This window comes from Colossoma macropomum, unplaced genomic scaffold, assembly GCF_904425465.1.
Source record: "Colossoma macropomum unplaced genomic scaffold, Colossoma_macropomum, whole genome shotgun sequence".
Classification (NCBI taxonomy): Eukaryota; Metazoa; Chordata; class Actinopteri; order Characiformes; family Serrasalmidae; genus Colossoma; species Colossoma macropomum.
The window spans coordinates 37,349,984-37,422,072 of NW_023494789.1; the positions used below are offsets into that span (position 1 = coordinate 37,349,984).

The 72,089-nt window shown below is 39.6% G+C and overlaps 3 protein-coding genes across 5 annotated transcripts in view; 2 read left to right on the forward strand and 1 right to left on the reverse strand.

Moving 5' to 3' along the window:
* The window catches only part of LOC118808490 (toll-like receptor 13), a 4,169-nt gene extending 3,003 nt beyond the window's left edge, over positions 1-1,166 (forward strand). Inside the window, exon 2 of the mRNA XM_036571212.1 lies at positions 1-1,166. This exon is cut by the window's left edge and continues 2,362 nt beyond it. Coding sequence (XP_036427105.1) covers positions 1-604 — 604 coding nt within the window. The 3' untranslated portion in view covers positions 605-1,166.
* Positions 1-11,724, reverse strand: part of snta1 (syntrophin, alpha 1) — a 50,660-nt gene extending 38,936 nt beyond the window's left edge. The window contains exon 1 of the mRNA XM_036571213.1: positions 11,329-11,724. Within this exon, the coding sequence (XP_036427106.1) occupies positions 11,329-11,611 (283 nt within the window). The 5' untranslated portion in view covers positions 11,612-11,724. The remainder of the gene's footprint in view (positions 1-11,328) is intronic.
* An 11,126-nt stretch (positions 11,725-22,850) lies between these two features.
* On the forward strand, positions 22,851-60,665 carry cbfa2t2 (CBFA2/RUNX1 partner transcriptional co-repressor 2). 3 transcript variants are annotated; one of them, XM_036571214.1, is made up of 11 exons: positions 22,851-23,019; positions 46,895-47,038; positions 47,963-48,204; positions 48,305-48,394; positions 50,850-51,031; positions 52,475-52,722; positions 53,803-53,888; positions 54,444-54,651; positions 55,875-55,943; positions 56,425-56,615; positions 57,862-60,665. In XM_036571214.1, exons 1-11 carry the CDS (start codon positions 22,992-22,994, stop codon positions 58,147-58,149), a joined length of 1,776 nt encoding a protein of 591 aa, XP_036427107.1. In that variant the 5' UTR covers positions 22,851-22,991; the 3' UTR covers positions 58,150-60,665. The 3 variants fall into 3 exon arrangements, with proteins under 3 accessions (XP_036427107.1, XP_036427108.1, XP_036427109.1); XM_036571215.1 differs by lacking the exon at positions 22,851-23,019 and adding an exon at positions 36,317-36,899; XM_036571216.1 differs by lacking the exon at positions 22,851-23,019 and adding an exon at positions 36,317-36,894.
* The last annotated feature ends 11,424 nt before the right edge of the window (positions 60,666-72,089 follow it).

Consider the following 72,089-nt stretch of genomic DNA (forward strand, 5'->3'; position numbering starts at 1 on the left):
CTGCATTGTGGATTATAGCTTCATTTGCTTCCTCTGCAGTTCTTTGATAGTTGCTTTTACTCTCGTGGTCTCGTTTGCCTACAGCTTCCTGAGGTTGCATCTGGTCTACACGTACTACTTATTTTTAGCTCTCCTCCATGACAGGAAAAGGAAGCAGCAGCATGGTTTTCAGTACGATGCTTTCATTTCCTACAACACTCAGGATGAGCCCTGGGTAATGGAGGAACTACTGCCAAACCTAGAGGCCAACCAGGGCTGGCGACTATGTCTGCACCACAGAGACTTCCAGCCAGGCAGGTCCATCACCGACAACATCATTGATGGGATATACAACAGCCGCAAGACCATCTGCTTGATCACCCGCAACTATTTAAGGAGCAACTGGTGTTCCCAAGAGATTCAGGTGGCCATATTCAGGCATTTTGATGAAAGGAAAGATGTCTTGATTCTCATTTTTCTAGAGGATATTCCCACTCATCACCTCTCTCCATATTATAAAATGAAAAAGCTGGTGAAACAACAGACGTATCTCCGTTGGCCCAAAGCAGGAGACGACACCAGAGTGTTCTGGCAGAAAGTGAAAATGGCTATGGAGACCAAATAGACTGAAGATGAAGAGAGACACGATCTCTCATGGCATGATAATGGACGTTAAATAGAGACAGCATTAGTGTGCTCTGTGCACATTAAGTTTAATGTGTATGCTTTCATATTCTTGGATTTGTGTAAGATGTGTAAAATCATCATGCATATACCAAATAGTACAAAACTCTTAGACACCTAAGCAAATTGGTTGAAACCATTTATCTCAGCAGTAAATGTGTTTTTTTGCCAGTAAAAACAATAAAATGAATACAAATAAGCATAAATACATTAAAAAGGAGGAGCTTTGGAAATGATTAAGCAAACACATTGACATACAATCAAATCTACTTTAGATTTACTTTACTAATATTAGTGTTTTCCTGAACAAATAAACATTTACCACCCAGCATTTTCATCTATAATTTTACTGGGTGCCTAAGACTGTAGTATACTGTCTACAGTACTGTATATTTCATATCGCTGCTGTCAGAAGAAAACCTTGTATCTCCATTTTTGTTGTTTTTCAGTTTTCGACATAATTTGAATATACCCATTGCCCTTCACATTGTGTGTAAATTTCATGAAGAACGGACCAAAAGAAATGGCCCAAAATGACTTGGACAAAAATTCTGGTTCCACTGACTTACATTAAAAGCAAAGTAGGTTTTTTCCTTTTCCTGTCAAGTTACCACTTTGGAGATACAAGGTTTTCTTCTGACACCAGTGATATACAATGCTAAATAATGATTTACGTATTTAGGACTATTGATAGATGTAAATAAATGTGTAAAATTATAATTATAAACTTCATTATTTTCAAAATAGACCATTTTTCATACTGTATAAAGTATAATGGAGAACCAGACATGATCTCAAAACAAGAATATCTGGGGACGACCATGGAAAATTAGGGCCTAACGTGGGTGGGAACACAGACTTATTAAAACATTTGAAATTTCTAAATCAATACAGCAGTTTACAAAGGCAAAGCTCAAAGTACAGGGTGTTGGCATGCTTGTCAACATTATCCACCCACCAACAAGGATTTCGTTAATGCCATGGATGCAAGCTAGCATGGCTTAAAAGTCCTCCCCAAAAAATCCAATTAAGCACATGGAGGATGCATGTTGTGTGTGCAGAGAACATGTTTACATTAGATGAAAATAAAGGCATCACAGGAATAGTGATGAAAGTAGATGGTTCACTGTTGCGACAATACAGCTGGGCTAAATGTAATGTTGAAAAACTTGGTAGCTACAGCACTGTGCAAAATCTGAGGCCATCTGAGAAAATGATCTGATCTGTAAAGCCATTTTTCTGGGCAGTAAGCATACAAACCTACAACACTGCTAACAGATACAATACAATGCAACGACTGGAGTCAGAAACCAACTTTTTAAAAAAACACAAAAATCTTTTGCTATATTTATGTTTGCTTATATTTGTTCTGTTGTTGTACAGTGTTTTTAGAGGCCAAAGACAAATAGCTTTAAACAATTTTCGAGACTGCCTAAAGCTGTATGTCTGACAAAAGACAAACTACTGGATTTGAATTTGAGCCAAATGATGCAAACAAACCAACAAACATGTGATTCAAACTAAGTTTTCAAAGAAGTTTCATGGAATCGATTTTATGCATTGGACTGAAAACAAATTGAACAGTATTTCTGATATATTCATTTTGAATTCATCTGAATTTGTTCCGCTAGCCTAGCAGTGTGTTGTTTTGCTTGCGTTATTGATCCCACTCTGGATGGTAAAAGGTGCACAAAGTGGACGAATATGGTGGAGAGTTTTAGAGGGCAAGTCTGTGGGTGGAGCCTTGCTTGCGACACATTTCGCAGCTCGCCAGCACCAAAATTTTAAGTTGTTCCCAGAAGTACTCTCACTACAAGCTTAGACTAAATATCATGTGACCAGAACACAAGCTGATTCCAAAGGATTCAACTAATTGCTGCCACAGCAAGAAGCTGTTCATGGGGAAATATTGACAATAATGTTAGATGCGAGCCAAGTCTCTGCCTCTCAGGTGATGAGTAATGTTGAGGACAGCAGATTAATGCATATGAGCTCGCACCGCTTGTCTCAACCACCAGCTCCTAGTAGGGACTCGTGAGGGCCGGAAGGAGTCTAGATGCAAATTTCTGCATGTGCTTAAACAGCAGGATCAGATAATTCCAACAAATATTCAGTGCAATACCTTTCAGGAATCTAACACACTGCTTGTTTTCAGTTTTTTCCCCCAGCTCAGCTTTTTTCCTGCAAATGGCTCCCTAAAGTGTTTTTGAACTGCTTCCCCTTCAAAAGTGTGCCTTGTTGACTACTCTCATTGAAAGTGTGCTAAAAACAGACTGCCACAACAGAAAGAATGCACTTATTATACATGAGGTACAAGAACACAGCACAGAGATCAGTATACAAACATAAATGCATTTAATCCCATTTACGCATATAAATAACATTTAAACACTGATTGAAAAACATTAAATGTGAGTGCTGTAAGTTGTTATATGTGTAAGTTGTAAAAAGTTCAGTAGTTTATTATTGACCAGTTTCCTGCGTTAGATGTCCTCTCCCTTGCAGTGATTTATGTGGAACGTTTCGATACAAGAATTATGGTTGGTTTCGACCTTGAGCTGGAGTGTGGTCCAAAACGCATAGATTAACAGGCATAGATCTTCTTTAGTACACGAAGGTTATGCCGGCAGTATATCTTTGGAAGAACGGCATCTCTAAATCAGGATTAACGATCATTTTCAGCGAACATTAGGTGGCCACTGCTATTGGTCTCAAGGGCTCCTGAGTTTTAAACGCTCATTTCTTGATGCAAGGGGGCAGAAATGACCCCCTTTAGTTTTCCTCATAAAGCACGTTAATGGGAAACAGGATTCAAAACATTTTACACCACAGTAGTGACTTAAAGGACAAACACTTTGCTTGTGTTTTTCTGTTGTTCTGTGAAGACTGTAAAGCAAATAAAACCATAATTCTTTGTATGATGTGTTTCAGTCCTTTGTGAAGAAAATGTCATTTTCTTGGGGTTGATTTTGTATGCTAATGACCTCTGCTCTCATTGGCTGTCTCAGTGGGTAGGCAAGATAAGCGATGAGGTCATTGTGCCTGGGTGGAGCTTAACATGTTTGAACTTTTAAGCTTGTGATAGCATGTCATTACACAGCAATGTTAAATACAGGAACCCTGTAGGTCTTTGTGAGTAGCTTTTGTTTATCTGTTTGCTACATCTAAGTTAATACTAATTTCTGCTAACTTGTTAATGGGCTTTTCAATGTTAGCACCAACATATATAAATATTATTGGAGCCAGTTAGCTCAGCTGAATGCCCAGGTCAGTGTAGTGAGGACATAATATGTTTCAAACTAGCCCACAAAACGGAACAAAAAAGAATCAATGTTTGCAATATGTGTAATTACATCACTGTTTTAGACATGTCTTTATGTGAAATGGCTGCGGCTCTGGTAAAAGTATGAAGGCTGGGTGAGTGGGCGTGGTTATAAGAGCAGAAATGTTTGCTCTGTGATGCAGCTTCCTGTAGAATCACATGCTTTTTATAAAAGGTAAATATGCTAATACGGCAGAGACTAGATACAATGGCCTTCATTCGTCAAGTTGCATAAAAGAGTGCAGATTTGACCACGTTTAATGACGTACAAGCTACTCAAGAGTGTGATTCGTGAAACTTTCATGTGACGTGAAGCCAAGTGTAGCTTTGAAAATGGTGAATCAGCTTCAGTGCATAAGACGCAAGAGCCAGCCTACCAGAACCTCATTTACTGCTTAATTCATGCAGATATTTGTGAGCCAATGGTTGCTCGTAGACGGAGTGAGTGCACTGCCCCGCCTACTGACCAAACTTTGTAGTGTTAAAATTATGATGACTGGAAAAAATAAAACATGAAATAAACAAAACCCTTTTTTTTAAGACGGTAGAATGATGTGATTGTGTAGATGGCTTCTGCGCTAGCTGTGTTCTGTATTTTTTATTTTTCGGGAGGTGTCATTAGTTCTTTCATAGGAGTAGTTGCAGATTTTTTTTTAAACCAATGTTAAAAAAATGCTGTACTGTAAGTACATCTACCTTTGTACAAAATTGCCTTGTGCACAAATGATTAGTATTATTGTTATTTTCTATTTGTACTCTTCTTATTACCAGTATTATGGATGATATTGATAATAATAATTTTTCATTAGTTGCAATCAAGAAAACTAACCAAACTAATTATTATAGTATTTAATTTAATTCAACTTGTTAAACTATTACACTCGAATTTACACACATTCCAACCAAATGTGAGTTTGACTACAGATTAGCCAAACATGAAGCTGATGAATAATAAAACTGCCACTAAAATTTGTGTGTGCATACAATCAGAATTGACAGTATGCAACTTTAGTGAATGAGGGCCAGTGTAAAAAGTAATGTATAAAATGCAGCTTTGTTCATGTTTCATTTAGGGCCATGTTTTCAATTTTTTTTTTTAGAAATTTCTCCCCTCTATGTTGCTGAGAACGATTTAGCACTCGTTACATCACTACAGTGGCAGACTTCGGATTATATTCTTAAAATGGAAACAGAGATTTGTTTGAAGAACTTTCCATTATGTCTTCTTGAGATGTCACCTAATAATCCCACAGCTCTTCGCAGTGGCTTTACTGCTTCTGCTACTGACCTTTAACCTTTTAACAAGACAGCTACAACTTTCAGGGTGGTCTACCAAACCCCTAGATACTGTTGGGTAGGCACTAATACTGCTGGTAGGAGGTCTGAAACTGTGCCACTGTCCTAGATACTACTGGGAAGCTTTGACCCTTCTATTGGCCCCCACCTCTCTTTTGATTATTTCTCCACTCCTATGCTAACCAGGAAAAACTGAGTGCTCAAGAAACAAATTATCTTGTCTGCGCATCCTGTCCTGTCAACCTGTGTAACACCATAACCGTACAACAGCATAAGCAGGGGTGAAAAAGTAAAGACTGAGGTAAAACTTCACATAAATAAAGCAATTAATGTTTGGTGTCCAAGGTTTGCTTCTCTAATTTTACACTAAGCTACATCTATGATCACTGATGTAAAATGTGCAGAAAAAACTGTACTTAAGTAAAAATGTGTTAAAATTGCACTCAGTTAAAAGAAGAAGTATGAAGCCAAAAATATACTTGAGTGACAGTCAAAATTATCTAGCTGTGCAAATTGTAAATAAAAACAAAATTCCATGATGTGCAAATCATTTAAACCTTATATTTCATTGAAAATACTACAAAGGCAACAAATCAAATGTTAAAACTGAGAAATTTTAATTGTTTTTTGAAATCTATATGCCCATTTTAAATTTGATGCCAACATGTTCCAAAAAAGTCGGGACGGGGGCCTGTTTACCACTGTGTTTCATCACCTCTTCTTTTAACAACACTCTGTAAGTGTTTGGGAACTGAGGAGACCAATTGCTGTAGTTTTGAAAGTGAACTGTTTTCACATTTTTGCTTAACATAGAATTTTAGCTGCTCATTAGTTTGGGGTGTCCTTTGTCATATTTTTCATTTCATAACGTGCCAAATGTTTTCAGTGGGTGACAGATCTGGACTGCAGGCAGGTCAGTTTAGCTCCCGGACTCTTTTAATACAGAGCAATGCTGTTGTAATACATACAGAATGTGGTTTTTAATTGTCTTGCTGAAATAATCAAGGCCTTCCCTGAAAAAGACGTCGTCTGGATGGCAGCACATGTAGCCAAAACATGTATATAACATTCAGCATTAATGGTGCCTTCACAGATGTGCACGCTACCCATACCATGTGCACTAATGTCCCCCTATACCATCATAAATACTGGCTGTCGAACTGTGCACTGATAACAAGCTGAGTGGTCTTTAGCTCGGAGGTGTTCACAGTGTTCTTTTTGATTTCCAAAAAGAATTTCAAATGTTGATTCGTTGGACCACAAGACACTTTTCCACTTCCCCCCTAGTCCATTTCAAATGAGCTTGGGCCCAGAGAAGGCAGCAGCGTTTCTGGATCCTGTTTATATTTGGTTTCTTCTTTGCAGTTTAGAGTTTTAACTTGCATTTGTGGATGCAGCACCGAACTGTTTTCACAGACAGTGTTTTTCAGAAGTGTTCCTGAGCCCATGCAGTGATTTCCACTAGAGAATCATGTTCGTTTTTCATGCAGCCTGAGGGCCCAAAGATCACGGCCAGCAAATACTGGTTTTTGGCCTTGAGCCCTTGCATACAGAGATTTCTCCAGATTCTCTGAATCTTTTAATGTTATTATGTACTGTGGATGATGAAAAGCAAAAGTTCTATTTTATGTTGAGAAACGTTATTCTTGAATTGTTGCACTATTTGATCATGCAGTCTTTCACAGAGTGGTGAACCCCTCCTGATCTTTACTTCTGAAAGACTCTTTTTTATACCCAATCATGTTACTGACCTGTTGCCAATAACCACCATGTGTTTTTTGGGAAAAAAAAACCTTTTTGGAAAGTGTTGCTGGCATCAAATTCAAAAGGATAATTTAAATGATTTGCACATCATTACATTTTGTTTTTCTTTACATTTTTCACAGTGTCCCAACTTCTTTGGAAATAGGGTTGTATAAAAGGTACAAAGCATTCAATTGCAGCAATACTAATGTAAATTACAAATCTTCCAAAATAATACTTACATACAGTTACAAAGTACAACAATTTAAGTAATTATTCAATTATTCAAGAGAATAAGCAGTCTCATAACAGTTCCAATATTGCCATGATATCACAAATAATTTATTGGAACTCTTCCTGTCATGGACTTAACTTTTGACAGCTTTTCATATGACTATGTGTGTCTACATTTGAATTGGCAGGAATGGGATCCTTCTACACTCCAGCACAAAGCGTTCTCTGTAGCATTGTGACCTTTGAGGAGAAGAATGGGGTCACACAAGTCATTCATACACGTAATAAGAAGGAAATGGATGACATTTAATACACTGACTGAGAGAGGGAGAGGCAGAGGATGTAGTGATTTCTTGACCCTGTTATTGCATTTGCTCTTGAGATTGTTACCTGCATTAACCTTTGGAAATCTACAAGTATTACTGTCGTTTTGCTATAGATCATGAGTAATTATTTTGTGTAGTTAATCGTGTTGCCCAGCTTAGTTTGCCAAAGGAAGAAGCACTCTCAGACAGGTGTCACCTATGGCTCTCAGCTGGATATGATGTCACAGGATTATGTGCTCTTTATTCGGTACATTCTTTGTGGTGCTTTGCTACTGTAAAAAATTAATGAAGAACTGAAAAATAAATTAATGAACAGTGGTTGGCACTGACATGGACTTCTATTTCTTAACTGGCCTGCACACTGTTTGTGGTTCTAAGTATACACACAAATACACTTTGGAACTGAAAGTACCAAATCTGAACCAGGTCTGAGGTTGTGTTGCTGTGGCTCCGCGGATGGATTTTACTGGCTGAAGGCGCTGAAGGGATCACTTTAAAATACATTTGAAAAGCTGTATTTGAATACATTTGCAGATTCTATTATTGCAACACACAGTTCAAAGCAGCTGGGCTTCATCCTGCACTACATAGAGTCAAACTAGGAAACCGCATTAACAGCGTTAAAAATAAGAATTGACATTAAGAATTTATCAGCCCTAGTAGTAATTTAGGCTAATTAATCGATTGCATAGTTAGTTACGTAATTAGTTCCTTTACTTTCAATTAACATTCTGGGGAAACAAACTCAAATCCACATTTCTGACTTTTTTCAAAAAATGAGAACCTGACAAAAATGTAAAGGGTGGTTTTGCTTTCAACAAAACAAAATTGTATGTACAACAATAAATGGCCATTACTTTTAAATCATAACATCTCTTTTCTTCTATTGTACACCTGCCTTTTTTTATTGTCTTACAAACACAAATGTAGTATCAACTGAAAGTTTTAAATCTTAACCTTTCACAGAATTTCTCCACTTATTTTAGAGCTACTATTCATACTCGATTAGTTTTACACAGGGTTACACAGGGTAACGTAATTTTACCACAGAATGTCTGTGATGTTTAAGACCAGTACAGTAAGAAATCTAAATTAAAACTATAAATCTAATTACAGGAATGGGAGCAGCTACTCAATTTACACATTGTCATCACACCAAAAATATTCCATACGCAAAACATTCAGGTGCTCACAAGTAGAACGCATGTCTTAAGTGAACGCAATGTGTTATTAATATTGGCTTGGGAATATACAGACAACACTCAGCATCGCCAACAACATCATCATTTAACATTTTAATGTTTGAAGCAAGACGATACATATCAGCTTACTTTGGGCCAGAGATTACAAGCGAAACGCTTCTTTGAGTGCCTCCATATTTAAAGCCACACTATGTAAGATTTGGGGATTTGGAGACCTCTCTGGTGGAAATTGGTAATTGAATGCAACGTGTGGAAGAACATTTTGTAACGTCAGTTGTGCTTTGGACCCCTTCCCTGAGTGGGTGAATCAAACGATTGTGAGTGTGTTGAGAGATTATTCAAAGCAAACTCGGTGAAGGATGAGGATGTCAGCGAAATAGTTACTATTATCATCATATCTTAATCAGTATAATATTGTTTCTATATTTAAGACGATCAAGCCGGACCTTCTTTTTAAGCCTGCACGTGACATCAATACTTAAAAATGTATGATGTATCAAAAAAATACTGCAAAATCCTGCCTGACATTATTTCAGCTTTACAGATGACCCGCTGCAGTGCACGGTCACCATATTTTAGCATGTTTTTTTTCCGTTCTGACTCAGTAATGCCACTTTTTCCAATTTTAACATACAAAAACTCATTTTCCTCAGAAAGTGATGGAATATTTACTGACATGGCAATTTGCACAGGATTAATATAACCTGGAGTTATAATTAATACCTTCATTATTTATGTTATTATGTTGTCATCTGCTTATTTACTGCTTAGTACGCAGTGAGAATATTGAAATAGTTCACTCAACACCTACTCAACTGCTACAGACTACAGACTCCAGCCACTTTAGTTTTTGGCTGCTGGAATGTGACAGATGTCTGGAAAACCAATGGAAAGACTTTTCAGTGGAAAATACATCTGATAAAGGATGCAACATCATGCAAGTCTTTCTTGGTCAGATTTGGACTTTCAACAAGTGAAAGAGCAAAAACTTGCATGAAGAGCTACAGTAAATATAGACATGCAACTACACTTTGGACTCAATGCAAGGTCATCTCTTTCTCTCTGTCTCTCTCTCTCTCTCTCTCTCTCTCTCTTTCTCTCTTCCTCCCTAAAATAAACAGAGCATCAATCTCTCCACTCCTCCTTGCTCTCGTTCCACAGCTTTCATGTTAAGCCAATGGCCACGATGAGCATTATGGGTAATTCTCCAGTCAGCTGTTGGCAGTGGGGTGCAAACCCACCCCCCATACAAACACTGCCTCAACTCTCGCTACAGCCTGGAATTAGTTCTCTCTACCACAGACACAAACATGCTATCCAGCCACTCTCAGAGGCTCAGAGGCATTAAGGTTAATTACCAGAACTGTAATATACAGTAATCCCAGGGGAAAATGTTAATAATAATGTGTTCTGAGCCAGATCACAAAGTTTTGAAGGTTCTAATACAGCCTAAGCATTCTCCCTTGTCTTTAATGACCCAGAGTCAGCTTTTTCTTGTATATGTGTGTGTGTGTGTGTGTGTGTGTATGTGTGTCTGTGTATGCATTCAGGCACACAGCACACAAGTATGTGAGGAAAGATGTAGAGATTGGGCCCAGGGGGCAGGCCCGGAATCAAGAAACCCCTTTTTTGGACATATTACTTCTGCTACTGCGACATGCCAATTATTCAGTTACTGTTCCACTCATTTTAAGTTCTGAGCCCATTCCATGCGTCAGTGTAAAGCAGGGTGCTATATGGTCTACTCCCTGCTGATCCACAACCATCTAGGAGTGGAGTAAAACCAGTACAGCCCTGTGGATGACCTTTTCAAAGGGTGGGCGACTGCAAACATGGACAGCAGACAAGTTACTGAGTCACTTGCAAACCATTCTGCGGTCTGGTTGACTGCTTATTATCCACGAAATAACTGAAAGACCACATTTGACTAGATTAAGGTCATCCAAGCAGATTTGTTAACTTTGGAAACTGTTCTAGAAAAAGTCTGGCAGACCTTTCTGAACACTCACTGAGTTTAAACGCTCTGCTATTGAGAGATTTAATGTTGTGGAGACTTAAGACGTGAAAAGTGGACCAAACTTGTGGAGAATGCAAAAGAAAACAAAACACTTCCAAATAGTTTCAACTCTACTGGGGGAGATTTAGCATGTGTGCTAATATCTTGCTTTTCTTAATATGCATTGTTACTGCTTTAGGTTGTGAATGCTACTTACACAGCTCATAAGTCGTTATTAAGGCTGACTCGAAGGATTTCATTGGTTGCCTTTCCATGGGGAGCTACACAGTCTAAAGTTGCAAACTCTTCAGATATTTCTATTTTGAACCCTTTAAAAGCTGATTTAGTTGAGAAATGGTGTTCTTGCCTTTATTCCATCGTGTACATACTAATAGTGATTATAATACTTTGTAATTAAGATTTGAGGAATTTACCGCTTAGTGTTGTTAAGCTACATTGTTTTGTCCAACTTCTACCCACTAGTGTTAGCTATCTTGCTATACTGACCATTTAAAACTTTTTTTAGTCGAAAGGCGGTGTTCTTACCTTTAATGCTGATTCCGAGCCCCCCCACGTCCTGCTTGGTGACCCTCACGGTGCGCTTCACGCTGCTGATATGTTCTGGGACGTTGGGGCTGCTCAGGCTACTCGGTTCCCCGTTCAGAGGCGCCGCGGCCGGGGCTTTGCTCTTAGGCGGCTCCTCGGTCGCCTCAGCGGGGCTCACAGTGAGCGCGTCCCCGCTTAGCGCTGCCAGCACGCGGCTCCAGCGCTCCACCGCCACGCGCAGCTCCAGCAGCCCGCTTTTGGGAGCCTTCAGCGCGGCCGCCATGTTCACCACGCATTCCTGGAATACCGCAGCACGGGCTGGCAGTCCCGTAAAGAGATAGGGGTGGAGAGAGATGCCCAGAGATAGGCTGAAACCCCCTCCTCTCTCTCTCTCTCTCTCTCTCTCTCTCTCTCTCTCTCTCTCTCTCTCTCTCTCTCTCTCTCTCTCTCTCTCTCTCTCTCACTAGTAGCAACTTTATGGAATCTGTTAATCTGTTGCTTGAGCAGAGACCAACAGCCTACAAAACAATGACCAGCTGGTGTAGATCAGTTTTTCACACGTATAATATCCAGACTGATCTACTTCGATATGGGACCATTTTTCAAAAATCCTGCACACTAAAAAAAGATGGTTCTTCAAGAGTTTGTTTAGTAAAGGTGGATCTATTTAGAAGCATGAGTTCTGTCTAGAACCATTTCATGATTAAATGGTTCTTCACATGGTGAAATGTTTCTTCAGACTGAGAATGTCTTGTATATGGTTCTACAGAACCATTTTAAATGGAACCCATGGTTCTAAATAGAACCATTTTCTTTACTAAAGAACTCTTGAAGAACAATCCTTTTTTAAGAGTGTGTATAATTCAACAAGATGTAAACAAAGTCATTCAGTGTGGTTTAGATCTGAAATGATTCATTTGGAGAGAAACTTACCGACTCCTTTTACAGTGATTCCTTTACAGTGGTGGTGATCTGAACCACGATTCTGATTTTTACATGCAGTGTTGATAATGGTAAAATAGTGGTAAATCTGAAAAAAAATGTTTTCTTTAAGTACTATTTTGCCTCACAATGCCCTGCATGTACCTCTTCACAATGAAAGTGTCTTAAAGAAGATATTGTAGGCCATAGCCTTCTCCCAAAAGTATCATAAAACAATGCACTCAGGCATCAGGCAGCGTATTTATAACCACTTAATGGAGTAACTTTCTGTGATGTAGCTTTTAGAGGCATTAAATGCTTCAGAGGTCTGGTTCCTATCTCCACCACTGTAAAGAATTATGGCTCTATAGGTTTCAGTACAATAGAATGTTGTTTACATTTTGGTTACAACTTTTGTTTAGATTTTTTTACAACTTCGCAATTTAATTATGCAGAAATTTTCAAAAAAATGGCAGAATTCCCCTTTAATTAGGCTAAGTGTGACTTCTTTTGCTAGACTAACTGAATCTGGTCTGTTGTGGTTTGTTGTATAGTTCACTTCAATGTCTTTTGGGTAAGAACATGAAGATAATCAGAATTTGATGGATTTGTTTTTTTTATGAAATTCACTCATTAATTCATTCATTTGTTACATGTTATAGTAGCTGTAGAAAGAGTAGTAGTGGTAGGGTGGATTCAGGTACACTATACGGCCAAAAGTATGACCTTGTTGGACATCCCATTACAAAACCATGGGCATTAATATAATTGATTCACTCATTCATATGTTTGTTACATGTTACTGTAACTATAATAAGAGTAGTTGTGGTAGGGTGGATTCAAATGTGCTAAATATGACCTTGTTGGACATCCCATTACAAAACCATGGCATTAATATGGAGTTGCCCCCTGTTTGTGGCAATAACAGCTTTCACTCTTCTGGGAAGGCTTTTCACAATATTTTGGAGTGTGATTTATGCCCATTCAGAGCATATGTGAGCTCAGGCCCTGATATAGGACAGGAAGGCCTGGCACGCAATCAATGGTCCAGTTCATCCCAAAGGTGTTCAGTGGGGTTGAGTGCAGGTTTCTTTACAGGCTCCTGCACACCAAGCTCATCAAACCATGTCTTTATGGACATCGCTTAGTGCACAGGCTCATGCTGGAACAGGAAAGGGCCTCCCCCAAACTGTTGCCACAAAATTGTGTTTAAAATGTCCTTTAATGCTGTAGCATTAACATCACCCTTCACTGGAACTACGGGGGCCAAACCATAAATAAACCATTACCCTCCTCCACCAAACTGTTGGCTTTATGCATTCTGGTAGGTGGCGTTCTCCTGGCATCTGCCAATCTCAGATTCATCCATCAGACTGCCAGATAGTAAGTCATGATTCATCACTCCATAGAACATGCTTCCACTTCTCCAGAGTCCGGTGGTGGTGTGCTTTACATCACTCCAGCCGACACTTGGCATTGCGCATAGTGATCTTAGACTTGTGTGCAGCTGCTCGGCCTTGGAAACCCATTATATTAAGCTCCCAGCACACGGTTATTGTGCTAGTGTTGCTTCTAGGGGCAGTTCAGGATTCTATAGTGAGTGCAGTAGCAGAGGACAGGCCATTTTTATGTATTATGCACTTCAGCACACAGCGGCCCCATTCTGTGGCCTACTGCTTCTTGGCTGAGCTGTTGTTGCTTCTAGATGCTTCCCTTTTACAATAATAGCACTTGCAGTTGACCAGGGCAGATGTAGCAAAGCAGAAGTTTTATGAACTGATCTGTGGCAAAGGTGGCAACATGCATGACAGGGCCATGGTTAAAGTCACTGATCTCTTCAAAATAGCTCATTCTGGTCTGTGGAGATTGCATGGCTATGTGCTTGCTTTTATATACCTGTTAGCAATGGGTGTTAGCACATTAACTCAATAATTAGGAGGAGTATTAACATACATTTGGCTATATAGTGTATTTTGGGCCACCAGGTAATAGGACATGAAGAAACTCTTGTTTGTTCTGAAATACAGCCACTATTGAATGGCTTTGTTATTTAATGCCATGTGTCCTGTAGGGCTTATCACACTGACTCGTAATACTTGACACCAACTACTACAGAGAAGGCCAGCTCTAGATTATAAGAGGCCCTAGACGTGATTTTACTTTGGAGACCATCTGTACAGTGTAAGTTATCATGGTATAGGTAAGCTGGCAGTGTGTTAAAGGGCCCATGTCATGAAAAACTGAATATTCTTAGCTTTTTTTTTATCAGAACTTGCTGTAGTATGTAAACAAAGTTTCAAAACACACAGTTCATGCTCCAGTTTATACAATCCACATTTGGAAATTAAGCCTGTTTGGAATCATTGTTTTTGTGACATCACAAAAATCAACACATTTAAACAAATCTGTTTATTCAGCATACAGCAGTTTAGTCCTACCCAACTCTGTTTAAGTTTGAGTAAGGCACAATACAGAGCAGCCAATTAGTACAGAGGTCATTTGCCTACATGAGTCTTAAAGGCACGGTAACAAAAGCAGCCAGTTTGATTCTAATGGATAAAGTTGGGGTGGAAATGGTCATGTAAAAATGAATTATGCCTGTTTTTGGTATGTATAACCACACAAATGTCATAAATGGACCTAAGGGGGGGAAATAAAATACAAGAAAATTGCAGGACATTAAATCACAAATGCATACTAAAACACAACGATATGAGATACACATCATTTCTTATGGTAACTGCATGCAATAAATAAGTGTAAAATCTTTCTCATTTTTAGATGCTAAATACCTCATTAACCTGGCCTGTAACTCACTCACATGTTTAGAAGGTTATAGTTTCTCTACAATGTCCTCATTGGTTTTGTCTGGATCACAGAAAAACAGGAATGGGATAGTTGGATGGACAGATGGATGGATGGATGGATAGATGGATGTACTTTGTTATTAAAAAAAAAATCTTATTGTTCCAAAGCAGCTGACGAACACAAGAAATTATTAAACATTTTAGGGATTCATAAAGTTCAGTTCATATAACATATTACCTATGAATCAGTTCATGACTAGATATTGGTAAAGATACTTTACGTAAAAAGAGGAGACTGTTGGCTGCATTGCTTACAAACATTAAGAATAATAACAATTTGGTTAGTGTGATTTTGGTTGATGCTTGCGTTCAGAGATCTCTGACTAAATATTCTTTCTATTTTTCTTGTTCTTCATCACTTCTTCGACTGGCTGAGAACAGACTGATAGACGTCCTCCCTGAGTATCACATTCCGTTTATGAAGTTGTCTATTTTTTGGCTTTTCTGTTCTCTGTCTCCACCTGGTGGTGAAGATTTGTCCAGACTAGATGAAAGTCTACAGAGAGTCTATCAGGCCTTTTACAGGGAAAGTGCACAATAAAAAATCTGCATAATTAAATAGTTAGTAATGACTAAATTAGTCATTCATAGTGGTTTGATGTGAAAGGGTTCATTGTGAAGAAACTCTGATTTCTTTACAAGTGGTGGTGATAGGAACCAGGGGTTGTGATGTCTACAACACAAATATAGTTAATTTATTTACAAAAATAAAACCATCAGTGAGCCTAAACATGTCTTCAGAGTTTTTCTATGTAATATTGATAAAATAGTGATAAACCTGAAAATATGAAGATTCCTTTGGGTTCTTTTCAGCTTTACAACACTCTGCATGTATCACTATAAGTTCATTTTTAAAATACACTTTAGGTTGAAATCAGGGAGTGTGTTCATAATCATCTTGTGTAATAACGTAGCTATAACATTAAATAATGCCAGATGTCTTATTCCTATTACCACTGCTATGACCAGCTATATGCAAAACAGATCCTGAAAGGCCTCAGTTCTGTACAGTTGACTGTTGTACCTGATTCAGCTTTATTTGGAGCAAAATGTTGGATGCTGTTTCAAAACTGAAATTCCTTTAGGATTCAACTTATTATGATTATATATATTGGTATTTGTGCAAAATGTGTTCATATTCAGGAAACATTGCATTCTAAATGAGAGTAAAGGTTTACAGACACTCCTAAGTAGTTTTCTGGGCATAGAAATATTCAGGGCACATATAAATAACAATATTAACCATTTATTATTCAACATTTTAATATAGTAAATTACACCTTTAAAGGTGCTTAAAAGTCTTATCAACCTTGTGGACTGCCACCTCCCTAAACTCCAAACACAAAATTTTGATTTTGCATTTGTATAGCGTGAAATATGGGATGAAAAGAGGGGTCAGAAAGAATTCAGGCTTTCTGATATGGGTCCTTTGAACAATAAATGTAAGTTAAATAATGTATGTTATAGAGGCTAAACAAGTTGCACTTAAAGTGCTTCAGTTAAACCTGCTCTAACTTTAAAACTCTGATCCTAAATTTAACCACAGAACCCAGTCACATATTCACCCATATAGCCTAGGATTAGTTTAGTTTGACCTGACGAACATGACTGTTGAACACACACACACACACACACACACACACACACACACACACACACACACACACACAGTGAGGGCTTCAGGGTATAATTCCCCAAAGACAATAGCCAGTTGGAGTGGTATTGTATCTAATCCAGGCTTCTACCCGAGTGTCCATATGGAACAAGATCAGTGTGTCTGCCTGACATTTCACATACTTACCTCCACACACACACTGTTATCAAGTATCAGCTGATTCTGTAACTCACTGAACTCCCTGCGTGACAGAGTCAGATATACTCTGTAGCTGTGTTTATTTATGGTAATGATTCTGTCTTGTCTCGTTTTCACTATGGTGCTGACTGAACAATGAGTTTACGGTAATCTAATCTCTCTGCTCTCTCTGATCACCACAAACATCTATAAAAATCTGTGTGCATGAACTGTTATTTTTAGAAACCATATTTTTAGCTACACAGCTGTGAGCTGAACCAGTGAATGTAGTTGATATTGCTGTTGTCATTGTGTGTGTAGCAACATGTAACGCGACACTGAGTTTGAGAAAAGTGCTCTGTTCTTCTCTGTTGGAACAAAAACTCATATCTCCCCAAAACTTTACAAGAGAGTAAAAACGTCTCAACGTTTAATGAAAGTTAATGTTAAAATATTTTATTCCAAGTAATTTTGGACAATTTCTGTTCATACATTATGATTTTTCTTACATTGTAAAGGGCAGCTGGTGTTTACAAATTATGCAAAAAAGAAGAAGAAATGGTTTGTTAATAGTTTCACAATTCATACCTTTGAAGTTACGTTTTCAATAAAAAGTAGATTTTTGATAATAATAATAATAATAATAATAAATAATAATAATAATAATAACAATTATTATTATTATTATTATTGTTATTATTGTCGTTATTATCAATAATAATAATAATAATAATAACAACAGTAATTATAATAATAATACTAAAAATACTATTACTACTACAGATAATACTAATAATAATAATAATAATAATAATAATAATAAATACTATTGAATATATTCATTCTTAATTAAATACAATGGAATTAATTATAGTTATTATGTTTAATAATAGTAATAATAATAATAATAATAATAATAACAATAATAATAATAATAATAATAATAATCATTGGTATTAATAACATTATTACAGTGCTAAGTCCCTAAACACAAGCTGCACATATACACTATCACACTAGGTTCTGAAACACAACCCCCCCTCATATCTGCTCTACAGTTCATATACACATGACCTTAATATAAATGTAAATGTATGTGTGCGTCTGATTGATGAAGACGACGCCTGCATTACGCTAACAGATGATAAGCCGTCTTCAGTTTCCATCTGGCCATATATAATCTTTCTGTTTTTCTGTCTGGACATGGCATGTGCCTGTGTGTGTGAGTGTGGATGGCTTTACTCTGGAGGTTTAACCAGGCGTCTGCCGGCTGACCTTGTTGACCCCGGTCTTTTGCTTTGTACTGAAGTGCTCGGGTGAACAGCAGGTACACTCACACACACACACACAGACACGCGCTGATGAGCTGAGGCTGAAATGAACAGCAGGAGAGCAAGATGACCAGAGATGAGGATGAGGGGAGGCTGGAGGGTGGTCTTTTGGCATTGTTATGATGGAGAAACAGTACAGGCACAGTCAGGACACTCAGAATGTGAATGTGTGTGTGTGTGTGTGGCACATGCCTGGGTCACACTCAAGCTGTTGCTCAGTGACAGACCTGCTGGTGCTCTAAAAAGACCAGTGACAAAAGACTGGCACACTCAGAGAGGCAATCCCAGCTGTCAAATAAACACACATGCGCACGCTGCCACGAGTCAGATCAGCAGGGTGACTTCTGCAGCCCCGTCTCTTTGTTAATGTAACACTCGTTCTCTCTGGCAGGCCTTCGCTTTAATTTGTCCGTTGCAAATTATCATCACAAAAGGCCTCCCAAGTGACATGTATGTTATATTCATAGAGGGAATGCATGCTAATGTTCTGACCAACGATTTTTGTGACAAATGTTAGGTCTTATTGAAAAAAATATCACACCTTAGAGTTCAGTATCAACTGTATGCATAAGCATGAGTATAGCTACATGATCTTTCCACTTGCATTAGTACACATAGGCTACTACTGAAGGTTTCTGCATGCGAAAGTAAAATTTTAAATGAAATTAAATAATGGAACATATTTTTTAAACATATTGTTTACATATTTGTTTGTTTGTTTTGGTGGTAATTAGCAAATGTATAACTCAAATACCAATATAAGGCTTAAATGTGAAGCATTAAAGTAACTTAACTACTCACGGTGTTGAACCTGTAAAGCTGCTTTGTACTGCTGTCTGTTGCAAAAGGAACTAAATTTGATGAAAATAAAATTCAGCTGAATCAAATCAATGAACTGGACTAAACTGCACTGACCTGTACTGATTTAGGATCTAAACAATCTGTATTAAATGTACAAACAGAATAAACAGCATCTATAGGAAGATATCTCTCTCTCTCTTTACTCTCTCCCCTCTGTCCTCCCTCTCCACCTCATTCACACTGGTGTTAATTTGTTGTTGCAGGCTGGCAGCTGTGCAGCATGTTCTGGAGCAGGTGGCCGGCTCTCAGGGTGGACAGGGAAAGAACGAGTGGCATGTGTTTGCGTGGGCGGCGGAGCAGGGGAGGGAGAGAGGGGGGAGGAGAGAGAGGAAGAGAGAGAGAGGACTGAGAGGACACTCTGCATCCATATATCCTGTTAGAAGAGGGGAATAATCTATGAAGGTTCAGCTGGCTGTCCTGCCCTTAACAACACAATGAGGCACTGTAATCCATACAGCTATACTGACCCTGCCACCTATAGACATGACACTGAATTCACTTACACAGCTCATTCTTCATTTTCTATCTATCTATCTATCTATCTATCTATCTATCTATCTATCTATCTATCTATCTATCTAACACTCTGTTTGTCTACATATGTTTCACATTATCTATCTATCTATCTATCTATCTATCTATCTATCTATCTAACGCTCTGTTTGTCTACATATCTTTCACATTTTCTATCTATCTATCTATCTATCTATCTATCTATCTATCTATCTATCACTCTGTCTATCTATCTATCTATCTATCTATAGACTGAACTGAAGCTCATTTTTGAGGTTGACGTTTTTCTCAGTTACATAAACAGTTTTTCACACTGAGCTTGTGATCTCAAAGCAAATTAAAAGCGTCTGAACTCTGATGGATCTGTCTTACACCTGCACGCAGGCAATCATCACACTCATATTGCCTTCCTGTTTTAGTGTTTTTGTTGCATGCATGTGAAAATGCGCTCTGCTCCGGGAGCGTGGAGAAAAAGAATCATCTGGTAAAGAGATTCATTTTCTGGAAGGACCTTGAGGACAAAATCTGAACACCAGGATGCAACACCAGTGCTGAGCTGATATTTTATCAGCTCTAGTGTATGCAACATTTTTACACTAAATCTTGTAATATTATACTTTCTCACCTAGAGATTACTTTGCACCACCATTTTATCACCATGTAATACTTCTGTCTGCATTCAATTGTCATCATATCCCACTATGATTATTGTTTTGTTATGTTGTTTTACTGTGTATTTAAAGAAGGGCACAAACATTCAGAGCTCTTTGAAATCCAGAACAAGTGCAACATTGATATGATAGTCCACCTGACAGTACCAGGACATTTCAGCAGGTCACTTCAACTCTTGGCAGCCTCCACACGTCCATCACATAGTGCTCTATCTAGGAGTGTTCTCCTGTTCAGATACAGAAACATCTAATGTTTCTTTCTCTTATCTGTCAACAACAAAGCAGGAGTTTCCCGGTTGACTTACCTTGACGGACACACAGCAGTATCACAGTATCGCTGCCAGATGGTCAGTTGTACACACTTCACACACAAGTTCTTAGATTGTCTAAACTCGTCTTATCTCTCTCAGACAGGTCTCCCCAGAGCGTGTGAGCCTGGACATGTGACTAGAGAACAGTAGATATCCACCATGATAAATAATACCCCAAAATAAACCTATAAAGATGTGTTTGTTTTCATTTGTACAACCTGGTTTATTTCATGCTAAAATAATCATATTTCAAGACTTCAAAGGCATAATGCAAGGAATCAAAATACAGCCTGTAAAATTCTGCTGCACAAAACTATATTAAGCATGTTTGGGAAAAGACCAGTATTACTTTTATTTTGTCCCCTCCTTCAGGTGACACTGTAGGCTACAATGAAAAAAATGAACTAATTTAAGGGTCAGTTTCTCAGATTAACCCTTGTGTGGTCTTGGGGTCTGTGGGACCCATTTTCAATGTTTACCAAAAGAATAAATGATGTGATTTATAATTATTTCAACCCTGGATTCCTTGGCCTTTCTGTGAAGAACATATAAAATAACACATTTTCAATGACTTCACACCGTTGTGACAGTTGTGATATTTTAAACATCTGGTATTTTTAATAAATTCTTACGGCTGTATTCATTTAAAAAAAAAAACAGAGTAACAAAAACATGAATACCACACAAAGGTTAAGCCTAAGCATTGACTAAAAAATTTCCAATGGTGATTCACCACTGGGACTAAAATTTAGTCCAAGACCAGGCTTAATCCATTTTTGGGAAACTTGTCCTGAACGTTTCAAATGAACGTAATTAAAGTGGCATTAAATTTTTGAAATATTGGCGCAAAGATAGATGGGCAGAAATAAATAATGTATCAGTAAGTCAACAAGTTTCTAAAAATATAATTGACAAAGATAGAGGGGAGAAATAAACGTGCAAAATATTGCTTGCATATTTCAAAGTCTTGTGACAGATGCAGAAGAGCAAATAAATAAATAAATAAACAAATACATTGAAAATTCCCAAAGCTTATGACACAGACAGAAGGGCAGAAAAATGAAAGCATTAAACTTTCTTATTATTTGCTTGCAGATTCCTATGTTTCCTAAATCCCACACTGTTAGAAAAGAAGGTTCTGTGCAGGTACATTTTTCCGTACATCAAGGTACAAATAATGTAAACGAATGTATGCGAAAGGTACTACAGTGGTTTTAAGGTCCAATTATGCACCTTAAATGAGTTTTTTCCCAGGTGAAAAGTACATATTTGTACCTTTTCATAATCTAATGTTTTAAAACAGAACAATAAAATAAAAATCCTGGAGACGAGACGGGGTGTGTGGAGTCAATACAGCTTAAATCATTTCAATATATGCAGCTGCTGCTGCTGCATAAACTCAAGCTATCTAAGTAACCTTTACTCCGCCTGTTTTTCCCCGTTTTTGTATTTTAATATTTTATACTAACGCTGTTTGCTATCTGGAGTCGACCAGAGGAGGATGGGTTCCCCTTTTGAGTCTTGGTTCCTCTAAAGGTTTCTTCCTCTTGCTCTTAGGGAGTTTTTCCTTGCCACTGTCGCCATTGGCGACGCTCATGGGGGCCAGGACCTGGATTTTTCTGTAAAGCTGCTTTGTGACAACACCTTTTGTAAAAAGCCTTATTTAAATAAACTTTGACTTGACTTGGATTATGGAACAGTTATGGTCCCTGACTAAAGGTACTGAGATGCACCCTTGAGGGTCCCACCCCAGTGACAAGAGGTTTACTGCCCCAGTGACAGTTTAGTACATTTATTTCTGAGAGTGTGTGACAAAGACTGAAGAGCAAAGTAAAAAAAAAAGTGAAAAACAAGTAAGTGAGTAACCAAATAAATAAACAAATTAATTAATTAATAAATAAAGTTGCTAATTATTTGCTTGCCTATTCCTAAAGCTTGTGAGAAAGAGAGAAGGGTAAGAGGCAGAAAAAGCTCTTAAGCCTAATTGGGAACAGGTGTTCTCGGCTCTCTCTAATTACGAAGTGACTTGCCACACGTGGAGACACGCGCTGACTCACGTCTTCGCTGATGTTGGGAGGTAATTAGTGAGTGGCTGCCCGCGTCTTTCCTCCATCATCGCCTTCGTTTCATCCGTTTTCTCTTTGAACTCTAGTGTTAAACGCGCCCTGTCACTCACCGTAAGCTCCGCCCCCTGCAGGGCTGCTGAGGGCGGGCTGATGGGGCTGCTCTGCTCGCTCTGCTCTCTCAGCCACATTTCAGTATTAAACACTTTCTCTTAGCGGTAACAGCAGCACCGCTTGGAGTGAGAGTCGCGGTTCCGTCCAGTTCCAGCTCCTCACGACGTGGCCGAACCGACGTTTTTAACCAGCTTTGGTGACCGAAGTCCGCCGCGGAGTATGGTTGGGATTCCGGGCACTTTTCAGTGTAAGCTGCCTTTACTTTTAATAGTTCTGTGTTAACGTTGGTTCCTCAGGCGATAAAGCTGCTACTCTTGGTTCACTCAGTCAGTAGCTCAGTGCTGTCACTGGCCGAGCTGCTCTCTACGTTGGAAGTACAGCTGGAAGTGTCGCTGCCAAGTGTCATGCTAAATACTGTTTTAAAAATAGAATAACTAGGTAAATTTGGTATGTGCTTATTGTGGAGGAATGATTTTTAGTGGGGATTTTTTCCACCCCTTGTTGTTCTACAGTCAAATCTTCCTTTTAACCCTCAGTATGCTTAGCAAACAGGCTAAGGATGGACCAGTAAGGTAATTACTGAGAGGAATTACTGTTGTGCTGATTTTTCTAGTTTCAAACTGGCTAAGCTGGGTTCTTTACCATAGTTCACCTGTTTTTAGTATGTAATATCAGCGCAAAACATCATTTATATGTCATTCATCTGCTGTTTTTGACATTAGAATGAGTTCAAGTTTTCTGGACCTTCAGGTAATATAGAACACCTTAAGAAACTGTTGTTTATTCCAGATTAAGCTGGTGCTTACCAGTAAAATGAGAAAAGTCGTGTTTAGGGGGGAAACTGATTTAGATTGCTTTATCGCTCATGGTGTGTGACATGTCATCTAACACATGATGCTGTATTACTTGATGCCCCATAGTATCTGGATCTATTCTATGCAGGGGTGGGCAAAATTGTCTTTTTCATTATAGGCTAGTTTCTCTGATATCTGTTATCACAGTAACAGATAATTTTTAGTGTATTGTGAATATGGTCCATACTTAATCACCAACTGCTTGCTTCATTACAACAGCGTAATTAGTGCTGTTCAACTGGATTCAGTTCAGTGCAGTGTGTTAAACGTTGAATAAAAATGACTATTCATAGTTTTTGATTATTTTTTATGTGCCATGACTGGTTCTTTTTTCAGTGTTCCAACTTATCAGCTCAGAAAACTAAACTGAATTGTAAAAATGTCTTGGTAGTATTTTGGTATTGTATTTTTGCCATATCGGCATCGCTTTGTATATGAAATCGCCAGTTTTGAGCTCTTAAACTGTACATTTGCACTTAGCTTAGTTCTGCTTGATGTAAACTACACTCAGATGCTGTTGCTGGTCAGTGTACAGTCCGCTAAGGCTGTACCAGCCTTCTGTGTGTCTGTCCTTGCCACTGAGTTGCCTGTAGCCCTCTGAACCGTGTCCAGTCTGGCCTGTGAGAAGTGGTCCGAGGGGGGTTGGCTCCCTCTGCCCCGTCCCCTTCTCATGCTGAAGGATTTGGAGCTAATCCACTCGGCAAAGTTTCACACCATCTGGACCTTACCGCTGCTGAAGAACAGAACTGCAGGAGGCCTCGTTCTGTGTGTATGTGTGTGTGTGCGTCTGTCTTGAGGGGTATCATTGCCAGAAAACCCTGCCCTGAGGCCCGGGGGCTGAGACAGGGCATTGTTTAACCCCAGGGGGTTATCCTCAGGGTAAATAACAAATGTGGTCCATGCAGGCTGATGCAGGCAGTGATGCTGATGATAATGAAATGGCGTTTTGACTGCCTGTGCCACTAGAGGGCAGCGATATGCCCCACAGCCCTCAATTATGATTATTGAGCTTTACAACTGTATTAAATACCTACATGCACAACGGCACCGAATAGGCTGTGTGTGCATGTGTGGGTCAGTGTGTGCGCACAGTTTCATCATCTTTTGCCCAGAATCTCGCGGCACATTAAGTTGTGCGAAAATGTTTGTTCTCTCATTCAGTCATCATCCTCTTTTTTTATTGCTGTTTTGTGTCTTTCAGTCAGATTCCATTGGATATATGTGTGGCCACTTGGACAGTGGGATAGTTTTCCCCTTTCATTTTAGCAGTATGTGCGCATATGTGTGTGTTTGTGTGTGTGAGTCAGATTCCTTTCCTCTGACTTGAAGAAAGGAAACGGCAGACAAAGAGGCCCTTCAGGTTTGAATTAGAGCTCTAATTGGTTTTGGCTCTTGCTGCTGGGGGGCTCCAACTCTGGCAGGCCGGCACTTTGGTCGCGTGGGAGAGTTTGTGCATGTCAGAGAGAGAGAGAGAGAGAGAGGGAGAGAGAGAGTGTGAGTGAGAGACAGGGGGTTCTGGATCTCCCTCCAGCACCAGCAGCTGTAAGCGTTTAAGGAAGCCCCGGGCCAGGAGTGGCTTGGCTGGATTTGACTCCGCAGTTTCTCCCCTTTCGCCCCAAGTCTGCAGCTATCAGGCCAACCAGCACACTACAGGCCTTCATATATATACGTACATATGTGGCAGTGTTTGTGCCACTAGAGGCTAGTTTCTCTGACTCTAAGCCTTAGTGTTTGACTAAGAAAGCATTTGGATTGGAAACGTTCCACTGAAAATGAAATTATAGCTTGCCTCACTTTTCTTTCAGCCAGGGCTGCACCATATGGACAAAATATCATATTGTGATTTTACAGGAACATTTGCAATTTTGTTGTGCTTTGTGTATGTTAACAACACAGCTGTGAAAGACTGATCTGCATGATTTTGACCAGAATTATTTACAGTTGTTAGATGAAGGTGAATGCAGTGATTCAACAAAACGTCCAACAGAAACTCATCCAGGAACAAATGTGGTTGTTCTGAAATAGAGATGGCACAAGATCACTTTTTTCCTTTTCCAAAATCGATATCAATATTGAAACCGCAAGTATGTGCCGAGATTGAAACTGATCCGATTTTCTTAATCACTTCATTTTTTTTCTCTCTGGTATTTCGATCCAGCAGTTTCGTCCCGATATCAATACCTGGGGCCTGTTTCATGTAGCACGTTCAACTTGGACAGGGTTTCTGACTAAGTTTCAGCTTTGCAGAACGAATACAGCTGCAGTTAACCCATTTCACAACCGAGGTTAACAACTTTCTGTGTAATCCCAGGTTTAGGTATTAAGGCTGTGATTAATCCTTGTGCGTGTGCACATGAAAGCATGATGTTTATGAGGAATAGTCAGTTGTGTGAAACATGAGGAGTTGAGTGGCTTATTTATGTAGAAAGTGAAGCCCTCAGTAGGAAAAAGCTGTTGCCACTATATTAGTGCTTATTGGAATAATAATTACTATATATTCTGTATGTGTGTATTTATTTTAAAAAAAATAATGTGTACAGGGGTTCTTTTGGAGTATGTTGCCTTGAGGCGACATTGTGCGACAATGGGAAGAAATGATATAGAGCCATGTTCCCTGAAGTGGTGAGACCTGGCTTGTGACTGGCTAAATCCATTCCACTGTTTCACAATGTTGCTTCGAGGCAACAAACATATTTCTGCAAATTCTCATAACAAAAAAAATTGATACTGTATGTGCCCACTAAGAGATAGTATGACCGAGTACATGCTTTTTATTGACTTACTCAAGCTCCTCCATTTATTATTAACCCTATCGTTGTCTTTAAATATATATAATGTTATTGTAAAGTGAGGAAAAGAGTTTGTTGTCCTGAGGCAATAGAGGGTTAAGTGACTGGTTTCGCAAAGAAAAAAGTTACCTGAACCGTCAGACGGCTGACCCTCATTGGTTAGATGTTCACCTACCTTGATTGGTCAAAGACCTGTTTATGAGCAGAAATCCTAAATTTCAGAGCAGGTTGGGCGTGTGCAGCACAAGTTGCATTGGTAATGTGGCCTGGTAAAAAGTGATCCTCCAGTGTGAGACATGTAAGGAAGAGACCTTTTGAATGACACACTGAACAACCAATCATAGTCTGCTATTTTGGCACAGAGTCTACGGAGGTGATTCAGAAAATCCTACACGTAGACATGTTGCTCTGAAAGGCTTGTTTTTCATCGCAGTGTTCAGTGCAGGCAGCTGTTTTCTTTTGCTTTGTTTCCTATCTGAATGATAAAAATGCTGCAGGGAGGAGCAAATATGGACGTACATATAACCAGACTAGGCCTCTGGTATCAGATTAGGGCCGTCTCTATTAAGAATGCAATAAAACATTTAGTGATTAGTCAGAGGCTTATTTGCCTCCTGCAGTATCAATATTGCACAGGGCAATTGCCGGAATAATAAACAAACAATAAGTTTTGCATCTCTGACTGAAGCCTTTCAGGAGCTTGGAAGTGGCTAGACCAGTTTTTTGTGGCGGTTTGTCCAAAAATTATAATGAAAATAAGTAATGCTGGTTATGTGATGCCAAACTTGAGCACCTGGACATTTGGCTGTGTCTTTTATGGCCTTTTCCGCTACATAAAGAGAAAGAAAATGAGCTATTGGCTGGATCCATCGCTGTTTTAGCCTCTTGTGTGTACTAGTTATGCTGATAAAAGAGCAAAACAAAAGAACATGCGTGATTAGGTAAGCCCGTTTAAGACTAATGTTCATGGGCACACAAGAGGATGACTGCTGTAATTCTTTGATTAGCAACTGTGCATCTGGTATGCTTTCGTGTGTTTCTGTGAGAGAGAGTTTAAGAACAGATTATCCACGAAGGGAAACGTGATGCAGTAATTGACATCAGCTCCGCCAGATGTTTCTTGTTGCGCGGCGCTGTGTGGACAGGCTGGGGAAGATGGGATCCAGATGTGGCAGCTCCTCCGCCAGCGCCTATTGCCCAGAACGGCGGTCCGCTGGAGACGAGGGCTATTAGAGGGACTGGACCTCCTGGAGTCAGGCCTGTGTGTGTAGTTTAAAGTCGCGGATATGAGCTTGTCTTTTATGCTGATTGCTGCCTCCTGTCTTTTTTAAAGTCGTTCATATGCTGAGCTAGCCTCTGTTCCCAAGCAGTAGCATCTCCTGGATGCGGCTTAACACTGAGCTAGCATTAGCTCCACTCTTTGGCTTGGGAAAGTAGTTTAGATATTAGCTGATTTATAGTCATAGCCTTAGAACAGAGATTTCTTTGCTAGTGTCCATTCTGTGAGAAGATTGATGACTTTATCTTAGCCAGTCAGTCAATAGCTGTGCTGCATAAAAGGCAATATATGAAGGATGAATATCTTACTTATAGTCAATATATAGTCAATCTCAGAGCAAAAACCCCTCACATAATGAAAAGGCCAACTGACATTTTCAATAATAGTAATAATAGTGGCCATCCAGCATCAGGGCGAGCTTCTGCCCAATCTGGACCCCTCCATTCACTTTTTTTCTTCATTACGTTCTTTCAATTACATGAAGAATATCACATTTTTTGGCAGAAAAAGCAAATCATACTACATAAATATTAAGAATATAAAGCAATTATCACTCCAGTAAGCACTAGCATGGTGACCGGGGAGACAATTTTGATTTCTTTTTTTCGAAAAATAAGCTTCTCAACTCCTTATTATTAACTATACTGGACACTGGCCCTCCTGAACCAGAGTTGAGTACCTCGTTCTAGAGTTTAAGAATGTTATAGTGCATTTTGATTGGTTTAAGGGCTACTAACTGTACATGAAATCTATTCCAGTGAGTAGCTGACTGTCAGTGGTGGCAAAAGTGAGCTTTGAAGAGCCCTCCTATCGTTAAGAGCTGAGGGTTTAGAGTCTCTCTCTCTCTCTCTCTCTCTCTCTCTCTCTCTCTCTCTCTCTCTCTCGCTCTCTCTCTCTCTCTCTCACGTTCCCTCTCTCTCTAAGACAAGCTGCCCTGGACCCCCCCACCCCCCGTTTTTGTCTGCTTCGGTGGGACTCTGAGAAAAGGACAAAGCCGCTAGCCAGTTGAGTAGACTGTCATAGGGGGAGTGCTCAAGGACTTGTGAAAGAGGCTTATCACCACATTAAGCTTCTCCCTTAAAACACACACACTCATCACCTTCATCCTGCTCGAGCCCACAGCTTTACACAAAACCCACACTGGAATGGTCCCCCACGTCTTCACTGTGCACTTCTCTAAACCTGTCAGTCCTTTCTGCACTCTGTCATCTCTCTTTCTCTCCCTCTCTCCTGCTCTCTCCCTCGCTCCCCCTCTCTCTTGTTTTTTCCTCCCCCCTGTCTGTGTCCCTCTCTCACTCCCTGTCTTCGATGGGAAAGCCAGCTGTTCTGTGGCTGTCAGCGGCCGATGGATTATTAAAAAAAAAGGGCAAAAATTCCCTTCACTCTGGACTGTGAGAACTCTCGCTGTGCGCTGACAGAGTCTGAGTGTGTGTGTGTGTGTGTGTTCTTGTGTGTGGCGCAGATACACACCTCCTTCTCAAAACTCAAGTTTAGACTGATAGGATGCTGTAGGCTATGTTCATGCTGTATATATAAACAAAGCCTTGTATCTCCATTTTAATGTGTATGTGTGTGTGTGTGTGTGTATATACACACACACACACATACGCACACATACACACACACACAGGGTGATTCAAAAAGATTCATCCGATCTGAAAATGATTTATTTCACTTGTAAATCATTACAGAACAATGCAGTAAGTTGTAAATGGTTTAAATGAGCGTAAAGTTTCTTGTGTAATATTACAAGTGCTCAATATGAACCTCCTCCAGCTGTACGGACATCATCAATGCAACAGTCAAATTCATCCCATACTCGATTTAGCATGTCGGGTGTCACTGTACTCACGGATCTTTCAATGCGATTTCGGAGATCATCCAGTGTTGTGGAACCAACGACGAATGCTCTGAGCTGTTGGAGGTTCACTGCTGACGAAAATCACGTTGCACAGTTATGACGGATTCACTCTTAATGCAGTTGAGAACGCAGACTGAAGGGAGCCATCTTCCGGTGACCGTCAGAAACTCTATGACCCCCTCTTTCAAGTGGTATGTGATTGGTTCCTAGGCGCCTCACGGTTGTAAAAATCAGACTCTGTTATTAGTGTTTTTTTTACAGGATTGTGAATATTGTACAGATCATTGTTGATGAGGGCCTAGTTTGCGTTTGGGTTGGTTGGGGGAGAAAAAGTTGGTGTGAGTTGGCTATATATTTAATTTATAATGTGGGTTTTATTGTATTGTGTTTGTGTAATTTTGTATTGTGTATTGGGTTTTTTAGTATTAGTCATATGTTTACCATCCCAGGGACTGCAGGTGGAAATTAGCTCATTAGCTAACTCTGGTGTAAAGCATCTCTCCTTGAGATTAATGTATTGTGTGTCCCTGTCCCTGACAAAATAAACACAATAAACTAAACTAAACAATATACAGTAAATTAAAGCGCATGCTTTTGGTGGTCTTTCTCCCCCTAATCTTTCTCCTCCCCAAAATGTCATTGTATAGACTTGTTTGTGTTTACATCCTGCTAACCTGCGCTTTGTGGCTGTTTGTGTGTTGTGTGTGCCTGAGGGATTGTGGGGGGGACTGTGCTCTTGACAAGCCAGAACAGATCCTGCAGTCCAACCTGAGGAAAGGCATGTTATCCCACTCTCAGTGTCTCTCCTTACAGCCAGGTGTTCTCAACACACATCACAGCTGAGCCACCTGCACAGCACAGGTGTGTGTGTGTGTGTGTGTGTGTGTGTGTGTGTGTGTGTGTGTGTGTGGGGTAATAACACAGCTGCCTCTACTGCCCCGAGGCCAACAAGAGGCAGGGAGACGGATTAAAGGATAAACTGCAGGTGAGAAACAGAGAGAGGGAGAGATGGTGTAACTGTGTTCTTTGAAGACTGGCTTTATCAAAATGGTCGTTTTTGAGTAAACAGGGATACTTTCCCTTCTCTCTCTCTCTCTCTCTCTCTCTGTCATTCTCTCCCTCTTTTCTTTTCCTCTCTTGTTTTATGTTGCCTTCCTCCCGTCCACAATACTGCTCTTTGTGCTTTACTAAGTGGAGATGCTGTCCAGACTGTTCTGTCCAGCACTAACTCCACTCCGAGCTTATGGCCTCTTCTTCATGATAGTCTTTGTTTTTCTCTCTCTCTTTCTCTTTCACTTTCTGTCTACCTATGTCTCTTCTTTTTTATTGTCTCTCTGACTGTCTTTCTTTCTTTCTTTTTCTTTTCTTTTTTCTGCCTGTTTCTCTCTCTCCTGCTCTGTTTTTCTTTATCTCTCTTTCTAGTTTGCTTTCTTTCTCTCTTTCTTTCTCTCTGTCGGTCTTTTTTCTTTTTCTCTGTTTCTCTCTTCACCTTGGTCTCTATTCTCTGCTTTCCTTTTTCTCTCTTTCTGTCTTTCTTCAGCCTTTCTCTTGCTGTTTTTCTTTCTCTTTTTCTGTCTTTCTTTCTTTCTTTCTTTCTCTCTTTCTCTCTCTGTCTGTCTGTCTCTCTCTATCTCTCTCTTCTTATTTTACGTCTCAGTCACATCTCAGTTGTTATATAGATATTAGTGAGACTACTTGGGTGTTTAATTTGATCACTGTTCACATCTCTCTCTCTCTCTCTCTCTCTCTTTCTCTTGCTTCACATTTTTCTATTGTTTGTTGCCCTGTATAAAAATAGTAATGTGTTTCTTTTATCCTAATGCTTTGCAAGATTTCATTTTACAGTTAGATGATTATAGTAAATGCGGAACATGAATGACATGATGCGGTTTCAGTAATAAATTATTATTTAATATTAAAATTTGATGTAACTATTTTGTCCCTTGAACTACAGTAATAAATATGTATTACTGACTCTGCCCACCCTGTATTACTGTTGGCTTTTCCCTCACAGCTCAGCTGGTTTATGAGCTCTGCTGAGATGAATGATCTGAGAGGTACAGTTGGCAACGAGGGACAAACAGCGCAAAGCAGCAAAATCATTAAGAAAAGCAAAATGTGTTTATTGTAAGAGTGAGAAAGGGCTTATTATTTGGTAGTAATTAAGACAGTGTGACAGGAAAGTGTGTGTGTGTGTGTGTGTGTGTGTGTGTGTGTGTGTGTGTGCACGCATGCATGCTCCGTCTGTGCTCTTGGCTGCAGGCTGTGGAAACTTTGGGATGATGCAGCCAAGTGAGCTTGTGACCCACCTCTCAAATTTTAAGTGCAGACTCATGCACAACTCCCTAAAACACACACACACACACACACGCCTGTACACCCATGTGTAAATACTGTGTAAAAGTCAGAGACCACTTTTCATTGATTTATATACTATACATAAACTTGTAGTTATGTACAAATTATTATTTTTCAAGAGATCTTTCTGAGATTAGATACTAGATGATCCACTTATGGAAGAGGAAGAACAAAAAATTCAAACATTATTAAAAGAAATAGAGAATAGTCAATAACCATGTAAGACCTGGTAGACCACCATGGCTGTCCCCATCAGAAAAAGATGTGTAGATGTATCAAGAAGCCTTCACTGAGAAGAGGAAATAGACAAAAAGAAGAACATTTGCAAATCAAACAAAGAGGCTGCTGGTGCTCAGAGAGCCCAGACCTCAACATCGTTGAATGTTAGGGATTACTCGGATTGTGAGAAACTAACTTCTAAGACTGAACTTTGGAGGTGCGGGAAAATATCCCTGTATTTTTAAAGAAATGAAAACAAGTCTCATGAATTATAGTTATGGTAGCTGTAATAAAGGTAAAGGGTGGACACTAAATACACAAAAAGTTGATATTATATTTAGTTGTTGAGGCTCCTGTGTAATTTCCTGGTAAATATATGTTTTCTGCTTTTGATAATGATGCAAGAAAATGAATAACTTGTGCTTAATGGCTTTGACTGGACATTAAATAAATGAAGGGTGGTCTCTGACTTTTGCACAGTACTGTATTTATCTCAGCCAAACTTAAACACAACACACAGTCACACAAGTCACTGCATATTCTTTCTGTCTGAAATCATTCTCATACACACAGTCATACAACACAAACACGTTCCTTCCACACATAACTTCTGTCTCTGTGTGTGTGTGTGTGTGTGTGTGTGTGTGTGTGTGTGTGTGTGTGTGTGTGTGGTGGGGGTGGGCAGGGTGCGTCGGGCTTTACTTAAACTAATGGCTCCCAGGCGTGCAGCATGGCCAGACATACTGGAGCCGAGAGCAGAGAGAAGGAATGCCACTCCAAACCCAGAGAGAGAGAGAGAGAGAGATGGGGGGGGAGTATGTGGTTGGAAAGAGGTTATTTTGGCAGGGAGGATAGAGGTTTTGGATAGGTAAAACTGGAATGTCTGTCTACCTTTGCTTGTTTTTCTCTATTGTGCATGAAAGTCTGTAGCACCTTCTCCAAGTATTCTATAAATGCGTACTAAATGGCCAACACTCATTCTATAAAAGGGAATTTTCTCCTGCTCTGCTGATATGTAGACAACATGTTTATCATTTTTGAATGGAATCCAGTGCATATTTCTAAGCTTTCGCTCTCAGTTTCAAGTCAGAGTCGCTAAGGCTCTACAGTCTTAACTGGGCTTGAAATCGAGCTCTTTTTGAGAGACTCTTTTGTGTTAACCAACATCCTAAATAAAACCATGATGTGCCTCAGCACTCACTCACATTGGAATTGACTGTCCGCCTCCCCAGTGTATGTACCAATAATCAGGCCTGCTGTGCAGAGGAGCGCAGATGAAAATGAGCTGCAGGCTGAATGATGATCGTGTTGAAGTCTGCAAAAATAAACAAAGATGGCTTTGTTTTGGCTGGAGATTCCACTGCATGTTTTGCCGATCCACCCTGAGAAACCTGAGTCATCCTACCTATGGCAACCTGAGCACAAAATGAACTGCTTCTCTTTTTCTTTTTTTAACTTAAACACATGCTACGAAGCAGGCTACAGATTGCAAAGAATTGATAGCAGGTATCTGTATCGGGCTGATGGCAGTAGAAAAAAGGATCGCAAATAGGAGCAAAAAAAGAAATGAATGCAATCCTGTTTGGTAAAACATCAAGTCAATATAGCAGAATTAGTTGTTCCATCATCAAACTTGGAGTGAAGTAGGTCAGTTACCACATAACAGAAGCCGCAAAGCCCAGTGTTAATATGAGAACAGTGATGCAGCAGTAGAAGTTAACATTACTCCTTTGCCATGGGTCTTGAGCTTCTGTGGGTTGAGGCCTGTGTCTCTTTATTAACCTGTAAATGAGGTTAGTGGGTGTAAATTCCGATTAACTCAGGGCTATGGGCACTGACCCTGATTCACTGAGCAAGGGTTGCTTCCCTCATCTGTGTGAATCCTGTTTGTGCTGAGGTAGCCCAGACTTGTTTGATATCTCAGATGTGATTTGATGAGTTGGATTGATTGATGGATGGACAGATGATGGATGGATCGACAGATGCTTGATTACATATCTCAAATTCAATAGTTATAAAAATTTACAGTATTTATAAGACACTTATAGAGAAATTCCACTGTTGTTTTTATGTTTCTGCATAATTAAAACAGTAAGATCTATACAGATTTGTATTTATTTGAATTTGGTTTGATTGAACTGTTCTAGAGAATCAGAGAGTCAGAATTGTTCACAGTGGTGGGAAATAGATGTCAAAATACAATACTTCTAAAAGTAATCACACAAATATGCAGTTTTGCTAGTTTGGGGAAGTTTCTGGCCTAATCTTTTTGTCAATTCAAGGTAAAAAAAAGTACCTGTAGGGTGTGGTAAGGCAAAATAGTACCAAAAAAACTTTTTTTCTGATTTATTGACTATTGTACTCATCATTGCATAAAAAGGCTCAAAAGAGTTCACTGCTTATTTTGGACAGTAATATGTTCATATTTGTGTTGTAGACATGATTCTTGGTTCCTGTCACCACCTCTGTAGAGAAATCTGAGTCTGTAAGTTTCACTACAATTAACCATTTCACATTAAAACACTCGGAATGACTTTGTTTACAACTCATTGCTTGAATTATGCAGAACAATTAATGGAATTCCCCTTTAAACAGTTTGTGCTTGAATGCAATGTGCAATGTGAATATTTATGTTTGATATAACCTGAGGTAGTCATGTGATTTTTGGGACTGTGCAGCAGTGAATTGAGAGAGTTATGAGTAATCAAGTATGTAGAACTGCGCAAGAAAAAAAAATACCACAAAGTAATACACATGGGAGTATGTGCTGTTCCGTGTGTGGGTCAGTTTCATCATGGCTCGTCTCAGCCTGGGAAGAGAAGCACTTCCCATGTGCAGCTGTGTGAAGATCAGCTGCACAGCTGTTTCCACGGATATTGTGCACACACACATGCATCCTAAAATGGTTGTGGTGGAATAGAGTTCAATTTATGAATAAAGGATTGTGGTACATTTCTCTCTCTCTCTTTTTCTCTCTCTCTCTCTCCATCTCTCTCTAGCTGTTGTTCTTTACTTTGTTTGATTGGTTAAAAGTAGATGGGGACAGAGAGGGAGCGTGTGAACTCGGGCAGATGATCTCTTTCTGATTACTCCAGCTCTCTTAATCATCAACCAAGCACACTCTCTGCACCTGCTGAAATAGAGATATGCACCTGGCGAAACAGAGCAGTGGCTCTAAAGTAGCACACACACACACACACACACACTCACCCTCATACAGTAGTACGTCATTGAAGGTGTGTATCCGTCAGAAAGTCATTAAGGAGGTTCACAGATGCTGAGTGCACTTGCAGTGTTTAGCGGTTAGTTTGCACCTCATCAAGGGAGACATCCAGCACCGTGTGGTCTGTTTCTCTTTGATACATCCTGTCTGACTGTGTTTATTTCTCTTGCTGACCACAGTTTGGATATCATCAGTACGTAAAGGGGAATTCCACTGATCTTTTACTCCATTACTCTAATCGTGGTGGAGAGGTACATGCTTTTGGAAGGCAAAATAGTCCCGAAAGAATGTGTTGGCATCATAGATATTGCCATCCCTAGTTCCTGTTGCCACCGTTGTAAAGAAATCTGAGTCTGTAAGTGCCCTATTTCGCATGAAACCTCTCTGAATGGCTTTGTTTACATCCCAACAACTGAATCACACGGACATTTTGAAAAATCTGTGGAATTCTCCTTTAAAGAATGCTGACCAACTTCATGTTTCAGTAGGAAATGAGCAAAATTAGTCATTTTGATTGGATTTACTGCTACACAGTGGAAAAATGTTGAATAAACAAATCATTGTCGGCCTATTTTTATAGTATTTTAAAAAAAAATAGTGAACTATTTTGACTTAAGTTGAATAGATTGCAGTTTGTATTTCATTCATTTCATAAGGTGACGTATGTGAAAACAGCACAATGGAATTTTCATATTCTTTCTAAACCTTCTAACCCCTGAAATTGCTGGATTTTGATTAAAAATACATTTTAATAAATAAATAAATTAGTAACTGAGTATTATTCAGTATAATGAAATTACTAACAAAGGCTACTAAATGTTATAAGATTGAAGTGTAGGCCTGCATACAAACTCTTGCATTTTAAAGGGTTAAACAATAAAATTCAGTAATAGAAATCAGTGCACTCTAATGAATCGGCTCTTATTATTTGGGTCTTTTTTCCTCCTCCCTCCCCTTCTCCCTGCAACTGGCACATACTTTGTTTGACCTTTTAGTGCCAGAACAATTAGTTATGTTAATCACCCAGCCCGCCTCACTAAAGACATTAAATAGATTATCAGCTGATTGGCCAGGAGCCACTAAGTGGGCGTGTCACTATCCCAGCAGGAGACACTCTCTGAGTGAGCACCGTGAAAGAGGGGGGAAAGAGTCTGTGTCTGTGTGTTTGTGTTTTTGTGTGCGAGAGAGCAACTGAGATCATTAAGAGAGGAGAGAAAGGGCGAGAGAGCAGTGGGACAGAGGGACGGGAATGGAGAGAGCTAGAAGCTGAAAGAGAGAGAGAGAGACAGAAATAAAGAAGTCTTGCTGGATCTCCTCAACCATCTGGGCTCCATCTGTGTTTCTCCGGCTGTGAGAGGAACTCGGCTCACATATGCGGGGGGCTTACACACACATGCCCCACATATGAAGGAGAGGAACGAGGGCACGAGGGGAAAAAAGGAGCCTTAAAACGACCCCAGTGTGTAGGACTCGCTCGTTTTTTTTTTTGTTTTTTTTTGGAATAAGGCAGAAAGCAAAGCGGACTATCCTATAGAGGAGGTGAGGTGAGGTGTGCAATGTGTCTTTGGCTTTTATTTATACATTTTTACTTTTAAACTAAACCCAAAAGCCTTGTGTGTTTTTAATGTCTTTCTCTGTAAGCGCTGAGGAAAATGAGAAAGGCTGATGTTTATGTTGCTTCCATGGTGCTAAATTGTAGTCATTCCTATATCACAACAGCCTTCTGTCAGAATAGCCTGCTTTGATTACATCTGAATGCAGTAAATGTTGGCTTCATTGTGATTACATTTAAACACTGATTTACTTCTTTCTGTAGGGGCTTTTATAATGTTTACTCAGACTCATGTTTTATCTGTCATGCTGGTATTTTTGACTGAATGTGTTGTTGTGTGGGTTTCTGACCGTTTGTGTAGAGGCTCTTAATGTTTGATAATCCACGTGGCACGTGCTTGAAACCAGCACAGAAGAATGCCATGCTGAGGAAGTCTAAGAGTGAGAGATTTTTCTTTACCACCGACCCTTCTTCCCTGTATCCATCTGGTCAAGCATCTCTCTATCACACTAACCAGAGCTCTGTGTTACTTACCTTGTGACTAAATAAAAGCAGTTAATGTTCTGAATGCATTTCACAAGCTATGGTGTCTCGAAGTATCAAAGTGAGCATGTAGCAACTCTTAAGTGAAAGTGGGATTGTGGTAAGATGCCCTGCAGAGTCGATGGAATGGGATGACATAGAATGGACCACCTATTATGCTATGCTAAATAAACAGTGTTTGTTTTTTGATCCTTAACAATTTAAAATAGTTTCGTCTTGGGAAATTTGTCATCATTTTCGTTTAACAGTATGAATATTCCATTAGCAAAAGTGATTAAAATGCCCACACAGATATATTTGATGACTGGATTGAGATGGAACAGGATGGAGTGGATTGGATTTCAAGTGAAAGGAATTGAATACAACCAACCAGGGCAGGAAAACTGTATTTGGCCCCATCAGAATCCATGCAGATGCCATGTAATGCAAAAACAGCATAGACGTAAGATGTAATATTACAGAATATGTAATACATTATTATTACAGCAACAAATTTATTTATCTGATTTATTGCACTAGGACCACAAGAACCAATTCCAAGCATTTCCTGTAGCTGTAGTGTTTAGTAACGTCAAATTTTCACAGACTTTTGCTGGAAGTGGTGCTGCATTGAGCTGGAAAAGCGCTCAGGGCTGCGTTTGTTGCAGACTGCTTGTCACTGCAGGCCTGCGTAATCTTAGCAAACACAATCTCCAGGCAAGCCTTGACAGACATATACCAGAACACGCTGCATACTGTCAGACTGACAGCCGTGTTGTGTGTGTGTGTGTGCGCGTGTGTTATTTTCCCTGCAGACTGGCTGTCTGCTTTGCTGTAAATTTACAGAGGTTTGGACTGTGTATAATGGACAGCCACCATTTATTAGCCTTCCATGAGAGAGAGAGAGAGAAAAGAAGATCCAGATATTTTGACCATGTTTTCTTGCATTCTTCAGTTTTACAGTTTACATAAAGCACATTCTCTAAAGCTTATGACATCAAGCTGAAACTGAGATCTGTATTTTCCTGAGAGAAATATATTAATAATTCTCTCTTTGAGGCACATGTGGACACAAACACACATGGGGCAGCTGTTGACCAGCATAGCCAGCAGGAAGTACCGGATTAGTTGTGCGAGCTGGAGCTGCGATAACTGTTGTTGTGTCATCAGAACAGCTATTGATCCAACCGATTAGCTCTGAAACAGCCGCTTTATGATGCGTGTGTGTGTGCGGCGCTCAATAAGGCCATTGTCCCGGTCACTCCCTCGACTCGCCATAATGGCCCTGGTCCTCTCTGGGTCAGCAGGGTTTAAAGGGGCATCGGACATATTCTCTGTGTTATAGGGATGGGCCTTTTAACAGTTTTTGCTATTAGAATATCTGAACTGGGATGCCAGTGGTTTTCAAGTAGCCCAGTAGGAATTGATAAAAAATGAAAACATGGCATGTTAAACATTGTATTTAGTGTAGCTAGAATAAGAGGTGGACCATACCTCATCACTGGGTTTTATTTTAGGTGTATGTGATTTAACATACTATTAGTTGACCTACAGAATATGAAGTTTCATTCCAAAATGCTGTATATCCAGCATTTTAAAAGAACAACGGCTGACATGATATTTTTCTAAAAAAGGTAGTATTATTCTCAATACAGCATTGATATTTTAATTCACAATAATGTATATGGTAAAAAAGAAAATTCCTGAGAGTGGTCTTCAATGTATTCTGGAACAAGACATTTCATATATTGAAATATTTAAGTTTATTGGACATGAGACATCAGCTTACATTCTCTGCGATTCTTCACACGTTCAGTAAAAACGTATTTAAAAATTACAACATGTACAAAACTTAATATTTTATGCTGATCTGAATACTCGTTTAAGTAAATTAATACTAAGATGAGTTTTAATGTCCATATATTCAAATAGCCACGCCCAGTAGCCATAGTGGTGTGATCACTGACCCCAAACCACAGTCTAACCCACATCATCCACCAGAGACCCCTGGGAACACCACAGTCAGTTAATCTTCTCCTGGGCCCCACAATTAGACCGAGAGGACCAGGGCTTGACCTCACGTTCACAGGCACTGTGTGAAGGAGCCAATGAAGCCATCCCTCTTTTATAGGACTGTCTTGAGTTTTTGCGTATCCATTAACATGAATAAGTGCTTATTAGTCAGTTATATCTGCTTGGGACAGAGGACACATGCATGGAGTGGATTTGTATGAAAAGGGTGGAATTCTCTTCAAGAATGAAGAGAATTTTTCTCCAAATTAGGAGATTTATAGGTTGTGTTTCTCAGCTGAATTTGGCCATGTCAAAGATCAAATATGTGTCCACAATGACTGTCACATGAGAAGATTGACATCATAGAGCCAATGGCATGTTTCACACCTGGTCTTGAATTACTCAAGCACACGCACGTTTTTCTGTCGTGAATAGCGAACTGAGGACACCTGGTAAACAGACAACTCTAGCTATAAAACAGAGGCGGGGGGTTCTGAGGTATTTTTCTTGGTAAATGTAACATGGTCACAGACAAATAATCAAGCGAAAATGCCATAATGAATAAGGGGAAAATAAAATTAAATAGAATAAAATATAGAAATGGTTCTATGTAATAGTTCTATGTAGCAATTTTGAACAGAAAATAGTTATAAAATGAGCCAAATGATAAGTAAGAGCAAAAGAAGAGTATGTGAATATGTACATATGAGATATATAGGCGAACAAAGGCTTAATTAAATGGTATGTGTTGGTCTGTGTCTTATTTAGTATCTGTCAGAGCCACCGAGTGACTGATGAGAGAGCCAGTCACTTAGAGAGACGACACTGATCCAGTGGAGAGATAAACTAGTCCTGGGCTTTAGCCTGTACTGAATGTTACTTATGTACTTTTACACATCGCACACAAATAGATGTTTGTATTACCATATTTGTGACACTATTCACTCATGTAATACTGCAGCTAAGTAATGCTATGTCTGCACTGAAATCTAACCATATTTCTTTGTTATTCCTCTGTTTCAGCTATGGGTGGGCAATATGACCAGTTTGAACACAAAATTGCAAACTTTGTTTTGCATATTAAAGTAGTATAGAATTTAATTTGTAATTTTAAATTTCAGTCAAAGTGAATTTAGTTGTTCTTTCGTTAGCAGGTGAAGTGTTTGGAAACAAGGGTGGGCAATATGGTGATATTATTTTCTGAGCATATTGCGGATATTCTGTAGAGCAGGACATTGAGGCAGTGCTCGGCTACTGCACAATTTTATTCGTTTTGCTTATTTTTAGGCCTTTATGTGATATTTTTCTGTAATGCTAATCCAGATAGATGTAGAGCCAATTTCTAAATTTTAAAAATGTTTATGTATATGCATCAGTAGATATAGACATAAAGAATATCAGTAGAATATATCCCATATCAGTGCATCCTTATTTATTTGATTTTTCAGTGTGGCACTACCAGTGCCTTTTCATCTTTTCTGACACTTTAAATCTTACAAAAATGAAATATGGTGATGCATATTCTGAAACTGTCTTGAAGTATTGTAGTGTCACATTTTTGCCATATCACCACTGTTTGTTTCTGCTTGTAATTGCTTACTGCTGTTTGTATGGGGACCGTAGTGGGGTCATAAGTGCACACGCAACAGAAACGGTGTCAGTGTTTCTATAGAAATCAGCTGCTATTAGAATGCCATGCAGATTGCTCTTGTGATTTGTTATAGAAGAGCTTGATGAAGCCCTGAGCATTTACAGGCTATAGATAAAGGTCATTTGAATAATGTTGATAAGAGGGGGGGTCAAGAGGGACTGTGCTTTGGTGTAATTTGTAAGTCCAAACTAGTTGTGTACAATACAGAGAGGAGAGAGAGAGAGAGGCTGCAACCTGTTGCAGAGCTCACACACATACATGGCCGCCAACATTGCTGGAGAGAACAGATGTGTGTGCATTGTCAGTGTGTGTGTGGACTGACAGGCACCAGGTGCAGCCTTTGTTTTCCTCGCCTTTGTCTCTCTCTTTCCCTCTCTCACTCTCTTCCTCTCTCCTTCTCTCTCTCCCCCTTCCCTCCCTCCCTCCTTCTGCTGGGACACAGGTGACTGTTGGAGGCTCCAGCTGCCAGCATGCTGCCCCATTAGGTCCATATGGTAGCAATGCAGGAGAAAGGGGGGGATGGGCAGAACACACTCACTCTCCTAAAGAAGTGATAGCTTAACCCCTTTGTATCAGTGGCTCTGTTTTAAACCCCCCTCCCCACCCCCAATGTGGGGTTTGTGTGTGTGCTGGGTGCCCGGAGGCGGTACGAGGCTTTTCACTCTTTTGTCGTCGTGTGTTTAAATGATTTTCCAGTCTGGAAGCGCTCAAGTGCTTTTAATGGAAATTCGTATATCATTTTAAACAAAGGCGGAGCGGGCCTTTTTAAATAAGCTCTTTGTGCGAGTTGTGCCAATGTTAAGCTCTTTAGCCAGTGTCAGGGGGAGTAAATATCTATACTTATTCATTCACTTATTCATGCTGATGGACTTGGTTACGCTCGGCAGTGCACTGGGAGCCTGTGCTTTTATGTCCCATTGAGCTTTGATAGCTGGTTTGGAGAAAAAGGCACCTGCTTTCAGTGAGTTGTGGGCAAATGAGTTTTGGGCATTTTTGTTGAAATGTGGAGATTCTTTAATAGCCTAAAGTTGTTGTTGCTGTTGGAGCAATACCTTGTCTCAGCAATTACCCCAAATGTCTTAAATCTCATTATATAAACTCATCTTAAAGGGCCCGTATCTTACATTTTTCTTGTATTTTGTTTTTTTTCCCAGAGATCCATATTTAAGCAGTATTATGTACCAAAATCAGCCTTCGTTCATTTTGTAACCACTCTGTATGCCTTAGAATTAAACGGACTATTTGTGGCACTGCACCTTTAAGACTGAAATATGTAAATGACCTTTGCTTTGATTGGGTGTCTTGTATTTTATAATATCTTTTGTAAAAATGCACTCACTCCCTATAACGTCTATGTAAATGGACAGGGCTAAACTGCTGTAGGCTGAATAGGGGCATGTATATGTAAATGAGGAGAGAATGGCATGTTCAATACATCACACTCTTTTATTTAAAAAAAAAAAGTAACTTTTTCCATAATATGAGGCATTTAAAAGTGTGTTTTTTCCTCATCCTATAAAGTTACCATTTTGGAGATAGCAGGTTTCATTCCAGCAGTGACGGTATGTGATGTGATTGTGATTATAATAATTAAAAATAATTATCATTAAAAACTTTGATTGTAATAAGGACATGTGAGGGCAGGAATTTATTTTGGTTTGAGGTCATCACACGTCATCTGGAAAACTCTGAAAGTGTTTCTGTGTGCATTAATAGTCACTATAACTTTGCAATTCATGACCTGATGTGCAGATGTGCCTGTGGGCTCATCCTCCCCCAGAGCACTGACGAAGCTAAACAAGCAGATTTAAATAACAAAAGACAGGTGAAAGCAGGCCTGTTGGTTTGCATAACAAAAGTGCACACCTGCGCCTATAAAAGTCCTGCTCTACAAACCTGAGTGTTCTGGCCGCGGTCTCGCTTAAAGCTCTCTAATGTGGAGCATTTTCATTTCAGCTGCGTTTGCATCATCGCTCCACAGTCTTCATGTATTTCACAGCACACACAACACACTAGAGCCGACACCGATACTGCAGAAGGCTGCGATGTGCAAATGATGCTCAACAATAGCGTATCGCATACTTTCAGTCAAAATAATGCAGGCCCTCTTTTTCTCTCTCTCTCTTTTCTGTCACTTTCTTTACTTCTATGTTTGTGTTATCCTTCTCTTCTTTATATTTCTCTTTCTCTTTCTTTTCTCTTGCTGTCTTGCTCTGCCTCCCTCTCTTTATTTAACTTTCTTCTTGTTTTCTGTTCTTTTTCCTTCTCTGTCTCTTTCTTCCTCTTCTTTTTCTATTCTTTTCTGTTTTTCTTTCTCTTTATCTTTTTTCTGTCTTTTTTCTCTTTTCTTATCTCTCTGTCTCATATCTCTTTCTTAAACTTCCATTGCTCTCTCTTGCTTTCTGTCTCTGTCTCTGTTACTGCATCTCAGCTGCTCTGTTCTTTTCTCTATTGCTCTTTTTTCTTTCTTCTTTTTCTGTTCTTTTCTTTCTAATTCCTCCCCCTCTCTCTCTCTCTCTCTCTCTCTCTCTCTCTCTCTCTCTCTCTCTCTCTCTCTCATACAGTAATGAGTGTTCTTATACGCAGTAGAGGAACAGTTGGTGTTCAGGGAAAGCTGTACTTTTCTCTGTTTGTTGTTGTTGAATCAATATTGAGCCGGAGCAGATAAAGCTAGACTGTGTTAACAGCAGTCTGTGTTCCTGCCTGTTGTTCAGCACACCTCACTGCCCTGATGGACCCATAACCCAGCTGCTCCTCATCTGTGTGTGTGTGTGTGTGTGTGTGTGCGTGGATGTATGTGTGTTTAACATAGCATGCTCGTCTCCCAAATGTGGCAGTCTCAGGTGCACAGCAAAGATGTTTCCTGCTGGGCGACTTTCAGACTTATTCTGAAAGACACCAAGAAGAATTGTGGGCCAATGATGATATCTGATCTTTTTTTATACACATTTCTGCCTATTTTGGTACATAAGCACTTCTAAAATATAGAGAGTAAATTAGCATTTCAGAGAAATATAACATTTGTTTCTGTAGAGTTACAAACACAGCAAAAAGAATAAAATGCAGACATTTTAGTGCAGTAGCCCAGTTCCACTTAAACATTCTGCTTTGCTGAAGTTCAGTAAGTGTCATCAAATATTATCAAATTTGTTAAGCAATTATCTGCCGAAACCGACATGATTCTGATATGATTATGCGTCCCTAGTAGAAAGTAAAGTGAACTAAAGTAGTGTAACGCTGCTGTCTGAGCAAAATCTTGTATTTCTGCTTTTGTCGTTTCTCAGTTTTTGACATAAATTGCAAATACCTGTTGCCCCTTACATTGTGTGTAAATTCCATGATGAATGGATCAACGTAGATACTTGGGGGAAAAAAGTCTGGTTCCACTGATGTACATTAAAAGTAAAGTGTGTTTTAACCTTGTCCTGTACAGTTATCATTTTTTGATCCAATAGCGATGATAAGTTATTCCTATAAATTTTGCTATGGCATGTACAAATAGTGCAGGGCTGCCCAAAAGTAGCCCGTGAGGATATCTGATTGGACCCACCAGTATGTGTATGTCTGTGTGTGTTCTTGAAAAACACAATTTTATATATATATATTATATATTTATATCAAAATTTTGTTTTTCGAGTATTTTGGTAACAAGACAGTGTAATATTGTAAAATGTTTTTACATTTTTAAATACTTGAAACCTACCTACCTTCAGTATGTATGTATACTGTTTTGTCGTACACTTCGCACACCTTAATGACGAAAAGTTTGGGCACCCCTGGAATAGCGTATAGACCATCTATTACAGTGCATTTGAGGTTCTGGAGATTTCTTGCAACAGAATGAGGAGAAAGGGAGGGTGCATATGTGTCCCATGGTGTGGCACATAACCAAACCACTTGGCATCCACACTCTCAATCCCTTTCACTCGTGTTCTCTCTCTCTCTCTCTCTCTCTCTCTCTCTCTCTCTCTCTCTCTCTCTCTCTCTCTCTCTCTCTCCTTCTTCCTTTCTTTCCTTCCTGCCTCCTGGGAAGAAGACAGGTGGGCAAATGAAAGAAAAAATAAAAACACTATTTCCAGTCAGGCATTAAGATGGACAGCCTTAGGAACTGTGAGACAGTTTGAAGGACTGAAAGCAGGGCTCAGGTGTGAAGTGTTTTGCCTTGCGGACTCTGGGCAGAGCATGTATGTGTTTAAATATGTGTCACACCTGTGTCTGTGGTGGTTCAGTTCACTGGGTTAAGACGATTTTATTTGGCTGCTCTCTCTTGTTTGTTACAATAGACTAGTCCTTATTATTCACTCAGCCTAACTTTTCTAATCATGCATGCCATGAACATTCATTGAGTTATCTTTGTTAAAACGTATGGATGAGGAGCTGACAATTGCATTAAAAATCATTTTACTCTCCAATGCTAAGCAGACAGTCCTCTTTTTAAAACCATACTTGGTTGATCCCTCTCATAGACGTGCATTCACCCCATTAGTCCCAATGAATAAACATTGAACAAAATGGCCTTTTCAGGAAGAAAAGCCCATCAATCTCTGAAACGTTGTCTCATAAGAAGCGTTTCATGACCTCTGACAGCTCGATCCGTGCTTGTCTATTAGCGGCTATTCTAAAAGCATTTTCAGTCATCTGATATACTCGGAATGGAGCTGATAGCTCCTCACACGGCTCTTTTCTAGAACAATAGTTCTTCTAATCTACGACTGCTGAGCCTGGTGGTCCATTCAAAGGCAGAAAGTATGCGCAGAGCCCTCAATGGCTTTTGTGAAGGCTAGTTAGCGAGCGTGAAATAGCCTAGCCGCTCTTTTCTTACCAAGAGCTCAATGATGGTCCATTCTTCGACAGGACAAAGCCTGGTTCATTTGCACCTCAGCTGTGGGGCCTCCACGGTTCTTAAGAAAGAGCAGAAGACATCTGGTGTCCACCAGCTATGGGAGAGGGGTTCCTCAAGACCCTCACTTTTTTGTTGTTTATGCTATGGTCCTAAAAAAGAGGGCAAAGAGGTACTAAACATAGCTTTCACTTATTTTTATAGCAGCATTATTTGCAAGCGTGTTATGAGCAACCGTGTAATGAAGTATTCCTTTAAGGCCTAACTTGAATTTGGATCTGGGCTTTTTCACAAAGCACAATTTCTCAGTAAACTGGAGAATCTGCTCAGCTAGTGAGCTTACTTAAGCACAAAATGAGGATTGCCCAGTAGTAATGTTGCTGACATGTCCCCCTTTTGGACTAGCTTGACTTTGAGCTCAATCTATCCTATCCATCCTTCTTTGTAATATGTTTTCTATTAGGATTCATTTGATGAGTGGTTCCCAAAAGAGGATACCATTGCAATGTGTGCATCTTTACATCATTTTATAAGTCTCAGTATTTAAGTTTAGCCAAATCTTTAATTTTTCTTATGACTTCAGTATGAATGGGTGGGGCTAAACTGCTATAGGCTATATAGGTGGATAGGCACTGGTTTTAGTGACATCACAAAAACAAGCAAGAAAATAATGACATGATATTGGCCAACCCAAAGTTCTTTCTAGACTGATGGTGGATATGGGATTTGCATATATCTACTAGATAAGATATAAACTGGAGCTTATAAAACTTTATCTTTTCCCTGGTGGTATTTATATCAGAATAGATATGATTTTTTCTGCTGTCAGTGCATACTCTACATAACAAGGAAAAGGTGAATTTTGAATTACGAAAATTATGAATTTACAATGAAACATTAAAGTCTGAACGTAATGAACACACAAAATAATCGCTCATTGTCCCTCTCTTTTCTCTTTCAGACAGTGGAGAGAAGAAGGTTCTTGCCATGCCCGGTTCTCCAGTGGATGTAAAGACTCATTCCAGACCGGCCGTGTCCGCCATGCCCCCTCTACCCTCAGTCAACCCCAGCGGGCCCCGGCCTGCTGCCTTCTCTTCAACAGCCTGTGAGTGTTAGACACTCAGAGCATACTAAAGAGCTGGCACACAGCTTTCCCCTGTTTCGCATCTGTTGTTAAGCACACAGTTTCTCTGGAGCACACCTGCGCATGTTCCACAGTTTGTTAGCACACTCACATCTGCCGGAGTTTAAAGAACTTGTAGAAAGAAAGCCTCTGTAGTGTTCCAATTTATAATAAAAGGTTTATAAAAAGGTTATAAGTGTGGTAAATTAGCACATTTAAGCTTTTATATTCCTTAGCGTCACTGTCGACACCACTTCACAGGAGAAGGGAAAAACATTGAATGTAGATTTTGTTCTATGTCATTTTGGACCGTTTCTGTTGGTGCATTTGTCACAAAATGTATGACATAGTGTAAATGGCAGCTGGCATTTTCAAATTATGTTAAAAAAAAAGCACTACCATAATGGCGAGACATGGTTTTGTTCTGACCAAAGTGTTTTACTGTAAAATAACACTAATGATATTTGTTACAACAACTACTAGTACTCATATTAATAATAGTAATAGTGATAATAATAGGGATGTAACAGTACAACATATTGTTCTGTATTTGATTGCATCATAGCACACTGTATCTTATCGTTGCATAGCGGCTAGCATTTTAGCTTGGGCCTAATTAGTGGTTTGTGGCTAGAGAATTAGATTGGGACCCTATAAAGCTATAAAAAAATGTACTTTGATAATGTTTAATGCTTTAATACACTCAACATAGAAACATTAACATATTAACCTAAAGCACATTATTTGCTGTATTGAAATATGGATCGGACTGAGACATCACTGTATCATACTGAATCCAACAACAACAATAATAATATTTTATACTAATTATCAATGGTGTATGTTTAAAACATTTGTTTGTTTGTTTGTTTTTCCAAGACTAAATGACAATTTTTCATTCTGCAGTGACCAATGGGATGAACCATTCCCCACCCACCCTCAATGCTGTCCCATCCCCGCCTCAGCGCTACAGCAATGGACCATCCTCTTCCTCTTCCTCCTCGTTGGCCAATCAGCAGCTTCCAGCCACATGTGGTGCCAGGCAGCTTAGTAAACTGAAGCGGTTCCTCACCACGCTGCAACAGTTCGGCAACGATATCTCCCCTGAAATCGGAGAGAGTGTCCGGAGCCTGGTCCTGGCCCTAGTGGTATGTACTGTGTATTTGTTTTGAGTGCGAATGAACACATTCTCTTTCTTAAACTTTAGAAAAGTGCATCAGGTAATTTCTCCGACATTCTCCCTAACAGAATTCCACAGTCACTATTGAGGAGTTCCATTCCAGGCTCCAGGAAGCCACTAATTTCCCCTTGAGGCCATTTGTCATCCCTTTTTTAAAGGTAAATATCTATCAGGTCTTCTTTTTTCAACCATTTTTCTTTCTTGCTCATATTTGCTCTGTAGTTTTACTGCATTCCATGTGTTCCATGTATGTGTGTCTCCATACTTTTTTCCTCACTCTCTGTCATTTGGAAGTCATAGCTCTGGAGTGCAGCCTGTCGACAGTGGAAAAGCACACAGCATCCATGTCCTGGAAGCCAAATCTGAATAATATTGTTTGAAGCCATCTGTCTCCACTCTACTTGGTGTCCTCCATATCTCAGCGTGACTAAAGATAAAACCTTGTGAAAACTGTCAGCAGTGGCCCCGAATGAGTCCTTGAGAACAGACGTTTAATCCTGTGGATAAAAAAAAACTCGAGGAGCTGCTGATGCTTTTGTAGCATTTGAAGTCAGGGATTTCAGAGGGAACGTTTTTTAATCAGCAGTATGAAGCTAGGCAAGGGGGAAGGATTTGAGAATAATGGCTTTTCGCTCAGGGGGAAACCGAAGAAGACTTTAGTTCCAGAACTGGACTTAACGCTTCCTCAAATGGAATAGTTTTGTTTGGATGTTGCGCCCAATTTCATTTGTGTCTGGCTTCATTATGGTTACAGATTGAGCTTCAGCTTAAGATACCATGAGGTAGGTTGAAGGTCCTGGTGAAGTTCCATGTGTCTGCAAAAGAGAGAGGGGAGAGATTTCATCTCACGTTTCTTTGATTTATGTCCATGTGTTGCTGAGACTGCTGTCGTCCCCATGAACGTTACTCAAAGACGGATCCAGAGCATTCGGAAGTGTGAAACACAGCTATAAAGCGTTCCAGCTCCTTTTATAGGCCTGCGCGACATATGGACTCCAGCTTAGATTAACACAGGCGTCCAGAGCATTGGCCCGCCTTGGAAAAAAATCCTGTCTAAATGACAAGCAGCATGTGTAGTGGCAGGAGAGCGAGAGAGGGGAAGTGAAGGGTGATTATGCACAGTATGGTCTTAATTAAAGGGAGAAAAAAAAGAAAATACATCTAGAAATGTTTAACTGACTTAGGGGTGTTTGCAAGGCTAGGTTAAGGCCAGGTCAGAGTTAAAGCAGTCTCAACTTTAACCCTTAGAAGTTGAAGTCATTTTGGTATACTGTTCAAATGTAATTACACAATTAAGTTAGTTAGTTACATAATAAATGACATTTATATTGGATTCACATTCTATTTCAGCAGAATCGTGTCTTCACTTTAATCTTTTTTGTGATTATGTCAAGACATGACAAACATGGCTAAAACTTCATGATTTCTCTTCTAAGAAAATATAATTGTATGCACACTAATAGTTCTACGTACACTCAGATCATAATAAAATATCTCTTGCTTACAAATGCAAATGTCATTGATTGAAAGTTTAGAATTTTTTGACAATTTTTCTGTTCCAGTGAGCTATGAGTAAGAAATAATACCAATAATATATACCACAATAATACCAAATTACACCACACCTTTGTTTTTTCAATGCCTAAGGGTTAACTGTTAGTGGATTAACTTGGATTAACCATTTACTCAGGAACTCGGTAATTTATGCAGTAAATTGCCTGAACATACAGTAGTTTCTCTGTTTTCCTTTATCAAATAGACGCATCAGCGATGACAGAAAACAGCTCCACAGCAATCAGCATGTCTGTTCTAATAACTTGGTCCACATACCACTCCAGCACGAGGAATGTTTTGGGTCTGTTTCGTCTCATCCTGACAACTCTGCGATGCTTTTCTCCTCCCCTCCACTCTGGCGTTTTCACATGGCAGATTTAGTGCGTATTTTGTCTGGAGCCATCGGTGCCAACAGCAGTCTGGAGGGGAGTGTAATGCGAGTGGAGCGTTTTGTAACGCTCAGCAGACCCCCCATCAATCAAAGGCTGCGTCCAGACGCCACAGGCCCAGACATGGAGGCTGCTTTGAGGTTTTCTCCAAGCAAGAGATTGATCTAAAGTCCTGATTCAGGACCATCTTGTGTGTTGGTTCAGATTAGCCATTCTAAACAATCATAAGGGGGGGAAAAAGATGAAACTGATTACACATCCGGAAAAACTTCAGCCAACTCCCAGTTTTGTGACATTCTCTTTAAAATGTGACGCTACTTTGGTATCTCAGATTTAGAAGCTGAAAGAACAATTCACACACATTTCCCTGTTTCAGTGATGTTAAAGCGATAGTATAGTGAGCAAACAAATGTACACAATTTTCCCCTTACCTCAAACGTAATCAATCAGCCAAGGTGTCTGGTGTCCATTTGCTGCTTTAGTTTTCCACTGGGCTAATGTTACTAACAAGTAATATCAACTTGTATCCCACCAATTAACGCAGTGTAAAAAAACTGCATGCCTAAATCATTGACAGTCATCATTTAACTGCATAAAGTTATTAAGCAATTACAGATAAATTTCATGATGGTCCACCAGTTTGACTAAGCTTTCCTGTGTTGTGTTACAGGCCAATTTGCCGTTGCTGCAGAGAGAGCTGTTGCACTGTGCGCGAGCAGCTAAACAGACTCCAGCTCAGTATCTCTCCCAGCATGAGCACCTGCTGCTCAGCACGGCTGCCCCCTCACCTGCAGACTCCACCGAGCTGCTGCTGGAACCCAGCGACAATGGCAAGAGACACAGCCCTAACAGGTACTCACACAAACATATAACAGTATGAAGTGGTCACCAGCAGCTGGGAAGTTTATGACCTAAACAACAGACCACTGAGGTCATGCATAATTTTGTAGTTGGATCATTGTTTTTCATGCTCATATTAGGGACTCAAACATTGGCAACACAAAGTGGGCAGAGTCAGTGGCGTGACAAAGTTGAGTTGAGCAGTTTACTTTAAGTTTATGCAAATAAGGAGCAAAGTGATGTGGCGATTGCCAATAGGAACTGAGCATTGAGCAGCTCGGTACGTGCTTTATCTCCACTACTGTGAAACAGTACGCTCCTTTTATGGTTACTGGATAATTGTTCCTACTAGAGATGGAATAATGGCCGCGGTGCATACTGACTGCACAGACACAGGGATTAAATAAAAATGAGCACACAAGTGGTTCTTCACCAGGATTTTTAGGTTTAGCAGGAAAGGATCTGATTTGTGCTTAGTGTCAGTGAAACCATGGCAACCAACAGTCAGTTTGAGTTCAGGAACGGCCACAGGTGATGAGCGACCAGCAATATGGGCGACAAGAAGCGAAAAGTCGCTGCCGGTGTGAACGCAGGGTTAGCCGGTTTTCACTATGGGGAAAAATGAATGAATGCCATTTTTCTTACACTCTGTTGTGAACAAGTGCTACAAAGCTGATTATTAAGGGGTTTAATTATGAATATTGCTACATCCATGCTACAAGCATGCTAATATTCTGTTACATTGAAATGACTTAGCATTAAAAGAAGTATCCTACTAAATCTTAACACTGTTATACACCCACACCAGCTACTCAAATTATATGTTACTACTGCCAGAGCAACCTGACTGCCACATTTGGCGAAGCTTGCTGGTTTGCCCAGAATATTTTGGTGAGGTTGCCAGTTTTATGGCGTCAGTTCAATGCACAGCAAGGTAAGCTTGCATATAGCAATATTTATATTTTGACTTCAATGACCCTGCAATTCAGTGGTATTTCAGGGTGAAATTGTACACAGGACAAATATATTGGCTTTGAAACACTTGTGTACCCACAAGGTGTAATACTCATGATTTTTGGAAACAGCATTCATTTTTCCTATTGAGACAGCTGCTTAGAGTTTCTAATGTAGGCATGATGCTGACTACAGAATGACAACATGACTTCACAGGTCTGTATGTGTAACGTCCTACACAAAAGACAAATCTACTGTGTTGTCACAACATGTGAACTCCAGTAACATGGAATTACGTACGTTTAGCACTCATAATTTTTACCTATTCAAATGCAGCTTCTTTGGGGTAAATGAGCAGCAGAACTGTTAGTTACCAAGTTTAGAAAATGTCTGAACACACCATTAGTTTACAGGTTACGATTAGGGAGAACACCAAACATTGCTTGACATCCTTTGCCGTATTATCACAATTTCCCTTCATTATTTCTCCTCTCCATCCAGAGGCAAAGAAAACGGCTTCCACGAGCGACCACCTGCCCCTCTGGAGCCTCCAGCCAAACGGATCTGCACCATTAGCCCTGCCCCCAGACACAGCCCTGCCCACCCCCTGCCACTCCCTGCTCAGATTCACCCGACTCCGCCCCCTCTCCAGCACTACGCTCTGGATGACATCACCACACCTCACCTGTACAGAGAGCCGCATCGCATACTGGAGCTGCGAGAACTGAAGGATAGACCACGTTTGCCAGGTAAACTGAACCACACGTGACGGTCATTAATATTTCAAATAATAGCAGCAGTCCACGAATAAACTGTCCCTGAGAGTAGCCCATAATGTTTAGAAATGCCATTAGATGAAGTAGGTGGATAATGTGACTCTATTGGGTGAAAAGATGAGTGGAAGGAATGAAAGGAATGATTTTGGCATACAGTTCATGATGAATGGCGACTCTACCAAGTAAACCTCCCTCATTCGAAGTGACTGCAGAGGCAGAGAGGAGAGTAAAGTGGTGGGTTGTTTAAGCAGGGTGACACAGGCATGAGGTAAATCATGACTTTATACGTTTGGTGCTGAGCGTTGAGCTCCAGCCAGTTCCATCTGCACTGCACTCGACCTTCACTGGAGTCATCTGAGAGCTTTTGAACTCTGTTAGGACAAAAAACATCCCAGAAACATCTCAGCGCTGATGGTGGCCCCTCTGTGTGTGTGTGTGTGTGTGTGTGTGCGCGTGCGAGTGTGTTGTTAAGAGTCTCACTTTGTTTAGAAGTGGCCTACTCTTCTCAGCCGGAGTGACTCCCTGAAAGAATGTGTGTGTGTGTGTGTGTGTGTGTGTGTGTGTGTGTTCTGACAGCTGAGTTCCAGATGTGGTTTGTGTGTGTTGTGGTCCTTTTGCAGTCTGTTTCTCATCAGAGGATCTCTCTCTCTCTCTCTCTCTCTCTCTCTCTCTCTCTCTCTCTCCTCTCTCTCTCTCCATTCTCTCTCTCTCGCTTCTCTTTTCTCCTTTCATTGTTTCTCTCTTCATTCTCTCTCTCATTCTCTCTCCTCTCTCTATTCTTTCTTTCCTCTCTCTTTCTCTCTTCTCTCTCTCTCTCTTGTGCTCTCTCTTTTCTCGCTCTCTACTCTTTCTCTTTTCTTTTTTCTTTTCTCTCTACATTCTCTCTCTCTCTCTCTCTCTCTCTCTCTCTCTCTCTCTCTCTCTCTCTTCCTCTTCTCTCTCTCTCTACACAGTAGAAGCTTCTGTGAACAGAAGGTTCATCTTCCAGTCAGATCATCAGTCATATATAATGCGGTTGGTCTAATAGGTCTGAATTCTGTGTTTTGTGATCAGGCAGTAACGGTGGCTACCACGAGGAGCCAGTGGACCATAGACTGACAGAGAGAGAGTGGGCTGATGAGTGGAGACACCTGGACCATGTAAGAACTGCTCAGCAGTTAATAATGCACACTTAGATCTCCTGAGTACACTTTGATCAGCCATTCAGCGAGTCTAAACACAGAGACTAATTCTGCTGTATGTGACCTGCTTATTAGAGAGTGCTTGAAAAGGAGGTATCGACTCCAGATTCATATGGTGGAGTGAACAGTTTGTTTCTTTTAGGTACTTTATAGAAACAGATTAGGATTAATGTTAGTAAATTCACACTTTAAATTAAACCTACTCCATGTCAACTGACAAACAGAAAGAGAGGCTTTTGTGATCTGTTACTATCCAAGCTGTCTAAGTTTATTTTGATTTAGTCTGAATGAATTTGGACATTTTAACCCTATGAATGCTATTTGGACACACTGCAGAACCAGGGTATTAGTTTAATGGATGAATACCTAACAATTCACTGTAGCTAATGAATGATAATTCTTAAAATTAACAACTAAATAATGCAGCTGTTCAAAGGCTTAAAAAATAAGTCATCTGCAGCTGAAGAGAAAAGGATCCACATTATTCTCTAAAGAAACGTTTGATGGTTCCAGGTGCTGAACTGCATCGTGGACATGGTGGAAAAGACGAGGCGTTCGGTCAGCGTCCTGCGCCGCTGTCAAGAATCTGACCGTGAGGAGCTGAATTACTGGAGACGGCGCTCCAGCCAGCAGGAGGGTGCGCACAAGAGCACAGCAGCTCCCGGGACGGCGCCGTTCTCCAAAACACACAGCCCTCTGTCTGCTGAGGGAGTCAGCTCTGGTGAGTCAGACGCCTGATTCTCTTCCAGAGAACTGGCTCAGAGCAGACAAGTTTCCTTCAGGTTTCATTACTTTTCAAGAAGTAATGAAACTAGTTTACCTGAATTTACATGGTAATTCATATTATTTATCATTTAATAACCTCTTGTTGTCTCCACATACTGAAAACGTTGAATAAAGCATCTAAAATTGCTTTTGGTGTGTAGATTATAAGGTAACTTTTCAGGACAAGAAAAAAACATTCATAACTTTCAATGGAAGTTAATGTAAAAATATTTTAGTCCAAGTTATTCTGGAGCATTTCTATTGGTCCATTCACCATGAAATTTTGACATAATGTAAAGTACAGTTGATGTTTTCGAATTGCTTAAGAAAAAGCAGAAATGGGACAGTAACAATATGGAATAAATAAATAAAACATTGATATGGCAAGAAGCTCTGGAATTTTGAACAGTAGGGTAAATCTGCGCTTTAGTTAAATGGGTACAGAGCTGTTTTTGGCTGCCTTAGGAGTGACTGATTTGAGTGCACCCCCTTGAGGTGATCAGAGGTATTACAGCAGAGCTCTCATTGCCTGGCAGCTCTGACTAATGGCCACAAGGGTGTGTGTATGCGTGTGTGCGCGTGTGTGTGCCTGCCTGCGTGCCTGCTGAGTGAGCAGGTGCTGCTCGCTCGTGTCCAGGCTGCTACAGTAGGAGTGTGTGTTGTTTGAGGGCGCAGCTCTGGCTCCCACTCACCACTGCCATCTGTGATCAACTCCTGCCCAAAACCAAGTCGTCTTCTTCACTACTGATCACTGCTGACCCCTACATCTCCCTCTCTCTCTATATTCTCTCTCTCTCTCTCTCTCTCTCTCTCTCTCTCTCTCTCTCTTCGTCTCTCTCTGGTACAAGTTCAGCAGGGCTTTATTGGCATGCGTGTTAAGTCACATTTTGCCAAAGTAATTCATACAAGAACAAATCAGAAGGGGAAAAATACAAATATAAATGGAACTAGAAAATGGAATTGAACTAGATCTTGTTTTTCAAGATTAGCCTTCAGTGAATCAAACTAAAGGGCCCGTATCCTTGTCTAGTGTTATACTATATCCACTGCCCTCCCCCGAGGTCCACTTAAAATGTTTGTGAGAATTTATGTGTCAAAAACGGTGTCATTCATTTTTACATGCCAACCTCTCTTTATAGAGAATTAAACAGACTGATTTTCTCTCTCTCTGTGTCTCAGATCCTCAGCGGGAGCTCTCTCTGCGTGCTGCTCCTGGATACGTGCCTGATGAGATCTGGAGGAAAGCTGGTAAGGGCGGCAACCCAGTTGCACCCTGGGAAACCTGTTTACTACCCCCCCCATACACCTGTTCCTCACTTTCAATATTACATCTCTATAAGCATTTGACTTTTTTTTAGTGCTAGTGCTTCATTTATTTCTAGAACAGAAACATTATATCAAAAGGACAGAAAAAATAAATGTATTCCGTTTGTGTTCATCATGTAACCCATTTACGTCCACACTGGAAGTTTGTACATTTCTTTTACTACAGTGGTTCTTGGAGCTTCACTAAGCACAAATCTGCAAACAAAATCAAAATTGGTCAAACAGTTTGGCTACTGTGTCAGATTTCCTTATTGTAGGGTGTAAATTGGTGAATTATTTATTATACCAGTCATTTAATTATGTGTATTTTAATGTATTTTAATGCAGAGAGATTTTATTTATTTATTTTTGACATGGCTCACTGCACAACTTTTAATCTTTGCCCATCGTTTGACCCCCTTAGAGGAAGCAGTGAACGAGGTGAAGCGGCAGGCGATGGATGAGGTGCAGAAAGCCGTGGCAGAGGCAGAGCAGAAGGCTTTTGAGATGATTGCAGCAGAAAGAGCCAAGATGGAGAAAACCCTTGCCGAGGCCAAGAGGAAAGCCACAGAGGACGCCATTCAGGTCATCAACGAGCAGGAGGACTCCAGTGAGGTGAGTGAGTCTGTTGATCTGTCTATCCGTCTGTCTGTATACCTGTGTGTTTGCCTGCCTGCCTGTCTCTCTGTACATCTATTTGTCTACATATGTATGTATGTCCAGTACTGTGAAACAGTCGGAAAACCGGGAGAATAAGATCTGAAGCTGTTTATCTGGACAGTAGGCATTTATTTGTTTGAAAAACACATTAGAATAAATACAAATAAACAAAGAAAAATACATGTGCGATGCATCTCTTTCCAAACCTTACCTGTATTTGCTATTACAATGCAGTACCTAGTTTATCTAATCAATCCCTCATGAAATCAAAGGAGGCACTGCTGGTGGAATTTCAAAAATCCGAGCAGGGCTAGAGTGCAGAGAGAAGTCTAGAACCAAACCTGTGTCCTTCTGTGTTCTTCTAACTAACATATTAATAACTTTTTTGAAAACAGAAAATATCTTAATGTTTAGAGCATTTAAGTTTATTAGTATTTATTCTTATGTTTGATATGTGGTCTTTTTACAGGAAACATATATACTTACTGCCAAGATAAAGTAGTGTATGTACATATACTGCCTGTCAAAAGTGTGGGGACACCTAGCTTTTCAAAATGTTTTACTACACATAAGCATGCTTTATCTGTGGGTTTTATAGCATTTTAAGTTTTAACCAGGTTTTCATTTAAGGGAAACAATATCGCACATGAAAATGTTTGTACCAGTATTAGTGACAGTCCTACCCGATTTAATGCCATTCCCCACACATTTTATCCTCTTGTCATAATGTCATCACTCAGCAGCACTCAAACCTTCAGGGTACTTGTTATTTAAGCAAAACTTGCTCTTCATACTGAGGAGAATGTTCTGATGAACATGAAGCTGAGTGTTTCAAAATATAGTGAAAGGAAGTCGCTGTTAACAAAATATTATATTTTATTTGTTTGCTACTTATTTGAAAAGTAAGAGCAAAGAAATTAGTTTTCAAAGGCAAGTTGTCCCCAGACTTAAGTCAGTTTCCACTCACTGGCCACTTTAAGTAAACCTATCTTTTATCTATATTTCTTGTTCATTTTATCAGGTCCACTGAGCAAATAGTTGCACATTTTAGTTCTGCGATTAGAGACTATAGTGCATCTGTTTCTCTTCTCTATCTGTCTGTCTATCTATCTATCTATCTGTCTATCTCATGCATTTGCAGACTCACAGCAAGGTTTATTTTATGCTGATTTTCTCTCTCCCTCTCTCTCCCCTTTCTCAGTGCTGCTGGAACTGTGGACGCAAGGCCAGCGAGACGTGCAGTGGCTGTAATGCGGCTCGCTACTGTGGCTCCTTCTGCCAGCACAAAGACTGGGAGCGGCACCACCTCATCTGCAGCCCTGGCCTGCAGGCCCAGCCCAAACCGGCCCAAACCAGCCTGAGCGCCCGCGTCCTGTCCAAAGCACCAGAGAGTCCCAGCCTGGAGAAAACCTCCAGCACCTCCAGAGCCTCCACCCCACCAACCCCCGCATCCGCCTCCGCCTCCACTCCTGACACCAACACACACTAAAGCAGAGAGATCTGCACATATCAGACATTAGAGCGCCAGGAAAACAGCTATGGACATCAGAACACCATGCCCACAGAAAAAAGAGGCAAATTCTTGGAAGCTGTCAGACAATTCAACAACCAGAAGTGGAATATGATGTCTCATCCCACATGGGATGTGTATAAACTGGCTAGGAAATGCACACGGAGGAGCTTCAGCAAATAGGTGGCAGGAAAAAGCTCTGCCGTTATTTATAGATGGACAAAAAAACAGCTGGGATCGTTGAACCTGCTTTACTTTATGAGAATGAAAATATGACTTTTTTTGCAGTTTATGTTTGTACTCCTTGAGTTAATTATAGCAGAATTTTGCGTTCTCCAGTCAAAGAACAGAAAAGCCTTTCCACAAGACTTCATCTACTGCCTTTGTACTGGTGTTACTCCTTCTCCTTGCACAAAAAAGTTATTGTCAGTCATTTTCTTCAGTGTGCATATGGGTGCATGTGCGTGTATGTGCACATATGCGTATGTTTCCTGTGCATGTGTTTAGGATCTATTCAAGTGTCTGTACATTGTCAGAGCAATATAGAGGAGCAAGGAATACCATGTATCACCAAAGTTGTGCTCCATAAAGATTATGTGTTTGTATATTTTGATTAATAATCAGGAGGTGCAGAATAAGGGTCTGCTTTTGCACCAGAGGACAGCAAACAAAACAGGACAGTGGTACAACAGCTAACTTTGCATGGACTTATTGTTTCTCTGTGTTGAGCATGGCTACCAAACTGGTACTAGAAGGACCAGTCTACATCCGAGTGTTTACCTGTATTGAACAGAGCATAAACTCAAAGCAATGTGAATGGAGAACTGGTACTAAAATAACAGGGTGATTTACAGTCCAGTTCCCAGGGCTTAACACCACAAATACCAGATCTTGTAGCCACTACATTAGAATATTGTCCAGTCAGAGGTCTTAATGGTTTAATGGATTTTTTTTTAATGGAGTGTTCATTGGTTGCAAAGAAAAACATACATTTGCGAAACTATACACTCTTAAAATAAAGGTTCCTAAGTGATTCCTGGCTTGTAGTAACCACTTTTAGTTTCAGGAAAAACCTTTATTTGGTATAGAATCTTTACATCAACGGTCAACAACCCTATTCCTGGAAATGTGCTTGCAGTGTTTAGTTCCAGCTTGCATCTAACATGCTGCCCCCCACTTATCTAGCACTACTGCAGATGATCCAGCCAGTCAAAAGACGTTAGCTAGCTGGAGCAGGTGTGGCAGATTGTGATTGGAACTAGGCTCTGCAGGAAGGTAGATCTCCAGGACCAGGTTTGGTGACGCCTGCTTTACGTTATGACATTAAATCATTACATTTTCAAAAGGTTCACTCACACTTTTTTCATTTACGAAAACGATTCTTTTAAGAACCGTCCATTGAAATGTTAATTAAGGAACCAAAACTGGGTCTTCCATAACAGGGCTGTCAGACTGGGTTCATTCTGGGCCACAGCTCTGCAGAGGTTAATGTTTTCTCTCTGCTAATGGTCTGAATTCAGCTCATGAAGGCCTTGCTAATTAGCTGATGAGCTGAATCAGGGTGGTAAATGAATCCAGAAGCTGAAGTCTGCTGAGCCGTGGAAGAAACTCAATCTGTCACCCCTCTTCTATGGCTTCACTCCAAAAAACTCCTTTTAGCACCCCAAGCTGGCCTCTTAATTAATATTGCTAAAATGTCAGGAAATCAACAGCAGCCACTGAACACTGACATCTGTGAATATTCAAAATTGACCATATTTAACATTTTACAGACTTTATCTTCTCAAATGATGTAAAGTAATTAAATTTGTCATTGAAATATTTATTGTCATGGTTTCTGAAAGCCTTTAGCATCATGAGAAGCAAGTTTGGTCTCAATCTGTGCCATAGTTAAGAAAGCATTAAGATTTAAAGTTCATTTCAGAAGACAGAATGTTTCACGAGGGAACGCTTAAGTGATCCATCAACTGCCTTTGATAATTCTTGGAATTTTCTCATGCAGTGGCTTCAAGATGCTGTGATGGCTGTCAACACTTCTTCAGGTGATCAGGCATCATTGATACTAACCGTCATATTATAGCATCATAGATTCTACATAAACAGTGTCATGTAACAACCCCTCAGTGCCAGGTTAGGGTACGGCTCTGTGAAACTACGTTACGTTTTCTGGTATTGCCTGTAGGTGTTGCAACTCAGACTATCTAAATCTCAGGAGCATATTGTATATAGGTTTATTTCCTTGTCACATTTAGAGAGGTTAAAGTTTAAACTTTTTTGTTTTTCACATTTATATCTCTCATCAGCTACCTTCTTTTCACGTGATATGTAACAGAATGAATTCCATTATTTTTTCAGTATGAAATGACTTATCTGTAAAAATATGATTATGAGAAAAAGAAATCTGTATTTTGTGAGCCACGTTTCATTTTGTTTTCTCACGAGACACAAAGATAATCTTGGTATGTAGGCAACATGAAATAAAGAAATAAACAGAACTGATTGAATTTCTTTTTATTTAAAATAAGCAAAAAGGTCTGTAAGATGTCAGTCATAATCAAATCTCTTGTTTCCTGTCAAAACTGTTCTGAAACGGCCCACATCATGGAAAACAGAATTATCCTTAACTTTGAAATAAGTGTGATGTAGTATGTTAACACTAACTCTCCAGGCCATATGGTCCAAATATTGAAACTAAGCTGCAAAAACAGCCCAGTTTTAATTTGCCTGTGATGTCATGAAAACCAACATATTTACATGTAGCCACCAATTCAGCCTCCAGCAGTTTAGCCCCGCCCTTTCACACTAAAGTTATTAGGAGTCTTAAAGTCTTAAAGGTACAGTGACAAAACAGCCTGATTAACTCTAAGGGATAAAGAGAGGTTGGAAAATTGTCTTGCAGAAATGAATTATGGGATTATTATTGTGAATCATTAGGATATGGACCCTAAAAAGACAACATGAAATCAAAATAGACTTTTTGTTACCATTGTAAATTCGTCCTTAGTCATATTAAGCACAATCCAGCACATTATTTAAAAGATGAAACTGTTTTTTCTGTAATCCTTAATCAAAGTGTCTTTGTCCTGAAAAAAGGTACAAGGCTTTGGTTGCATTCTCTACATTAGTTTAGTCTACAACAGGCTTCCCCAACCAATGGTTTGTGGTGGCAGTGCAGGGAGCTCTTGTGATGGATATGTCAATTAAAAAAACACAAGTACAACAAATAATAACACTCTGCTGCATCCCATGAGTACAAAACATGACAGTAGCTATTCATTACTTTTTTGGGGGATTTTGTCATGTGATAAACATTTTTACCACATGACAATTTGAAGAACATTACAGTTAACATTACAGTCATAGTCTTTACAACTCCTTAACATCACTCAAAATGGACAGATAGTCACCTTTCTTTAACCCATAAGGCTTATCATTCAGTAACTACAGGGGCATCAATGCAAACTGAGCTATTCTTAAGTTTTAGAAGTGTGTAATAAAACTGGCCATTTAAGGGGTTAAAGGACATTTAGAAACAAAACAGGCAAACTGTTGCGGCATTTAAAGTTGTTTGCTAAAGTCTGGGTGCAACTTGTGCAAACAATATTGCTATTTGTTAGTTGCTATCACAAACATTAGCAAAAACAATACTGACCTACTGATTCTGTGAAACAGCAGAAATAAGTTATTGTTGCCCACCTGTCAAGCAGAAACAGGGCAACCTCCTTATCCCTTTTAATGCCATTCAACTCTCTCGATAAAGCTGAAGTCAGCTTCGTATTTGCCAGCTTCTTGTTAGAATTTTCCTAAATGGTGCAGCAGTTACATTCAGATGCCTCAGGTACAGAATGAAACCGCTGTACCATTTAAGGTGGAATGGGAAAACGTGAATAAGAAGCCAATTTCAGCCTCGTCAACTTCAACTAAGACTCAGTGGAGGAATTTTTAAAAGCCTTGTCAACTTGAAGGAATATTCATAGGTGGAATATTTGGAAGGTCACTTTAACCGAAATGTTTCTTAACGCACTCCGCTATCTTGCATACAGAATGCTGTGTGGGCGGTCACTGTCTTTGTCTATGACTATGAAAATAAAACACAGAGAAACTTGGATTACGACACACACAGAGGGGGTGTGACTTCATTCTCTGCTCAGGACGCCATTACACCTCTATATCTTTACATAGAAAATAGTTGTTTGCTGCTATATTAATGTTTAAAATGTCATATGCAGAACCTTTAATGTTGGCCTACCAAATTAGGCTGAAGGGGGTCAGCTGACAAAAAAGCTGGGAACCCCTAGTCTAGAAACCCTAACATTCAGAATACACTGTTAACATTTTACATTCAAATATTACATTTAAAGGAACTCTTAAAGGTGCAGTATGTAAGATTTGGTGGCATTTAGCAGTGAGGTTGCAGATAGCGTAATAACACAACAGGCACTCTCTAGAGCCAGTGGTTTGTCCGTTCTGGGCTACTGTAGAAACATGGTGGCATAACATGGCGGCCTCTGTTGGAAGAGGACCAGCCAGAGCCGGTTTATGAGAAGGCTGGCCTCTTTCTATTTTCCCTGTTATATCAAAAATCAGGACAGCAAAATGCCAGAGGGCAGCCATGAGCGAGTCCTCAATGAATAGGGGTGAAAGGAGCTAAACAGCTAAAAATGTACAGTAAACATAGTTTCTAATCACTTGCCCAGAACAGAAATTTTGAAAAGTAGAAGGATGTATTTCACTAAAAAAGCAAAGAAAACTGACCTGTATATTTCCTTTTTTCTACAGCAAAGGGGTTTTGGGCAGTGGAATACTGGCATTACTGCTACTCAGTGCTTATTGGTTGGCGAGCGGAGCAGCTCGTTGGCTGTTTGTACTCATTGACGTTGTGAACGTACAAGAGACGCTGTTTTAAACTCCTATATCTCGAGTTCAAAAGCACTTAAAAACATAACAGCAGTGTTAAAATGTTTTCTGCTGTTCTGTGTTCAGGAAATTAATGTATTTGTTTACATTAAAAATATTTAACCACTTATAAACTATGATTTTGCACAAATGCTCCATCTTAACTCATTCATTTTGGACTTGCTCGGGAGCGCCCTCTATCGTTTGATTAAACCAGAAGATATTACAGAGTGGCGAATCTCCTCTCTAAGTTCTCTGGACCCGCTCCATATGTAGATATGAAGGGCTCATTCTAAGCTAACGAAAAACACAACGATTCGTAGTTACAGATGATTATACACTAATAAAAATATGCTTTTATATACCATATTCCACTTATAGATAAAAGCTAAAGGATCCCCCTAAATCTTACATACTGCACCTTTAAAAGGGCACTTTTATTCTGCAAGGACAGACTATATAAAGACAATCTTTGCTTTTATGATTCAAAGACGATTGCCTTTTGTCGTTGGTTTACTCCTGGTTATCATTAATTATTCAATCCTCATTTAAAACCAATGCTAATGCTAAATGAGTGCTGTAATTCATAACCCAAGTTCTCTCATACAAAAGACTGAAAATATCCACCAGGCTTTGAACATGATAAGAGGCTGCAGGTGCAGCTGGTGATGAGCGCCACATGGAGAGGGAAACAACTAGCAGTGCCAACTTCAGCCACCAGGTGGCAGAAACACACTTCACTCTGTTATGTGGATACTGGACACAGGCTGCCCTTTACTCTGACCTTTTTCTTACACCAATCCAAGCAGTGGGCAGAGAAGCCTGAATCCAAGTAAGAGTATTGTTATATTTGTGAAATAATGACTAGAGTAAAATACCAAAATACCAAAATACCAAATACCAAAAAGATACAAACACAGCAAATCACAGACTACTAAAGTTATGAGGAGAACTGTAGTGGATCTTAGCACATCCAGCATCAATCAGCATAAAAGCTGAAGTTTATTCTTTACTCTTTTTTGGATCTTTGTAGTTTAAAATAAAATGCTGAAGCTCCAAAGTCAGAGACGTGAGCAACAGCAAAGCAATCCAGATGCTGCTGCACACAAAAAAAGAATTACTAACTAAATGTTAATGACTAAAATCTAAAAAATAGATTTATGCCCTCATAAATAAGCTCAAGTAGACATAAAGGAATATAATTAAAATACTCAGAAAAGTACAAACCCATTCAAGTTTACTTGAGTTCATGTAACTGAGTACAAGTAAGTTACTACCCACCTCTGCACAAACTGCAGCCTTTACTTAAGTAAGAGACCCAGCATAACTGGTCTCAGTGTAAACAGGTCATTACTACCAACACCTGTGCACAACATGATGATTTCACTCATGCTAAAGATTATGGATTTAAATGGCCCATATCAAAGAAAACCTCACTGTCTTTGCCTTTTCACATAAGTGTAACCCTTAAAATCCCAGGTTTATTACATACTAAGGCTTATTACTCAGTAAGTACAAGGACTTTAATACAAACTGGCTGAGCTAATCTTAGGTTATAGATGTGTGTAATAAAACTTTGGGCCTGCTGGTGGGCCCTGGCCATTTATGGGGTTAATACACTGTGTATAGTTTCAAAACGTATCGTTCACTCCTCAATCCATACAGTCTACATATGCAAATTAAGCTTCAAAAACAGCCAATTTTGAGTTTGTTGTTTTTGTGATGTCATAAAAAACTGCATTTACATATATCCACCTACTCAGCCTACAGCAATGTGGCCCCGCCCATCAATGCTGAAGCTTTAAGGAGTGCTTCAGCCCAGAGTGCTTTTTGAGTGAGGCACAATACAGGACAGCCAATCAGAACAGAGCTCATTTACATAAACCTTTTTAAAGGCACAACAGCCTGAGAGCACGGTTAGAAAATGGTCATGTAAAAAATGAAGCACGACTGTTTTTGGTCCATAAAGCCACATCATAACTGGATCTCAGGGGAAATAATAAACAACAAAAAATCAGTAGGATATGAGCCCTTTAATATGTACCCATCAGCCAGGAGAATGTGTCTAAGTTCTTTGATTTAACACATTTTTAGGGTGATCACATCTCTAACTTGACAGGCATTTGGATTTTCTCTTTATCTATAATGCATTATGTAATATTACTTTGTGCCATCCATAATATATAACATTGCTTAGATATTCTCTATTCGCAAAAGTTTGGAATGTCTGTTCTTCAACAATAGAAAATGAATGTTGTTGCAAGTACATAAATGAACAAAACTGCTCTGTTACAATGCAGCAACTGTACAAGCTTCAGGTTTCAGCTCATTTGTAGGAAACTGTAAGACATCAGACAATGAAGAAGTGTTAGATGTCCAGAATGATGAACAGAGCTGTAGATGAACTCCTAATAACTGAGAAAACTTTGAAAATGAAGTTAGGATAAAATGAATATCTAGAATGCCTCATATTTGAAAAGTGGTGATTAAATCTCAATGCAAATGACATCTTAAGGAATTTTTATAGACAATTACAGTGAGTAACTCCACAAAGACTAATTCTAAAATTCAAATGGAATCTCTGTGTTTAATGGAAGGAGGAAAATAGGCCACCGGTTGCAGAGGAGCTAAAAAGACCGTTCAGTAATTAATAATGTTAAGACGATCCTGTAGATGGTCCTGCTGAATTCTATTAAAAACGTGCTGCAGACATGTGCAGTTAAAACACATCTGAGCAGAACTCATATTTCCACATAATGCATTAAACATCGCTCCCAAATGTCTGTCAAAAATAGTTCTTTCTCTTTTAGTGAATAAAGAAAGATTCAAGGACTCGCTGCTCCTAGTTTGACTGCTCTTTGGTGCTGTAGATCAAAGAGAATCACCAACCACCTCAGGAGCCACCTGATAATGTGGCAGATTCACTGAAAAAAACAAGAGCTTTAGAATATATCCGAGGGGTTTTAGGCTATGTCCTGCAAAGACCCTCTCTAGTGGTCAAACAATAAAGTGACAGAGAATGATTTACAAGGCAGCTTTTGACTTTCTGTCTGTTTCATAACATCTGCATCAGAACAGGTACAGGTTGTTAAGTCTGATAGTGAAAATCTGATTTAATTGCAGAGCTAAGTGAACATATGGCAGGCTCACAGAGACTGGATTCATTAAGGACTTGTTATTGACCCGCATGGCTGATCTTAATTCTTGTTCAGTTAAAGCACATGACTCATCATTCTGTACTGTTGCATAATTACCCTGCAAGGCTGCGTCCCACAGTTAATATCACAGTGAGCTGAATGGATAACTGTGAAAAGGCTTGATTTCAGTGTGGTTCATAACAGCAGTGTTAGCTTAGCTTTACATGGCTCAGTTCGTTCTGTTCTCGATTTATTTAAACTTTTAGGAGTTTGTTTCCTGCACATCTACCCCCCATTATCACCATCTCATTATCACCATCACTCAGATCTGCTACACTCCTAAAGTGCTTCAGGGCGAGAACCGATATCTGATCATGGTTTTGAGTTGGAGAAAATGCATACATAACTATGCTTTGTGCTGATATTCCATGTGTGATCATTTGACAGACATTATTCAAAATCCAAAGTCCTATTGGGTATGGTAGGCTGTGCTCTGATTGGCTGAGTAAATCCTGAAGTCTATTTGACTGGATGAATCTTGCAATTTCATTGGCCAGCTGAATTCTGGCAGTTAAATTGGCTAACTAGTGTTGAAACCTAATTTGTCAGTTGAATCATGTAATCTGATTGGCTAGATGATGCAGTCAGATCCTCTAGTTGAATCCTGCAATTTGACTGGCTAGTGAATGCTGAGTTCTGATTGGTAGGCCTCACCTGAAAATCTTCTTTAAGGTGTCGGATATATATATATACACCAAACATTGGCAATTCTGGGCAATTATTGATTTTTTCCAATGAAATTTGACACAGGAATATTCCTTTACAAAGAAAAGTGATGTCCTTGATGTCACTTAGTATCTTCTTGTGCAGTAGTTCCAAGATCAATGATGGGTGATGTTTAAGCCTCTTATCTTCAGGTGATGAAATGTAATAACGTGATTGGTTCTAGATGAGATTCTTCAACGGCACACGAGAGTTTATCAGTCAGAAGCAGCTGTGAGTTCTTTGGCACTGCAGAAATGCGCCAGGCTTCATCCACTGTTAGACTTTAGCATGTGAATAGCTGCACTAACAAATGACTCACAAAAGAAAATCCACTGCTTTGCCTTTTGTTCTTTGCCCATCTATCCATCTGTCTGTAATGGCTAGACGTTCACAAGGGCTCTGTTTGGAAAAATAGAGAAGCACTGTGCTGTGTGAAATAGATGAGGTTATGGTTTATTACCTTTTTATTACTGGCGCTCTCCTGGCTCAGCAGGTTCTGAGATGGTGTGGTCCTTGAATAAACAGACTTTACCTTGTTTCCTCCACTCCCATTCAGTCATATTCGTTTGTCACGCTCCGCTGTCTGATTGGGTTATGCAACAGATCCTTCTTCCTCCATCCAATCACAGCGTCCCAGTGACAGAGACCGGCCAATGGGTTTCTGAGGAAACTCTTATCTTTGCCCACACACTGGCTCATTACCCCAGTCGCATCCTTCATATGAATCTCACTGCAGAACATTTACTTGACACTTGAGGAGCTTCTGACACGACACAGAAAGAGGTGATTAATTCCACAGATTTAGGAAGTGGCATGTTTTGTCACTCTGATGCCAGGAGCACAAAACAGAGGGGAAGATATACAGGAAGTGGAGAAAAATAGCTCAGCTTGAGTCAGCCTCTCTGACATTTCCGCCTGTGTCAATTCTGCCAAGGCCTTCAGATGTAACTGTCACAGAAAATCCTATTTAGCTTTTAATCAAGCAAACACACACATTCTATTCCCCAGAGGAGAGGAAGACTGGAATTAGACCAAAAGCAAGGAGTGTTTGTGTGTGATCCTGTATTTAGACTTTTATGAGGACCAGATGTTGAGCTTAAAAAATTCTTCAAAAAAGTACACCTAAACTGTATATCACTGTTCTCAGCATACATTTACATATGTCTGCCTGAATAATTTGATATTTACCTGTATCCAAAAAGATTAAATACTTTCCACATACTACTATTACTACTACTACTAAAAATAACAATAATAATAATAAACAAAGAGCTTTTTAACAGAAAGCATATACCATACATTACCATATTTAAAATGAGCAAATGGTCAACAATCAAGGTCATTGATGCAAAAAGTATGTGAATCTCTGGGATAATAGAAGACTGAAAAGAGGGTAGTTAGAATCAAGTGCTCCCATCAATTCAGACAGTTCTGACCTGCTCTCCTAATAAAAAACTGATTTCTGATGGACAAAGACACACGTTTTGGTTAGGATCTTGACTAACCCCTTTTTTTGCAGGCAAAAATTTGCAGGCAAACTGGTGGGTCAATTCTAGCCTTCATAACTTAAGAACAGTTTAAGGTACAAACATTATCCATGTATCACGACATTCAGCAGACCCACCCCTAACTAGCAAGCATGACGTCATTGAGCTGTCATGTCAGCATCAGCGAGTAACTCTGCTCAGAAAATCACCTAAAATCCTGATATTATTGCTCTGCTTTTTGGCCTTCATATTCCAACAAAGGGTTAAAACAGCGTCACGATCAGCCAAATCCCACCCGCTACTGTTATATTACATATGACAAATATTATTAGAAAATTAATTATATCTAGCTCTGTCTTTCAGTTTACACTGATTTTGAGTATTAAAAATATCTGATATTAAATTTGCAACTCAATTTATAATTAAAAATAAAGCCTGTCTTACTGTGTCAGAGTTTTAGCACTCAGCATGAATCCAAGAGGACAGAAAATCAATGAAAAAACGTCCACCTTATGCTAAATTGTTTATTTTTATTCATAATAATCAGTAGAATGAATCACTATCAAAATGATTGCACTTTCAGCTCACAGAAACTCCAGACTAACAATTTCTGAAAAGGTATCTGAGGTGCAACTTGTTTTCAAGATCTCTATAAGCAAAAAATTACAAAATGTTGCAGGCATTAGGTATTTTTATGATCACAAATGACTGAAAGTCATTTATATCAATTTTCCGTTAGCATTTACATGTCAAACAATGGCATATCTAAGTAGCCCAGGGTCTCCTGAAAATAACAACTTATGGTGTGTGTGACCGTCACATGTAAATACTTTATAATAGCAACTGTAAATGTAATTGACCCAAAAATTACCAAATAGCAAAAATTTCCCAACAATTTTAGGGTTCTAAAGGCTAAGAAGCAAGAAACATCACATGTGTACATGAGTGTAGGGAAGTCATCAGAGACAAACCACTGCTGTCCAAAGAAGCACTACAACAGGTCATTCAAAAGTTTTCAGAAAATGTTGTGGTCACTATACATACCATTAACACAGGGAATTTTCAGATATTCAGGGTTTTTTGGGAGGTCGGTTGTACTGATGATGATGATTATATAGATATATAAATATATAAGATTTTGTGCGCCTAATTTCAATTGTTTAAGACACTATTATTTCTATACTATGTTTCACAAATGGAACCTTCTAGAATGACAAACATACAAAAACATCTCTTAATTAAATAACTGATAAGAAACAAAAGAATCAATGAAACAACGTTTTATTTGGTGAGCTTCTATCTCGCCAGCTGCCATGTTCATTTTTGTTCATGATGAGATAGAAGAGTAAAACCTTATTATAAATAACCAACCCATAGACTGGCTGAGTCCAGTATACTGGACATTCAGAATAAGTAGGATAAATATATCATTGTCATTGATGCTGAGGGGGGCAACACATGATATTAAGAACCAAAGATATGCAAATACCATAAGGTAACGGATGTTCAATTCAATTCATAGTAGAATAGCACAACTAGAAGCTTCCTCACACTGATCTCTCACTTCAGGAGAGATTACCCTGCAATTTACAATACTTGGTCATTTCTGCAATATCCTGTAATACAAGTCGATACAGCTGAAAGACTGATCTACATGGATGACACTGAAATACCAGCTGCTGTGATGGACATCTCACTCCAGCAGAGTGTTTCTGAAAGAGATGCCATCAGTTAATGGAGAGATGAGGAACGCTTGGAATGCTTCTGTTTCCCACCAGTGAACGATCACTTCACCCCTACCTCTCACTCTTTCTCTCTCTCGCTGTTCCTCAATCCTGAGACCCACACTGTGTCCGAGAATAAATGTTGCTTGCAATGTCCCTCGACTGTTTGCACCTATACATCCACCATTACTCTGTCTCTCGCTCTCTGGTACCCAAGATGCACAGTGTGGCTGTGAAGGAGAATATAAATGAGGCTGTGTGAGATGTATGGGTGACTGCATGTGTATGTATGTGCATGAGAGTGAGTGTCTGTGTGTGTCCGTGTCCAAATCGGCAAGAAGGAGCATAAAGCCAGTGGAGCAGAATGGAGAAAGAGAGAGAGAGAGTGAGAGAGAGTGAGAGAGTGAGTCACGGAGAGATGCATAATTTCCACATAAGCAGCTTCCGCTCACCCTGAGAACAGGAGAAGGGAGACATATAGACATTTAACATCTGTTATAGCCAGATAGAATGGAGAAAAAGAAAAGAGAGAGAGAGAAAGAGAATGATAGAATGGAAGAGGGAGAGGTAGTGATGTCCTCTTGCTTCTGTAATTTCCTCTGTGTGTATTTGTTCAAAGAGAAATGGTGGTGTCAGCTCATACAGCAGAGCACAATGGAGCCCTTTAATAACTGGACAAAAGTGGAATAACTCAGAGGACCCCATTCACACGTCCCTGTCTCTGTCTCTCACATACACACACACACACACACACACACACACACACACACACACACACACACACACAAACTCGCACTACGTTACAAACAATCATCTTTGCCTGTATAGCCCATCATAATGAACATTTCTAGCCCATCAGTTCAAACAGGCGGTGTTAAATGGACCAGCACTGTTTACAACAGCAGCGTTAAAATGGAGCAGCACACATTTCTGTTTCTCAGTAATCTTTAAAAAGAGACGTCATCTTTGTCATCTTCTTTAGAAGAAGGAAAGAAAGACGGCTGGCCAGCTCAGTTAATAGGCTTCCCTGACAGTTTTACTGGAGATAATGAACAGATGATGATATTCTTCAATAAATAACTCACAGAAAGTTTCCAAAAAGAAGTGCAGTTTTGAGCAGTTGCTCATTAGAGGGTCGCTTTGAAAAATCTTGCAGTTTAGATGATCTGAACACTGCAATGCATTTGAAAACAAGGCCTTGTTTAGGATTCACTGGCCACAAAAACAAACCAAAAACGAGTGCTAGTCGACTGGATCCGTGACGAAATCAGAATCAGAATCTCATGAGCCATTGCCAGTACAGTCATCTCTATAATTATTGGCACCCTTGATAAAGATGGGTATAAAAGTGATAAAGAAATGTTTTTGTGGTTGATTAGCTCACTCTGGAAATATGAAAATAATCTAAACATCAGTTGAACAAAACATAGAAAACAAAACCCATTATCAAGAATTTTTTTTTATCACAATTATTGGCACCCCTAAAAATTCTTATGAACTAAATGTAACTGAACCATGCTCCCATTTATATTTCACTTTTTGAAACTCCACCTGACTGTTAAGGACCTCTTACGTAGTATTATTCAGACATCAAATCTAAAAGGCAAAACTGAGGTGAAAAAGAAGCCAAGTTTCTCTTAAATATGAGATAAAAGTGCTGTAACTTTCATGAATCAGGCAACAGATACAAAAGTAGCTACATGACTGAAAATGTTCATATCCACTGTGAGGGCAAAGATTAAGAAGTTTAAAACACGCAACACACAGTGACACACAGGAGGATGGTAAGAGAAGCAGCCACTACTCCAAGCATCACTGTTGGAGATTTGCAGATTTGTGGCCGACAAGTCTCTCAAACTACCACTAGACACCTCCTCAATGCCAACCAAAACCACCACTAGACACCTCCT

Excerpts from the sequence above, each read along its gene's own strand:
- cbfa2t2 (XM_036571214.1), top strand. The coding sequence starts at position 22,992 with ATGGTTGGGATTCCGGGCACTTTTCAGT. Across the intron at positions 48,395-50,849 it reads TTGTCATCCCTTTTTTAAAG|GCCAATTTGCCGTTGCTGCA; the intron begins GTAAATATCTAT and ends GTTGTGTTACAG. Across the intron at positions 51,032-52,474 it reads AAGAGACACAGCCCTAACAG|AGGCAAAGAAAACGGCTTCC; the intron begins GTACTCACACAA and ends CTCTCCATCCAG.